This window comes from Urocitellus parryii, chromosome 4, assembly GCF_045843805.1.
Source record: "Urocitellus parryii isolate mUroPar1 chromosome 4, mUroPar1.hap1, whole genome shotgun sequence".
In the NCBI taxonomy this organism is placed as follows: Eukaryota; Metazoa; Chordata; class Mammalia; order Rodentia; family Sciuridae; genus Urocitellus; species Urocitellus parryii.
This window is the reverse complement of record NC_135534.1, coordinates 186,140,720-186,212,808: the sequence shown is the minus strand read 5'-3', so window position 1 is coordinate 186,212,808 and position 72,089 is coordinate 186,140,720. Positions and strand designations below refer to the sequence as shown.

General features: G+C 41.8%; 1 protein-coding gene and 1 pseudogene across 1 annotated transcript; one reads left to right on the top strand and one right to left on the bottom strand.

Moving 5' to 3' along the window:
* Positions 1–28,978: 28,978 nt before the first annotated feature.
* Positions 28,979–68,178, bottom strand: Rad23b (RAD23 nucleotide excision repair protein B). The gene is made up of 10 exons (XM_026391130.2): positions 67,697–68,178; positions 55,833–55,914; positions 54,098–54,177; positions 50,825–51,093; positions 47,006–47,061; positions 41,610–41,737; positions 36,206–36,341; positions 35,034–35,161; positions 34,437–34,607; positions 28,979–30,760 (listed from the first exon to the last, which is right to left on the bottom strand). The coding sequence occupies exons 1-10, from the start codon at positions 67,760–67,762 to the stop codon at positions 30,647–30,649; spliced, it is 1,230 nt and encodes a 409-aa protein (XP_026246915.1). The 5' UTR covers positions 67,763–68,178; the 3' UTR covers positions 28,979–30,646.
* On the top strand, positions 37,763–38,595 carry LOC144254693 (60 kDa heat shock protein, mitochondrial pseudogene; annotated as a pseudogene).
* Positions 68,179–72,089: the final 3,911 nt, after the last annotated feature.

Genomic DNA, 72,089 nt, shown 5'->3' with positions numbered 1-72,089 from the left:
CCATTCAGATGATGACTTTTGAGTTCTCGCAGAGTTCCCATTGAGTTCCGGTTGAGCCCTTGCAGGGATTCCTGAAGAGTTCTCATTGGCTGGTGAAGTTCTGGTGGCGAGAGTTCCAGTTGGTGTGTGGTGTTCCTGGAGGAGCCGCATGGGTGGCGTTCGGGAGAGTTCCCGGGGAGCGTGTGAGGAGTGTGCTGGTGGAGTTCAGAAATAAAGTTTGTTTCTGCTTGAGTGGCTCATGATTTATGCCCAGCCAGACTGCGGCAACTTTTTAACTTGAGATTGTTTTAAAATTCTTTTATTACCAACCTAGGTGCCCTCCAATAGATGCATGGATAAAGAAACTATGGTGTATATATTGTATTGTATATATATGGTGTATATATAATATTCCAATATATATATATAAATATTACTCAGTCATAAAAAGAAAAACTTTATGACATTTGCTAATAAATGGATGGAGATTAAAGTTCCAAGATTCTAATCATGGCTTGATTTTTCTCATAACCAAATTCCATCCAGAAGCCCACCAAGAGTCACCTCATTAGAACAGAAGATGCTCCCATCTGTCACTCAGGAAACTCTATAGAGATTTAGGAGCTGTGTCAGGAACTGGTGTCAAAGACCAAATATTGGAATACAAGGTGCTTCTAGGGCTGAGGATGTAGAGAACTTGCCTAGCATATGCAGCGCCCCTGTGTTCAATCCCCAGCACCAGAAATAAAACAAATAAACAAGATGCCTCTAGCACCTCAGAACTAAGGAAATTGCAAGAGCTTAAGGAACTCTGTGCCTGGGAACTAGGGACAGAGACTGAATATATACATATTTCTTATGTCATAGTCTGTAAGCCAATTGTGACACCATTTGCATCCAGAGACTACTGGAGTTTTACCTTCAAACTTGACTTTCAGAGCACATGAGCCTGAAGTCCCCTTGTCCAATCTTCCTCCTTAGCAACATGTTAGGCATGGTACAGAAAGGGAATCCGCGTGAATTTATTGTCTCTCCCATGCGTGTGCATTAGCGTTTTACCTAAGCCGTTCCTGTTGGATTTTCATGGCTTTTAGGGGGAAACAAAATGTAGTGTAAGGAACATGAACGCTGGCACCAGAAAGACTCAGGCTGTGCCTCTGCCACTTAACCAGGTGTTTCCCCTCAGAGACTCCACCCTCTCCCTCGTAATAGGGGAACGATGCTGCCTATGGGGATCAACCTGACAGCCTTAGTAAGCGTTCCCTTCCCTAAAATATCGGCACAACCATTGGACCAAAGATCAACTAGTCACTCAGTGAACAGAAATGTGGCTGCACAACAAACCCCTGAGCATATGGCAGCTGTCATGCCCCTCTGTTTCCCTTGCTATTTATGGGGCCACTGCAACAAAACAGTGAGGACTGTCGTCACAGATCTTCCTGGGGCCCAAATGAGATTGTTGTGATGATGAACCAGGCAGGGGCTTCTCTGGGGAGCTTGGTGGTGAGGTGTGGACAGACCAGAAATCCAGTTCTTCAATGGAGGCAATGGAGGGCAGACAACGGGTGGTACTGGGGCGGTCCCCGATAATCATATGGCTTTGCTCGCTGAGGTCAGAGTCACTGGAGAAACACACCTAAGAGTCAAGGAAGAATCAAAACACCAGGTTTCATTGAAAGATTGATGGAAGAATGAAATTAGGACCTACCTACTCCCCCCTAGCTGAAACCTCACCCCAACCATGACCAAAGTCATAGTGGAACCACAGCCCTAGCCCTAACCCACCCCTGCCTAGCAACCCCGTGGGGGGCACAGAGATTCTGGTGCAGTCTGAAGCCAACAGGGCTGAGTCACTGTTCTTGCCTCAGTGACCACCTCCCCTGGGAGGCGTGAAGAGGTGAGAGAGAAGAGGATATTCTCTCCAGGGAGGAGAGCATGGGGTCAGGAGAGGGACCCCGACTTCTTCACTGACTTTAATCCCAAACTCCTCTCCCCACATTATGTGGCTTTGACAGATCCACTGAAGCTCCTGCCTCTAGGTCTGAGGGTAGATTTGGGATTGACTGTTGAGCCACGAGGACACTCAGACTGCCACTGGGACGGGGTGTTGCTCCACTGTGGGCTTGCCTGGTGGAAAGTGGCCTTGTGTGTTTGCATGGATAAACTAAAGAGCCTGTCATTAAAGCACTCTGTCCTGCAGCTGGGTCCCCACTGCTCCTGGGCGGCCCTGAAGGGGGAAGGGCCTCCCATCCTGAGGAATAGCCCAAGGCATGGACCTTAGCTGTGGCAATTGGCTACGGTGGGTGCCAGGCTCGGCTTTTACCAAGAACTCAGAGGAGGCACAGGTATTGGGGGGGGGGGCAGCACTGAGATGGCTTGGCAACCACCATCCACAGCCACCCTTCCAAGGTCATCAAGGGCAGCACAGATGGATCTGCTCCACCACAGATGGCCACAAGATGCCCCGGGACTGCCTCTGGGGTCAAAACTGTAGATCAGATTTGGGGCGGGGTGCAGGGAGAACTAGAGAAGGGGGAAAATTCTGTTTGCAAGAGGTCTTAGAATCCTTACCATGGAACTTTAAGAGAACTCCAACCTCTTGTGGCACCCGCTATTGAAGTGGTGCGGATCGGTATGTAGTTTGTTTTGGTTATCTTTTGCATTAGAAGTTGTTTTTTTTTCTTTACTATATAAATAATGCATGCTGATTTTCCATAATTAGAACTATTCATATGAATACCTGGATTAAAAGTGTCAACAAGAATCTCACCGTCTTGAGAGAACCGCATGAGAGTTGCTGCTAGTTGTTTTGTGTGTGTGTGTGTGTGTGTGTGTGTGTGTGTGTGGCACCTTTTTATGCATGCACATATATGTAAATTTTCACCAAGAGAAGGGAGCATCAAGGATGGTGTTTTGTTGTTGTTGTCGTTGCCTTATCACTCAGTGTTGAACCCAAGGTCTCTTTACCACTGACACCCCCAATTCCTTTTCGTCTTTTATCCTCCTGCCTCAGACTCTCAAGTTGCTGGGTTCTCAGGTGTGCACCACTGTCCCTGATGAGCATTATTAAATGTTTTAGATCATTGACACTATTGGTTCCCATCATCCTGCCTCAGCTCCTGGACCCCACCCACGCTCCAGTCCTCCCAATCTAGGGGACACCCTTCCTTCTCTCTGTCCAAAACACACCTATGCAGTTCTGTCTCTAGCTTTACACCCCTGGTCTTTATTTTATAAAATGAGTTCACCCATTTCCTTTCATCCTGCTTTCTTTATCGGCAACACCTCCAGAATGCCAATGAGTCCCCTAGAAGGACCCCAGTTTTTCTTAAATGACTGCTTCTACCATACTCTATGGTAGCTGTGTGTGTAAAGAGTTCTCCACCCGGTTTCTCCCAAGGCCTCTGATCCTCGTGGGTACAAACAGACATGTGCTACTGTGCCCAGCTTCTCGGTTTCATTTTTTTTTTTCCATCCCATGGTTCAAAATACCAAACTGTAGACAAGGGCACAGAAGTGAGAATTCTTCCTTCCATTCCTATCTTCAGCCTCCTGCTCCCCATGCTCTGAGAAGACTGCCATGGTTGATCTTGGGGAGGGTACTTTGGGAGTTAGAACTCATTTTTATTTTCTTTACTCTGTTTATTACTCCTACTACAGTAAATTGAGTAGGAGAGCAGACAGCAGTCCTGTGTTACAAATGGGGAAACTGAGGCTCAGAGAGATGAAGACATGGAGCCCGGCCCGAGCTGGGCCCCGCAGTTGGCCAGATCTGAGGCCTGCTCTGCCGGGCTCCCTGACCATGTGGCTCCAGGAGAGAGACAGCCAGCCACACTCCTGCCCCACAGTGAGCCCTCCCTCCCCTGATGACTGCTTTATCAGTTCGGTGGGACTGATGGTTCTGCCCTGGGCTCGATATTTATTTATTTATTTTCCTGACTCCAGAGCACACCTTGGGGACCAAGCCGAGGCTTGTCCCTCCTGTGTTTGCCCTCCCCGCCTGTGTTCTGGCAGCATCTGGGAGCACTTCCAGAGAAGGCCAGTGCTTGTGCAGCTGGGCCTCCTTCTGTGCCTTCCCTGTCTGTTCTGCATCTGCCCCCGGGGCCTGCAGGACAGAGGCTCTCTGTACCTGCACCTGTTTTGCTACCTCTGCCAGGAAGCCTTTTCTGATACCCTTTGATAAGAGTGTCCTGATGCTCAGTTGGGAAGGATCACTGGCCCTTTATGGCCTTCATCCCATCTGACCCTCACGATAAACTCAGGGGACAGGCTTGAAGAATCTAAGAATCAGAGAGGCCAAGTGACCTGCCCCAGACTCCACAGCATGTAAGTAGCCCCAGTACGACTGAACCAAGGATTTCTAGTTCTATCGTATCATTCACCTCTATGGAGTGTCCAGCTCCCTTGTTCCTGCCTCTTATGAGCAGGTGGAACTACTGAAAAGCGAATGTCATGGTCGTGGGGATCTGCAGGCTTTGCACTTGCCACCATCGTGAGTCAGGGCACATTTCGATTCCCTCTAACACTAACCATCTGAAAAATAGAAATGATGATCTGACTCCTAAGGTCCTTGTGAGACCACCATGTGAAGGAGAAATTGGGACGATGCACCCAGCACACTCATGGGGGCTAGGGACCATGACCTCTAAGGATGTTTTGCCTTATCTTTTAAAAACTTACATATCAGCTTCAGTTCTCCTCCCTTGCTCCCAGCAGACGGAGGCGCAGCCTCTCCGATCCTCGGGTTTGGGATGCTGCTTTGCACAGAACAGTTATCACCTGAGCTGAGGCCTGAAGGGTGAGCACTCAAAGCAGCCGAGGCAACCAAGACTGGCAAGAGTGAAGGACTGCAGGTGCGAGCGCACCTGGGCTTTCCCCAGATGATGACTTTTCCCAGGAGCAGGTGTGGGGAGAGATAAGCCTAGAGAGATAACGAGGACCCAGAGCCTTAGAGAGGGTGAAACGGATAACAAGGTTGGCCTGCGGCTTGAAGTGGGGGGGGGCTCGCAGGCCATGATGGGAATCAAACCAGACCTCCAAGTCTGAGGCTTAGGCAGATGGAGAGACCCAGAATTTCCTGGGTGTCTCCAGCTACTGCACAACTGACTGATAGCAAGGACAGAGTGTTAGTTGTTGGATCAACTCATCTGTTTCTCTTGGAAATTTTCCTTATGGCTAATTCTCTTTTCCCTTGATTTACCAGTCTAGCCTCCCACGGCCAGGGTGACTTCAGATGAAGATAATCTCTTGTGCATTTGAAAGTGGGAAATACTTAGGAAGGTTGGATTGTAAAATCAGGACAATTGGGAAATAAAGCGATGAGACAAAAATAAAAAAAAAACAAACAAAAAAAAAAAAAACAACAAGGAAACAATGAAAAGTTGCCACTTAGACTCTCTGCAACATAGCAAGACAAATTTATTTTTCTTACTAGAACCGTGAGAAGAGTAATTCTCTAAAGCCTGTGTTGAACAAGGTGTGGTGGTATGTAGAAAATGACAATGTGGTGCCCGCAATTTCTAAATTCATGTATATAACGTCACCAGCCCTGGCTTCGTTTGATATGCCAACTTTCTTTCTTTTCTTTTTTTTTTTTTATTTTCATGAGACTAAAAATATTTCCAAGCATAACCTAGTTTCACCTAGTTTCTTGTAGCCTTGGGGTTACATTGAACAGTGTTTATTCATTTTTTTTTTTTTTAGTCTACACCTATGATAGGCAGAATAATGGATCCCCAAAGATGTCCACATCTCAATCCCTGTCACCTGTGAATCTGTTAGGCTACCAGGAGAAACAGACTTAAGGTGGCTGCCCAGTTGACATGAAAACAAGATTATCCTGGATTAGGCAGGCAGGCCCAAATGTAATCCATCACTAAGGTCCTTAAAAGAGGGAGACACGTCAGCATGGAAGGAGATGTGATGCTGAGTGGCAAAGCCACCAGTCAAGGGATGCAGGTGGCCTCTGGAGATTAGAAGTCACAAGGAAACAGGTCGGTCCTTCCTGGAGCCTGCAGGAAGGAACCCAGCCCCACTGACACCTTGATTTTAGCCCAGAGAACCCACGTGGGACTTCTGACCTCCAGAGCTGTCGGTATACTGGGGCTGGTTCAAGCCACTAAGTCTGTGGTCGTTTGCTGCAGCAGGAGGGGGAAGCGAATCCAGTGCCCTGACTTGCTGTGGGGGAAGGGTTTCTGCCCCCACCCCGCCCCCGTCTCACCATTTATTCTGGACAGACATCCCAGGGCTGCACCATGGAGACTCCTTCCACATTCTGGCTCCTTGGTGGTGCGGGAGGCCCACGTGGCCATGGGCCCTGCTTGGGCCCTACTGCTTGAGAGCACCGGTGCCCATCTAAAGGCCCATCCTGCAGGACACACAGAGCATCAAGTGCTGGGTTGCCATAGCCGCCCTTGGTCCTGCTGTCCTCATCATACCAAAGCCCACCCCCGATTACAAAGGAACTGAGAGAAGCCTCCTTTGCCCACCTTGGTTTTCGCTGGCATCTGGGTCTCAAGGGAACACTGCCACCTCCCTGTTTGGTTATCTTCAGGGCCCACCTCTAGCCCTGTCCCCATCAGGGGAGGATTGGGATCCTGGGTGTCTGGAAGCTGCCTCTGGGTGTCTGCTCAGCCACCCACCCCGCCACCTGCCCCAGCTCTTTCCCAAATACCCTCGTGTGGATGGACTTCTGCAGATGCGCCACTCCTTCACCACGTGCACCCAGATTCATTTCCCTCCCTGCTGTGGCCACGGGGACGCCCTGCTACAACTGCAAAAGAGCTTCAGAGCTTCACTTGCCCCTTCCCTGCTCCCTCGCCCCTGTTTCTGGAATCCTGAGTTTCTCTGCTGTGGACTCATTCACTACAGGGGTGTCCAGGACCCTGACTTGCCAACGGGGAAGATCCGTGGAAATGCCTCCCACCCAGGACATAAATCAATAAATAAGCAAATAAGTCAATCTCATCTTCCCCGGGCTCCTAGAGGGCCACCAGCTGGGCAGTAGGCAAAGAGAAGTCATCACCTGAGACAGGTTTGTACCCTGAAGACTTGTCAAGGCAACCTCTTTTAGAAAGAGGTGAGGATGGAGGAGAAACTGAATTCAATTGCCTCCCTTCCCACTACTCCTCCTTCCCCTCAAACTTTTCAATCTCTCACCGCCTCCCCCCCATGCATGTCAGTAGCAGGCAAGGGTGCCCCCCCACCCCCTTCTTGTTCTAGTCCCGGGGCTGACCCAGCCTCTCTGGCAGGTCCTTGGCAGACAGATCAACCAAAGCAGAGGGGAGGTCTCCTGCAAGCTGGGCCAGGGCCCACCAATCAGACCCTGTCTGTGCAGCTGAGACTCTTGTGTGAACTCATTTGCATAATTTGGTTCAATATTTACTGAGCCAACCTCATTTTCTGGGTTGTCTCCACGGCCGACAGCTGGCAAGACTGCAATTATGGCATTATGTGCACGCGGGGAAGCCACTGGGAGCAGACACCCAGAGGCAGCTTCCAAACAAACCAGCCTTAGGCGGCCCCGGCTGGGTGTCCCCCAGATCTCCGCAGCTGGAAGTCTGCCTGGGCTGCGACTCCAAGCCAGGCGACACCCAGATGCAGCCAACAACAGCAACGGCACTAGTAATGGTAACGGTTGCTTTTTATTAAGTTAATACGGTAATGGCAGAGGTTTGTGGGGCCGATGTGCACAGGGGCTAAGCGCTCTGTACGGGATTTCCAGCTCTCGCAGCAGCTCTGGGAGGAGTGAATCAGTTAGGACTGTTTCATCCAACTGCTTTAGACAAAATGAAACTCTGGGAGCCAGGAAAAGCCCGGGAAGAGCATTAGATTAGCTTCAGGCAGCGCTAGATACCGGCTGTGAATGACGTCACCGGGGTCCCCTCTTCGCTAGCTAAATGCGAACATCACGCTCCAGCTCCACACAGGCTCTCCTGGCCACCACAGCTCAGGCTCTGTGCTCACCTGATTCTCGTGGTGGCAAATCTGAGGCTAGTGCCAGAGACCTGAGGTTCACTGAGTGGACGGGATAGCTGCACAGGGTGGCCAGGGATGCGGGGATTGGGGATTGGTTATGCACCCTTCCCTCCCCCAGCCTCCACACACCAGGAAAAGGGGAAGGGCAGACCCCTAGGTAAAAAGCAGGAATTGATTTTGGATGAAGGGGAGGCAATTTAATGTGCCTTACGGGTAGGGACTTTGTTGACATTATTCTGATGAGAAAACAGACCTGGAGTGAGTGACTCTGTCCATGGAGACAGAAAGCACAGAGCCTCCTCTACAGGAGCCCCAGGTCTGTGTGACTAGGAAGCACTTGCTCTATACCCAGAGTGCCACCTTGATCCCCCAAAACAGGAAGGAAGGCGATCTGGGTCCCCCCAGCTGGTGGGGCAGGGACTGTTGAACTGGCCCTTACACTGGATTTCACGCTCCACTGTCTTGAACGTTGTGAGTTTTTGAGCAGAGGAACTGGTGTTTTCCTTGTGCAGTGAGATCTATAAATTATGCATCAGCTCCTGGGTGGGAGGTAGACAAAACTCTGCTGCTCCTGAATAGACCTTGTCCCCGGGGAGCTGGAGTTGGGGACTATTGCAGATTCCAGGTCATGGCACTTGCTCTCCCCACAGGCCATGTTGGGCTTGGCCTCTGCTTTGTATTCTTTGATGTACTTTTTAGCTCCTCCGACCAGATCCTGATTCAGAACTGTGAACTTTTAATAGGCCTGCAGGGTCCATTTCCTGCTCCTGAGGACTGGCTCTCCTCCCAGTGACCTGAGGCTTCTTAGTCGAGATTGAACCCTTCTGGCAATTTCCTACCTTCCTAGGACAACTCCTGGTTCTTGCTGCTGGCCACTGGCCTGTTCCTCAGGAACATCTGACTCAGAGCCCGTGGCCAGGCTTTACCTGCCCTCACCTCCGTCCACCTCTGGACTTCCAGCAGTCTCCAGAGGAGTTCCTCCCAATGCAACATACGACCTCAGCCACAATCACTGCATGGCACCTGCCACGTGCCACCTCTCCCCATGAGACCTGTGCTCTGCTAAGGCAGATGCAATACTGTCCCAGAAATCCTGACACCTTCACCTAGAGCACCACCTCACACAGTTTTCCAGGTGCCAGCCGTGAGCCCAGTTCCACCCAGAAACATAAGGAAGCACCTCTGTCCGGTGGTGTTAGGGTGCCCCCATGCAGCTGCGCTAGGGTCGAGTCCCTGAAAGTCTCTCTGAGACCACTCCGCTCATCTTCTGTGAGCAACTGCTGAGCACCCAGCCATGTCCAGGAACCTGCAATGGTTTGAGGCACTTCCTAAATCTTTGATTTAGAAGCTGATATTCCTGCTCAGCTCATTGCTTATTTATTCATCAACAGGGTAGTGTTTTTCTGTTCCAGGCGCTGTGCAAAGCATGTAGTCTCAGAAGGAGGTTGATCATGGCCTTAGCTCAGTCTGCAATAACAAAATACCAGGACTTCATTAAACCACTGAAGCTCATTTCTCACAGTTCTGGAGGCACCACGATCAATGTGTCAGGCCACTGGGCATCCACTGAGCCACATCCCCAGCCTTCTCCTCCCCTTCCTGTAAGCACACTAATCCCATCACATGATTGCCACCCTCATGACCCCAGGAGAGCCTGATTGCATCCTAAATGCCCTGCCTCCAATATCGTCACATTGGAAATTAGGGCTTCAACATACCAATGGTGGGGGACACCAGCATTCAGTCCATAACAAGAACTTGGGACAGTCTCAAGCCACACTGCCTGGATTCAAACGATGATCTGAAATTTAATAGCTCCATGATCTTGAGCGTTTCTGAGTTTCATCAGGAGTAAAATGGGGGGTGTACTTATCAGTGTTTCCAAGGGAAACAAAACCAATCGAGTTGAGGGGGAAGGAATTGGCTCACATGGTTGAGAGGGCGCAGCAGGCTGGAGGCCAGGGAAGATGGGGAGACTCAGGAGTCTGAGTCCAAACACTGCAGCTGGCGGCAGAATTCCTCCTTGCCTGCCTGGGGGAGGTCAGTGTTGGCTCCTGCCAGGCTTTCAACTGATCGGATGAGGCCCTCCCATACTATGGAAGGTAATCTACTTACCTAAAGTCCACCTTGTAAGTGTTAATTTCATCCAAAAAAACGCCTTCACAGAAACATCCAGAATAATGCTTGACTAAAATCTGTGGGCACAAAAGTCAACACAAAATCAACCATCATGAGGTAAGAAAAAATACATGTTAAAGGAGGTGGGGGCTAACGGAGTGAATAGAATAAAGATTTTAGGACATACCTGGTACATCATGAGTGCTAAGTAAGGACTGGCAATTATCGTTGCTACTCAAAGATCCAATTACATAACATGAACAGAATTTTTATGATTCTACAAAGCAATTTTGAAGTCCCTTGGAGCCACAGAAACTCAATACTCTTGGCAAAGATCTGCTACTGTCAAATCTACCCAGAAAAACCAATGCCAGCCTGTGCCCCTTTCTTTGGAGGAATAGTCACTCCACCTACTTCAACCAAGGGCTCTCCTGGGAGTCGCCCAGGTAGGATCCCTGTGCTCCAGGCCCAAGCTAAGCCAACCGGGGTCCTAACTGGAGTTTCAAACTGGAGCCACAGCAAGAGCACCCACTCTCAGCTGGAAGATGGGACAAGGTCAGTAGTCAGGGTCAGGCTTTATGGAACCAAGAGCAAGAGAGTGAGCTCCAGAGCTCTGCAGTCACCTGGTGGGCCTCTCTGCAGCAGGAGACGGCTTTCCCTTGTTTGACCTTAGGAACCAAAATAATTTCCCTTTTGTCCAAGTAGGTCCCTGCTGGGCTTCTGTCTCTGCAGCCAGAAAGGCAGACTCATCTGCTCTCCCTCTGCTGAATTTGGACTCTGTTTTGACTCTGCCCAAGTGGCCCATTCTGCTGGTATTTGTAGCAAGGAAAGAAACTGCCAATTCATTCACCGCGTTTGATGGGAACTGTCCTAGTTTGGCTCTGGATGGTCCCCCAAAGGCTCAGCGTTAAGGACTTGGTCTCCAGTGCAGCAGTGTTCAGAGATTGCTTTGGGGAAGTGATTAGAGTAGGAGGTCTCCAACCTCATCCATGGATCAATCCACTCATGGATTCATCTCTGGATGGGAGGTGGTGGAAACTGTGGAGGGTGAGACTTATTGGAAGGGTGTGGGTCCCAGGGGTTGTGCCCTTGAGAAATGGCACCAGTCTGACCAAAGTTTCATGCAATGAATGCAGAACCCTTGCTTAGCCCTTGCTTAGTTCTCATGAGCTACAGTAGGGAAAGCACACTTCCCCAAATAGGCGAGCTATTCTGCAGTCACCTGTAGGAAGCACTGAGTTTCCCTTACATGTTTATTTCCATCCAAGGTCTCGGCCACCCCACCAGTGAGGCTGACTTTTTCCAGAGCCAACCCAAGGAGAGAGGTCACTTTCTTTTATTCAAGCATCACTTTCCCCGTCTCTGAAAGGAGAGGTTGACTACATGACCTCTGAGGGTCTTGCAGCCCTACGAGTTGTGTTCCAAACTTGTGTGAGGCAAACGATCCACCTGCTGACCACACGCAGAGAGTGGAAGGTGGGGCAGAGGAGGAAATCTCGGGCTCTCCTGGGAAACTTGGGTGGGGATGGCATTGTGGGTAATCAGCGTCCACCCCCATCGGACTGCGTGCGGGGGGAGGGGGGCATCTGTATGGTGGACCTCCTGGGATCTACTCACCTGAGGAGGGATGAAAAAGGAAGAGAGAATGAGAAAACGCGCTTGGTCCAAAGACATGATTGGGAAGGCAGTTTTGTACACATGACTCTCCTCTCCATCCCTGGTTTCAGGGATGGAAAACAATTAAAGCCACCCACACTGTGGCTTTAATTGTTCCCCCCCCCAAAAAAAAGATGTTGATGTCCTGTCCCCCAGTACCTGTGAAAGCAATCTTATTTGGAAAGAGAGTCTTATTAGCAGATGATCAGAAGGACTTCACTAGGGCAAGCCTAGTCAGGTGTGTTACCCTATAAAAAGGGGAGGTTTGGACCCTGAGATGCACACAGGGGGACCCCTGTGAAGATGAAGGCAGAGATCAGGGTGATACTTCTACAAGCCAAGGAACTCCATAGATCACTGGCAAACCACCAGGAAATAGGGAAGAGGTCTGGGACACTCTTGTTCACAGCCTTTAGAAAAAAAATCAACCCGAAGTGGGCATGGTGGTACACACCTGTGGACACCTGTAATCCCAGCTACTCGAGAGGAGGACTGAAAGTTTGAGGTCAGCCTCAGCATTTTAATGAGTTCCTAAGCAACTTAGTGAGATCCTGTCTCAAAATGAAAAATAAAAAAGGGCTGGGGAGGCAAATGAGGCTCAGTGGTAAAATGCCCCTAGGTCCAATCCTCAGTACCAAAACAGAAGGGAAAGGAGAAAGAGGAAGAGGAGGAGGAGGAGAAGGAGAAGAAACCAACCCTGCCAATACCTTGACTTCAGACTTCTCACTTCCAGAACTGTGATGGTAAGTTTCTGTTGCCTTAGCCATTAACTCTCTTTGTGGCAACTCTAAGAAATACTACATCTAAACCCTAAGGAGAAGCATATTCAGTAAAAGTTCAAAACCTGTGGGAGGCCAACCTCAAAGGTGACTGAGTTACACTCCCCAGCTGGGTGCTGAGACGCTCAGTCACAGAAATGGGTGTGTCTTGCTACAGCCCCATGGGTGAAGCTATGCTCACCTGTTCCTTTGTAATATAACCCCTTGCCCTGTTTAGGATAGAATCTTCCATGGAAGTGCCTTGTGTGTGTCCCCTCCTCTTACTGTGCCCTTGGGTGTGGCCTACCCAGGTGTCAGTCAACCTGCTGACAGTGGACATCATGAAGATAGACTCAGCCCCCTGAAACCTGACCCCTTGCCTCATTTGAATAGCTTCTCCTCAATAAAAGGGGTCAATGCGTGCTCTCGCTCTCTCTCTTTCTGCAGACCCTTAAGGTCAGAGGAGCCGTCACAGCAACCCCAAAGTCTCTTGTGTGGTTATTTCGTGCAGCCCAGTTAGCCCAGTTTACCTGGAGTGACCCCTGAGCCTTTTAGTTGCGAGAAAAAACCTGTATTACAACTCCAGATTCATGAGCGTGCCCTCCACATGGATGCCCACCTTGGCATCGGCAGTGATGTCCTGGAGAGAGACTCCTATAGGCACCGGCATTTCTCCAGGAGCATCAGCAGCCAGCTCAGATTTGCTGTGCCATCACCAGAAGGATACAGTACACCAGCGAGCCAAGGGGTGTTGTCCTTCCTGGTTAGTGGAGGGAGAAACTGAGGCACTTATAGCACAAGTGAATTGCACACAGACCCAGGCTCCTGCACCCACCTGGCTCTTCCCAGGCAGGCCCTGCCTCCCAGGCCCATCTCCTCCTGCTGGCTCAGGCCTGCCCCTGGATGCTCACCCTCTGCTTCTCCTGGCTCTGTCCTCACCTCTGCCCTTCTGCTAACTGTGGAGCCTCTGCCCCAACTGTCATGCTCACTTACTGGATCCAATAAGCCCTGGCCGTTTCCCCCCACCCCCGTTACACAGAAGTAACAGCCCCTACCCATCCTTTCTTGGCAGGGTTACCCGGAACCTTCTCTGGCACTGGGTTCTCCTGGTATCCAATAACTCTGGCATTAGTGTTGCTTCATCACAAATCTTGACTCCCCACTTTTCTTCTGCCTCTGGAATGCAGTAGGGGCACCCCCAGCTCAGTGCCTCTCTGCTCTCCAGACGGTCACAGAGTGACTCCTCCTCCTCCAGAATCAAGTTCAAAGTTTGTTTTTCAGAGAAGAGCCCCCTTCCCTGATCATCCTAGCTAAAGAAGTCCCTTTCCCCATTTTGTGATCTTCAATGCACTGGTCATTGTCTGAGATCACCTGACTTATTTGTGGTATCGTCACATCAGTAGGGTCCAGAGGGGGGCAGGGGATAAAGCCCAGGAATAATTTAATATCAGGATTTAGTCATGGGGCATCAGAAGAGCAAACCCAGGAAGTGCACCCAACTGCCACCCCATCTGGAAGCTGGAGAAACATCAGAGGAGGCCAGGAGCCACCTCTGTCATAGAGTGGAGCAAGCGGAGGGGAGGGGACGATCCGAGGGCAAGCAGGCAACGAGGGCCCATTTGTTCACAGCCCACCCTCTCTCCCCTGGAACGCAGGTTCAGGGAGGGCAGAGCCTGTCCTGTTTCTGTTCCAGCACCTCCTCGTCTCTGAGCACAGGACACTTTCCATACATGAAGACTGTAGGGGATGGAAGCACGCTCGAGCCTCAGTTTCGACAGTCGTCACATGCAGATAAAAATAGCCACCCTGAGTTAGACTGTGATGAGTAGATGAGAACATTTGGAAAGTACACACGCCTAAAATTATAGGCAGCGTGTGACAAGGACTCCGAAAAGGACAGTAGACTACGTGAGCTGATCTGCTTTCCCGTTGCACTTGGCCATGGGCACCAGACCCAGACGAGGAGCGATTTCCTGTGGGCTACTTGCGTCTCCTGATACAATAAAGGGGTTTCAAAAAATAGCACGGACATTTTTTTTCATGTGACTTTTTTCTTACAACCTTTACAAAAATGATCTCCACGACTTCCCTCTAAACGTCTATGTGAATTCAGTAACGACAGCTATTAATGATTGAGAGCTCGTCCAGGCCTGGCCCTGTTCTAAGCACCTCACCTCTACCAGTTCCCCTCATCTTCACCAAGACCCTACCAAGTAGAAGTTACAGGTGAGGAAACGGAGGTACAGACAGGTGAAGTGACCTGTCGGAGGTCACACAGCTGGTAAACGGCAGAGCTGGGATTTAAGATGGTGGTTATGTGAGAAAGTGGACATGAAATGATGCAGAGGCCTCAGAAGAAGCCGTGGAGCCGGGGATGGAGCTTCCCCACCATCCTGGCCAAAGGCTGGGCCTCTCCTCGGTCTCTTGTGTACAGGGGTGTGCTACACAGCTTCCAGTGGGCAATTGCTCACAAGGCCCCTGACCCAGAACAGCCCCAGGGCCGTGTGTGAGGTGTGGGGTGCAACAGGGATCCCCTGTGGGCCTCCCCTTCTCTCCAAGCCAAAGCTGCGTGGTCGTGGGTGAGAGTGACCGCAGGTGGGAGGAGAAGGGGCTGCTAGCTGGCAGCTCCTGGGGAGCAGGCTCAACCTGTGGCCGTTCTGTGGGCCCTGATCCTGCCCCACCCCCATGCGCCCAGCCGAGGACCAGGGGTGCCCGATGGGTCACACAAACACAAGCACACTGCTGAGTCGCTGGCGGGAATTTTCCACACACCAGCACAGAGACGCTCAGGGGCTCAATAGTGACCTAGTCAGCAGGCCACATTCTGAGGCTGCCCACACACACCTGGGGCAGCCAGCGGCACCTGAAAGATCTGTGGCCACCAAGCCCTTGTGGGAACAGAGAGAGGCGAGGCAGACAGGTCAAAAGTTGACAACGAGGAGTGAAACGCTCTGGAGGGCCACATGCAAGGTGGCATCTTGATTTGATTTGGGACCAGGAGAAGACATTACTAGGAATCCAAACAAAGTCTCTGGTTTAATGACTTGTAAGCCCTAAACCCAAAACTCATAGTGGCCAAACTTAATGCTGTCCTCTCAGCTGTGCTCAGTGACCACGGTTCTGCCAAGTGCTGAAGCTTGGGAAACTTGTACAGGAACGTTACAGTGCAATTTTTTTCTGAAATGTTAAATCATTCCCAAAAATGTTTTTTTTTTTAATTTTATTTATTTATTTATTTTTTTTTTAGTTCTCAGAGATGGAATTCCAACTCCTTCACATACTAGTTCAGTCATTAAGCTGGAGAGAAGACCCCGCCCAGTGGCCCCTCCAGGGCAGAGCATGTTGCTGAGCTGCTGGGAGCAGCTTGGCCCATGGTCACGTCCGTCCTGGGGTAGCCACACCTGGTGCCCAAGTGTGTGGGGGAGGAGCATACAAAGGCCACTTTAGCCAGATGTGGGACCGCTGTGCCAGGTCGTACTTGGTCCTCGTCATACTGTGGGCTGGCCAAGGTCAGGTCTATCTTACCCCTAAACTCCATTTCAGTGTTGGCTTCCAGAGTTGGGGTGAGAGTGGCCCCAGGAATCAGGTACTTAGCTGGGACCTGGCAGCTGCTTCCCCTACCTCTGACTTGGCAGCGGTGGATTGGATGGTGCAGCTGTGGGTGGAGGGTGAGCTGCCAGTGAAGTCAGGAATTTGGACCTCTATAGTGGCTATAGAGGCAACGACTCTGGATGGTCCTTGTTGAGCAACACTTACGCTCCTACTGAAGATACTGGGCAGCTGAGGGCTGGTAGTAACAGCAAGTCAGAAAGGGAACTCAAACAGCCTCTTTAGTTGCATAAAAAGAAACTGAGCATGGTGGTTCATGCCTGAATTCCAGTGACTCGGGAGGCTGAGGCAGGAGGATCACAAATTTGAGACCAGCCTCAGAAACTTAGGGAGGTTCTAAGTAATTTAGTGAGACCCTATCTCAGAATAAAAAATAAAAAGGACTGGGGTTGTGGCTCAATAGAAAAGTGCCTCTGGGTTCAACCCCCAAAACCAAAGAGAAAGAAAAATAAAACTTCTTCTGTAGGGGACGGGGAGAAAGAACCGAGGACAAGCCCAAGATTTAACAGAGTGGCTGAACTTCAGAGACAGTGAACCCCGGGGCAAGGGCCCTGTTGTGGGAGCACTTCAGGATGGATGCCCTGGGTTATTTCAATATCCCAGAATCTGAAGCATGGCCCAGCCCCCTCCCTCCTTTTGGAGGTGGTATACAGAGGCCCCTCCCAGAATGCATGGTCCCCAGGGCCTACCTCTATCCCCCTTCTCCCTTGGAGAGTTCCTTTAAGAAATCCTTATGTACTGTGAGCATAAAATAATATTCCTATTTTATTTATGAGATTTTATAGTTCCATCTTTTACATTTAGGTCTTTAGTTAATGAAAGATAACTAAGAACACACATATAAAGATGTGATCTTATTTTCATGCACAGGAACTGGTTTCCCCAATACCACTTTCTAAACGTTCTATACCTTTTCCACTGAGTTTGGTTTTCTTTTTGCAGTACTGGGGATTGAACCCAGAGGCACTCTACCTCAGGAAAGACCTCCTGAATGGAGCAGTGGTGGTAGACACCTGGCAACCTGTGCCAGCCTCACTACATCCCCAGTCCTTTTTAATTAATTAATTTATTTTTTTGAGAAAGAGTCTCACTAAGTTGCTAAGGCTGGCCTTGAACTTGAGATCTTCCTGCCTCAGCCTCCCAAGTCACTGGAATTGTGGCCTGCACCACCATGACTGGCTACCCACTGAGACTTACTATCACTTCTATCCCATGTCAAGCGCTTGTGTATTTATGACTGTTTTAGGATGCACTATTTTGTTCCATGTGTTTGCTTTGCCCAGTGTGGCTCTTTGACTTCTTAACATGTCAATAACTGGATAGTTATCATCACTGCAGATAAGGACACTCAGACTTAGAAAATTGAGTGAGAGCTCTAAGATCATGCAGCTCTAAGTGGGCAAAGCAGGATTCGAACTGAGGTCCGAGTTCCTTCAGAGACCACACTGTCTTCTGTCTACTGTCTTTCTCGAGAAGGAAAAAGAAACAGGATGGTAATTTGATTGCAGTGGCTTCCTGCTTCAGTCTCAAAGAGGTCAATTGGTGCCTGGAACTGGACAAGGAGTCACATGGTTGGCGTTTCTCAGGAGCACCCAGCAGGGCAGAGAGAGCAGTGCTGGCTCAGGACCCAGAGAACAGCCTCCGCTTTAATGGGCTTCCTGCTTCCTGTACCGTGGCCAAGGGAAGGGCTGGGAAGCCTCATAATTACCTTTATATTTTGAAAATAGACCTAAACACATCTGCCCCCTGCCAAAATCAAAATAAACCACACTGCCTACCCCTAAGCGGGGTGACAATAATTCCCAATGAAGCAATAGGCTTATAGACTTTTGCTTGTTTGGGTTTTAGTTTCTTTTTAGCCAATAAGTCGCCGTCCCCCCCTAAAATTTATGTGCAGAAGTCCACATATCAAATATTAAATTGTAGCTTGGGAGGTCGGTGGCTTGGAGCCTTCCTGTTTAATGTCTGTACCAGGTGTAAAGTAGGTGCTTAGTAAAATAAGTAAGCCTTTGCCCTGTCCATGCATAAGGTGGCCAACCATCAGCTCCAGCTGTAACTAAGGGCCCTGTCCTAAGGTAATCTTCCACCCCGAGGACAATGCCCAACCCACTCCAGTGATCCGTCTTTCTCCAATTTGGTGCTTTCTTGCATCTGTCCCTTACAAGAGCTGTGACCTCAGCCTGAAGTGCCTTTCCTCCCACTTCTCTGTGTGAGCTCTTACCAAACCCTCCCCCCAGCTCACACATCTGTTCCACGAAGTTTCCTCAATTCTTGCCAGTTCCCCTGGGGGCCTGCAAACTGCACTTTGTGCTGATTCTGCACCCGGTGGTGTATTCTTGAGGACATGGTAAAGCTCCGTCTGTCACAGGACTCCTCAGGGTCGGGCCTGGGTCCCGTAAGCCACGGCCTGGGCCTAGCACTTCATGCTCAACACTGTCGCCTGAACAACTAAATAAACAAATCAACAGCTTAGCTCCAACACCTGAGCAGATACACAGCGGCAGAAGCGGTGGAGGTGTGTCATTGGAGGAGGTGGCTCAGGACAGACCTCCTGGATGGAGCAGTGGTGGTGGACACCTGGCAACCTGTGCCAGCCTGAAAGCAGGCGGCTTTATCTGCGGCCTGGGTTCGATCCTCAGCACCACATACCAACAAAGATGTTGTGTCTGACGAAAACTAAAAAATAAATATTAAAAAATTTAAAAAATAAATAAATAAAAAATAAAATAAAATTGCATCGTGTAGCTTGAGATTCTGAGCTCGGTTAACCCCTAAAGAAGGGGATTCCGGAAGGTGCTAAAGCAACCTGGGCCACAGAGAAAAAGGGCTCTCGGGAAACTTTCCTGGGTGCCGACCCCCAGATGCCTCCAGGGCCCAGGGGCTGCAGGGACCACTCACTGAAGAATCATATGAGCCAGTGAGGGCCGTCACTGCAGCTGCACTAGGTCAGCGATGGTTAACCGGGAGTGGGGAGCTTCAGGGGGGGGGGTTGCAGGCCAGACAGTGGGTCCTTCAGTGACCTCAGGCGTGAGGCCCAGCCCTCTGGCTGCAGGAGCTGCCTGTGTTCAAATGGGTTTTGAAGGTGAACAGAGCGACCTTCTAACAGGACAGGCTTCTCCATCCCTGCCCCACTCCACCTGCAGTGCCGCTCTTCCTGTGTCCTCCCTGCAGGGTGGCCTTAAGAGGGTCAAGGGCCAAGACCATCCCTGAGACCTGAAGGGAATCCTGTTGTCTTCTGGACCTCTGACATGAAGGGGGGGGGGGGGCGGTGGCTCAGCCTCTCTGAACCTCGGTCTCCTCATCTGCGCAGCATTTCTTCCTGAGGATCCAGTGCACTACCTGCAGCCCTGTAGGTGGTTTCCCTCTCTCCTTTCCCCGGTGGGGCCTGGACAGAGAGGCCACTATGGGCTGGACTTTCTAGCCCAGGCATCTTCCCTTCCTCCTGCTAGCCCGATTCTCCACGGGTGGCATCCGCTCTCCCAGTGTCCCAGAGAACCCAGCTCTTCCTCTCCTGCCTGGACCTTCTTTCTCATTTGTGCTCCTCCCCTGAAGCCACCTGGGCGCTCCCTCACCACGAGGGGGCGCGACAGGGCACGCAGGCGGCGGCTCCCCTTCGCCTTTCCAGCATGTTCTTGCTGGGTCCTGCATGTCCCTGTGACTCACTCGGGTTTTCCTTGTATTTTCCCTCTGTAATGTCAGACGTGCTTCTCTCCTCCCCAACCCTGCGACCTCCCACGGCGTCAATGCACAGTGCCTCGCCCTTGCCCGGTTAGCTGCAGCCACCTCTGGAGCCGGGGACCTAGGAACAAGTGCGCACAGACGGAGGCGGTCAGACAGGCACCTGGGGATCAGGGTGGAGCAAGGGCGGGGCCTCTGTGGCCTCCACCGAGCCTCAGCAAGTGGGGGGTCAGTGGAGGAGAGGAGCGTGGAGGCTGTCTAGGCAGAGTGTCCAGTCCCTGTGAGTGGGCAGAGGCGTGGACAGGCCGGGTAACAAAGCCCTGGACCAGGTAGAAGGTGTAGACGGGCGCAGGTCTGCGGGGCACCTTGAAGCCAAGCCAGGGAGCTCAGAGGGGCAGAGGGGCTGCAGCTCCGGGAAGGCCATCTTCCATCTGGGTCTCCAGCGCCGCAGCCACCTTTCCAAACAGCGGCTCCAGTGTCACTCAACGAATCCGGGTGGGAAACCCATGGCACCCCACTGGGGACTTGCAAGCCTTTTGGCTTAAGCACCTCTTTACCTCTCGGGAATCATTAGGAAGAGTCTTTGCTCCTGTGGATTTTACCTGTCAATATTTACATGATGGAAATGAAGGGTGTGAAATAAATAATTGTTCATCATCAATTCATTTAAAATAAACATGTTACATGGTGGGATTCATTTGGGTGGTGCTGAGGATTCAGACTGGGGGCCCTGTGCGTGCTAGGCAAGTGCTTTGCCATCTGAGCTGCATCCTAAGTTACCACATGGTGGAATTAAAAAAAAAAAAAAACTATGAAAAATAACTATTTGTCCACAGTTTAGCAATTGTGAATTGTGCTGCTATAAACATTGATGTGGCTGTGTCCCTGTAGTATGCTGTTTTTAAGTCCTTTGAGTATAGACCGAGGAGAGGGATAGCTGGGTCAAATGATGGTTCCATTCCCAGTTTTCCAAGGAATCTCCATACTGATTTCCAGTTTGGCTTCACCAGTTTGCAGTCCCACCAGCAATGTGTGAGTGTGCCGTTTTCCCCACATCCTTGGCAACATTTATTGTTGTTTGTCTTCATAATAGCTGCCATTCTGTCAGGAATGAGATGAAATCTTAGAGTAGTTTTGATTTGCACTTCTCTAATTGCTAGAGATGTTGAACATTTTTTCATGTATCTGTTGATTGAATATCATCTTCTGAGAAGTATCTGCTCCTTGGCCCATTTATTGATTGGGTTATTTGTTTTTTTGGTGTTTTAGTTTTTTGAGTTCTCTATATACCCTAGATTAGTGCTCTATCTGATGTGTGAGGGGTAAAGATTTGCTCTCAAGATATAGCCTCTTTGTTCACCTCACAGATTGTTTCTTTGCTGAGAAGAAGCTCTTTAGTTTGAATCCAACCCACAGCAACACAATTCACAATAGCTAAACTTATAACCAAACTGGATGCCCTTTAGTAGATGAATGAATAAAGAAAATGTGGTATATGTACATAATGGACTATCACTCAGCAATAAAGGAGAATAAAATGGCATTTGCAGGTAAATGGATGGCGTTGAAGAAGATAATGCTAACGGAGGTTAGCCAATCTCAAAAAACCAAATTCGGAATATTTTTTCTGATATAAGGAGGCTGATTCATAGTGGGGTTGGGAGGGGGAGCATGGGAGGAATAGACGAACTCTAGATAGGGCAGTCGGGTGGGAGGGGGAAAGGTGGGAAGGGGTGGGGGCGGGGAAAGACGGTGGAATGAGATGGGCATCATTACCCTAAGTACAGGTATGAAGACACAGATGGTGTGACTCTACTTTGTGTACAACCAGAGATATGAAAAATTGTGCTCTATATGTGTCATAAGAACTGTAATGCATTCTGCTGTCATAGGTAACAAATTAGAATAAAAAATAAATTTTAAAAATAACTCTTTTTTAAAAATTAGAAGCATGGCGTTGTGTCTGATCTTGGCTGATCTCTCCAGGACCTAGTTTCACAGAGGACTGGATTCTCACAGCCACTTCCCTCCACCTGCTGGATATCCCACCACAGGGACCTCTGGAAATGCCACTGTGTGATTCACGCCACAGGTGGGCGTGAACATGGCAAGCGGAGTCCTGGTGTCACTGTGAAAGTGGTGTGGACCTCGGAGACTCCCTGAAGTGTGCTGGTGCCACACCCAAGGAACTGCCGGTCTGCATCAACCGGACACTCGCCAGACTGCTAATGGCTGTCAAAGCATCAGGAAGCACAGAGACATCACTGGAGGGATGGAGACTGGGTTCAGGGAACGTGAAGGGGCAGGGCAAAGGAAGCCAGCGTCACCTATGGGACCTGTGTAGTAGCTTTGCCCAGTTGACCTCTGTTGAACCCATCTGTACAAGAGGCGATAACACCTGGTCTAAGGAAAGCACTTAGCACAGGGTGAGGCCCTGGACTTGTCAGCTCCCTTTCCTTGGACCAGAATAAGACTTTACAAAATCAGTAGCATTTTAGTAGCTGGGAGATGTGTTTCAGTACATGGTAGCTGTGTCTACTTCTGTAACAAGGACCAGACATGAACCCCAAATGCATGGACACCTGGAAAACTCTGGTATATTAGCACAACCACTTCATCTAAGTGCAATGTGGCTGTCCAACCAGTGAGCTCAAATTTGGGCTGCATTACTATAGGTATCATGCACAGAACAAGGGAGGTGAGAGCTTTCTGAGGTTCATAGTGCTGAGATCCTCCCTACAGTATTGTTTATCAAGATGGGGAATGGACTGAACACACTCATTCTATTCAGGATTTCGTTTTCTCAGCGTGGAGGAGACTTGGCCAAAGGATGGGAAGTAGTCAGGGAGACGCACAATCACTTTTCTAAAAGAGCTGAAGAATTGACCCAGTGCAGAGGAGCTTGAGTGGCACAGAGGGCCCCTGAAGAAGGAAACTAGGGCCTGAGGATGGATCAGACAGAGGCTGAGGGGAGACTAAGCAGGAACTGTCCAGTGGCCAGAGAGCCTGGAATCTCAGGCCTGAGCTTGCAGGTCTGAGTGCCAGCCTCGGGCACATTCACGTGGAGGCAGGAGGGCACGGTGCTCCAGCCCTGGGTGACCATGCACAGGCCCTTCCCTGAGTTCCCAAGCCTCTGGCCAAGAGGAAGCCACAGCACCAGGACACGATGGTCCCTGGAGGAGGTGGGTTTTAAATATTGAGCTCTCTGCAGCCCCCTGGGGATTTTGGATGGTGATAGTGCAGGGGTGGGACCAAGGCACCCTGAGGTCATAGAAGTCACTCCCACTATTGAAGACAGCAGAGAGGGAGAACCTCCTCAGGGGACAACAGCAGAGAAGATGCTTCCCCCTAGGCTGGCTTTGACTTCACCCTCAGCAGAACCCTTACTGCCCTAAAGCTCAGAGGATTGAAGAGACGGAGGAGGGCGGGAGGCCATGTCACTCAGCCCATGCCCCATGAAGGTGGTCTCGCCTTCAGAGTGCAGCCCGGTGGACCCACTTCAGCAGCCCTGCAGAGCAGCGGTGCGTCTGTTCTCCGCCTGGGTCTCAGAGGCAAGGTCATCTGGCTTCTCAGCTGTGTCCGGCTGTGTCCCCAGCCCTCCCTCTATCATGTGACTTTCAGGATCTGCCACAAAGGCCCCTGGGCTGAGGCAGAAAGCCAGAGCAGCCTTTGGGCCCCTGTGCGTTCTCTCAACTTCTTGGCTTTTAGATTGCAGGGGGGCAGAAAGCTGGAGAGCTGCAGGAAAAACGACAAGCTGTCACCACTTGCTCGTGGTCGTCCACCCTTCCACAGGGCCTCAGCGCCTCCCTGTCCAGCCCCTCCCCGGGATATGTGAACAGAGGAAGGCCACAGCCCTGAGCCTCCGAGTCTACAGAAGACATCCAAGACAACCAGAGGGATGGGGTCCTTGTCCTAAATTAGGAGGAGGGGGGTCCTGGCAGGGCTTCCAGGAAGAGGGGCCATGAACTTACAAGTTGCAGAATTAGCAAGATATAAGTGGAACGTCCCAATAAAGTGCGGCCCGTGAAGATGGCTCTTTATTGCTGGATGTATGAACCACGTAAGCAGCAGAAGCCAAGATGGAGGCCAGACAGCGGTCATCCCCTGCACCTCGAGCCTCTACACCACCTGTGGGCCTCACTCCACCTAGCCTCCAGGAGGCATGCCGCTGCAGCAAGACAGATAAGGCCTCCTGGTCCAGTGAGAAGGAGCCAGGACTGGACACTGAGCCACAGCACCATTTTCACCTCCACCTGTAAGGCCAGCGGAAAGTAGCATTTAGCACGTCAGTGCTCAGGAAAGGACAGTGGCCAAGCAGCTTGGCACCCAAGCTAGAAAGACACCAGCTGCCATGGGAACTGATGACGGGGGGAGCTGGAAATGACATCAGGGATGATGGGAACAATTTTCTGAGAGTTAGAAATATGGGAAGGAAGAAACCAGAAAGCCTTGTGTGCAGATCAGTTATGGGTATGGAGTGAGGGGAGTTTTCGGTGCTGGTGTAACGTGCGGTTACTTTCTTCGCCTGCTGAGGGGCTTGAAGCCGTGGACTCCAGCAGCAACGAGTTCACCCAGCACAAAGTGTAGGTTTCTTCCTTCCTGTACTGGGGGTGGAACCCAGGGGTGCTCTGAACTACAACCCAGGCCTTTTTACGTTTTGAGACAAGGTCCTGCTAAGTTGCGCCGGCTGGCCTTGACCTTGTGGTCCTCCTGTCTCAGCCTCCCAAGTAGTTGAGATTACAGGTGTGTGCCACCATGTTTTGGTTTCTAAACCCAGGGAAGAGAAATGGAGCTCCTTGGAGTAATGGCTGATTCCAGGGCAGAGTTGTAGAAAAGCATGGGGTATCTTACTGTCCCAGGAATTAAGAGAGGCAATGGCATGTTAAGAAAAAACACAATGGCAGAATCTGAGCCAATATGAGCTATAAAATAACAAGTGAAATATTATATGCCACTGAATAAAGCAGAAATCCAAGTCCACTCATTACAAATAAACTGAGGAAAAAGAATGCAAAGATACGGAATATCATTACCTGAAGTGGAATTTGAAAACCATCACGGGCAACAACCAATGCAGAAAATCAATAATGCTAAAATTAATGGGCAAAATTTTGACAAGAAAAAAGATATGAGCCGGGCTTGGTGGCTCATGCCTATAATCCCAGCAACTCAGGAGGCTGAAGCAGGAGGTTCACAAGTTCAAGGCCAACCTAAGCAAGTTAGTGAGGCCCTAAGCAACTTAACAAGACCTAGTCTCAAAAAAGGCTGGGGATGTGACTCAGTGATTGAGCACCCCTGGGTTCAATCACTGATACCAGGGGGGAAAAATGCACAAAGGCTCAAAATATCTCATCAAATTACTATCAATTAACTAGTAATTATTAAATACAAAAGGACACTAACATTCCAGGAAAGCCTGGCAGACACCACCTTCAAGTGGTCCAAGTGAACAGCAGTGACAGGACAGAGGGGCAGTCTGCCTGTGCCAGCTCCCAGGACGTGGTGAGGAGCACCGCAATGCTGCTGCGTTTTCCCACGGTGCCACCCTGAGTCCAAGGCTGAGGACCACTACTGAAGATGGCTGGAGGGGCACTCCACAGCAACTGCCTTGACATTAAAAAAAATGGTAAGGTCATGAAGATGGAGGAAAGTGGATCAAAGGGGACCAAGTGTTGACTGACTACATGTGGTGAGTTCATGGAGCAGATCCTTTTGCTGCAGAGGACATTAGCCAAGCAACTGAAAACTAAAGGGCTCTCCGAGGTGGTAGTGGGGTGAATGGAGCTCTCTGTGCAGTTCCTGTAAAGATGGCCCAGCAACTAGGGAGGCTGAGCTAGGAGGACCCCCAAATTCAAGGTGAGCCTGGGCAACCTGTAAGGCCCTAAGCCACTTGGAAAGACCGTCTCAAAACAAAAAAAAAGTGGTAGAAACTATAAATCAGTCAAAAATGCCAAACAGAAGTAAATCTAATTAAACAAAAAGAAGTCCATTCCATTTCTTCAAATGAAATATTGTAGACTACAATCTAAGTTTAAAAATCATTTGTCCTTATGAAACCAACCAATTAATACATCAACTCCTAAACTTTTCTAAGGCATTGTCCCAAATATCCTCAGCAATTTTTAAATTAATTTTAAGGCAATATATTATTCTTCTAATCTGCTATTAAGTGCAAATACACAGCTTTTGCAATTGTACAAGCAAACACCTCATCTTAAAAGCAGTTTGAGACATTTCTGGACCTTTGTTATGGAGTGGAAGCTGTCAACAGCCCAACCCAGTATCTTTATTGACCATTCCTTGAATCTTAGGATGGCAATTCAATCGGGCCAGTTTGCCTTCTTGAGCTAGATGTCTTTAGCCCTTGGATACTGGGACTCCTGATTCCCTGGCTTTCCAGTGTCCCTCAACCCAGCCTTTCCAGACCTCTGGCCTTGCACTGAATCGCACTAGTCTTGTGGTTCTCCAGCTCACATACAGCATGCTGTGGGACTTCTAGGCCTCCATAACTGTGAGCCAATTCCACAATAAATCTCAAACCTCTACCTAGAAATTATCCTTTTAAATTATTTTTTCTCAAGAAACCCATCTGATCCAAAATCCCAACCAGAGAGCTAATAAAAAAGTGTAGGCTAGAGCTTCTCAATCTTTCCACCATGGCAAGTAGTTGGCCCTCTGTATGTATGGTTCCACATCCATGGATCCAACCAACTGCAGCAAAACAAACTTTCTGTAAAGAAATTGCACCTTTGTTCAGATTGCCATTCCCTAAATAGTGTAATGACTGTTTATACAGCATTTACATTATAAGGTACCGTTAAATAACCTAGAGATGGTTTTAAGTATACAGGGGGAATACGCACAGGCTACACACAATGTCATCTGCAGATGTGGGTATCCCCCATGGATACCAAGGGGCGACTGTTCCTGTACAACACGTTGAGGGATGCAGGTAAAGCTGTAAGGTGGAGTTGGGAAGAACACTACTCCTGTACATCTCTACCCACAGCAAGTCCAAGCTGGGCAGCTGTGGAAGAGGAAGATGAAGAAAGCCTATAGCAAAATAATGAGAATGAAAACTCAAGTTTGAGATTGTGGCTGAGGTCTGGGATGAACTCTAATTTGTGCACCTGGAAGGCAGGGTTATACCTGTTAAAGAGGATCCATAACTATTAAAATGGCCTGTTAGTGTTAGTCCTCTGCACAGTGGAAAAGACCACTCTAGGGTCACTTTTTCATCCTCCCAGTCCCCTCTGTGGCAAAAACCCTATTAACAAGACCACTGTTTCCAAGTCTTACTTTACATTTTTTTCATTCTTTATTACTATCCTTGCATTAATGACATGCTTCTTCCCATCAAATCCAAGCTTTTGTTCCCTGACTTCTGGTCATTGCCCTTCCTATCCTCCAACTATACCCACAGTCCTCACAATGACCTGCCATCCAAACAGACCCAATGTTGTACTCCTCCCTCCAGGGCTCCACCCATTCTTCTCCCGCTGTGGTCGATTCTGGGGCCATGGATTCCCACAAGCATACATACAACTTCTTCAGTGTGCCAGGTGCTTCTGACAGTATGCTCAGTACTGAATGTCACTCTCTTACTGTAAGAACTAGAAGTAGATCGCAATGGTGAAGAGTAATCTCAAAGTAGTCACTCAGACAGACACCAGGAAGCTAGCACAACAGGCAGGGGCTCCTCCTGAATGGAGATGCTGGGGCTGATGCAGTGTCTCTGGGAAGTTGTGATGGTCACAAGGAAATAAAACTAAAGCAAAGACCTGAAGTCAGGAGTCTAAGAAAGCCAAGAAAGGAATAAAAAACATCATTCAATGTTCAGAACGGGGCTGGCAAGCTTTCTGTAATGGGACAGCTAGGAATTATATTTGGGTTTTGCAGGACAGAGTCTCTGTTTCAAGTATTCAATAGCAAACCTTTGTAGCATGAAAGTAGCTATAGACAAAAAGTAAACAAATGAGCATAATTGGTTCAATATAGACACTTGAGACTGAATCATAAATTTTCATGTAATAAAAATTATCTTTTCAACACCATTTAAAAAAAAACACACATTCCTAGCTCAGACTGTACGACAGGTGGTAAATCAGAGCTGGCTCATGTGGCTATAGTTGGCCAGTCTCTCTGGCTTAGAACAACAAAATGGAAAATGGACAGAAGACAAATGAAAGGACATATGCCCAAACCTTATAATCAGGGAAGCCAATAGAAGAGATTTGGTAAGAAATTACTCATTCTTGGAAATTTAGCTCATCGTTTTACAGCAGCCTTAGGTTTGCTACTCTCAGTATGGAAAAGAAGGGGATTCTATAAGTCTCTAGCAGCCTTCACGCATCTTGGCTTACATTCCCACCAAGCATTCCATCTCTTTGTTGATGCGTTGGTTGAGAAAATAATCAGGAGACCCAATAACATCATGCATGGCCACCTATATGTTATATTCACCAACTACTGAATAAAATATAAGTATCGGTGACAGAGGTATTGTCAACTTTCAATCTAAGATTCTATGAGAATCATTTAAAAAATGAGAAATGCAATGTTGTATGTATTGAAAATACTTTATAATTAATTCTCTAGAATCCTAGCCATCTGGTACAGGAAAAAAAATCATGATGAAAAACTTCATTATTTTTAAACAATGAAATATTTGATCAGAGGATGGCAAAATAATTTTACAAATATAAACTTAAGACTTCCTCACATTTTCCATAAAGCAGCTAAACAAAATAGACGTATTCAAGAAATAGTTGACAACATACCTCAAATGCAAAATTTCAAAATCAAATAGCCACTTACATTTAGAGATTTATCAAAACTATTTGTAAATTAAACAATAAGAGCAAAAGGCACAAAAAGCCTATTTCATTTATGGTGTTTCAGCTGATTCTTTAAGAAGCAGATAAACAAGTAATGTAAGGAATGGCCAAATCTTGGCCTGAGCTGTCTTCCGGTAATTAATCCTACTATCTGTGGTTGTCCAAGGATAAAAGCTCCGTGCCTTCAACTTCTGCTGTCACTTTCCAGAGGAAAGAAGCGGCTGCTGTTTTTCCCCGTTGCCAGTTTTTACTATGCTTTGAGCAACAAGGTAGCAGAGTGTCCTAAAAAAGCGACAGTATTCCATTCTCCAACCAGAAATGCCACCCCTCTTCCAACTTATTGTTCGTCTTTGAAAGATAAACATATTTATGAATCTTCTATTTTATTCTCCTGAGACATTATGCATGATCCATTATAAAACATACAGATAATACAAAGTCCAAAAGCCTATCATGTTTATGGAATAAACACAGGATAGTTAAACATGGTACATTGTGAAGGAAAATCATGGTTTCGTTTATTTTCATAAAGACAGGTTGAGTGCATGACGTAAGAGCTTAAGAGAGTCATCACCAAACTGTGCTAAGGAATTGCATGGGATTACGCAGGGAGAAGTCTGTGCAAATTCATCTTCTTACTTTCAGATGGTAGGAAAAATATTATTTCTTTAAATAGTCTTGTTTATAGTCAGGAAAATAGATTTGATAAACTGAACAAGTAGACATCTGCCCCTCTTTCTGATCAAATATCAATGTCAATGAAAGAGATTCCAAAGAAAAAATTGAGATGAAAAAAATTCCAAATAAAAGCCAACACTGCTATCAAGGTTTTTCTTTTAATATGCCATGAGTTATCTTGATTGTATATTTTCCAAAGTACTTTTCCAGACACGTTTCCCAACCCTTCCAAGAGACTTTCTCAGTAAAAGATGCTGGGTTATAGTTCTGTCCATCTCCTCTTTTTGAAAACAATATAATACTAATGACCTTAATGGTAATATATTCTTATCTAATAAGGAAAAACATTTACAAATATCAGAAACCCAGTTTTGAAACATTTGCATTATTTTTGAACTGATTCAGCATTTTGTGGGTTTTAAAAAGACAGCAGGTTTGACTTACGACTTGCTGATAAGCACATTTTTGCTGAGGAAAGGGGGAAGAGTGAATGCTGCATTTCTCCATTGGCCCCAAAAGTGCTAATTTCACAAAGGGATACATCAAAAGCAAACATGCAATGGTGGTTTTAAATTTTTTACTGCAATATAACAATGAAGTAAACAGTAATTAGACACCTACTAATTTCTCCCCAAAACAAACAAAAAAAATGTAAACAGGAAAATAACTCTGCCTATACTTGTACAGCTTCTCAAATCATGTTTGAAGGGTCTCACATTCAATGATCAAGAAATTTTAAAATAGCAGTAATTATTTTCAATTTAAGAAAAAGTTCCCCTCTTCCCTCCCCCACCCCAAGTATTTAAGATGAAAGAATGGGCTTCCTTACACATTAATTTTATACTTTATGTGAAGCAGCAACAATAACCATCAATAATTTGGCATTTCTGTTTACAGTTGCTCCAAAATTATTTTAAATTTTAAAAAGCATTATCCAGTGTTGCCATGAAACAGAGACTGTAAATTCTAGGTAGCAAAGATCCTTTCAGAAACCAATATTAGGTCAAAGAAATATAAAGCAGGGCATTACACTAAATTTCTGGATCTAGTACACTAAAAAGAGTGAAACCTAGGAAAAGGTACCTATGTTTTATAGAAGAAATAATGACCTGCAAAAGCTGATTTTTGGTTGTATAATATTTTACACACTGTGTGGATTTGCGGCATCTGCTAACAGAAGCAGACATGCACTGTATTTATCCCTGCCCAATAATCTAGATCCCGCCCTCCCCACCCCAACAATCTACTACCATATACCAAGTACTGTGGATATGAGCCCAAGTCATCCCAGACAATCCAGTGAACAAAGTTAGTGTAATGCACTGGTGTGAAGTATGAGATACAAAAAAGTCCCTTTCAATCTTCATCAAAGTTCTGCTGTAGAAGAAAATTGGCAGCCAAATTCTCATTCTTCTCACAAGCAAAATATGCTTGTATCACAAGTCCTTCAGGAAATCCTAATGCCTTTAACTGGAAGAAAAGAAGGAAAACATAAATGTAACCCATTAATTATGGCCCTTTTAATTTTCTTCATATACTCTGAATTCCAGCACAGCACTACTAACAGATCATTACCTGAAAACAATACCCACACAAATGCTCTGAGAATTTTACATGAATTCAGTCCCACCTGAATTTGGATTCACTGTCCAACCCAAGAGCTAGAAGGTACTATGCAAATCCTCTTTGCCATTAACACCAAAACCCAGAAAGTAACTATAAGGGCTTAAAAATAATCCCACAGCAATTTGTAGATCCAATAGCTTATAGTACTTTAAAGGTGAAGATAAGGATGGAAGCACCTGGAGAGGCTTTAACTGTCTCAATGAATTACTTGTAAATGTTTTATTTATTAAAGTAACTTATGTCTTTCATTTGGATTAAATATTATTCTCAATCTCCTTCCCTTATTCAATACTTCACACTAGAAAACCAGATGATTATTTTGAAATCAACACATATGGTGACCTATTTGGGGACGGTGGGGTTGGGAGGTGGCACTCAACCACTGAGCCACATCCCCAGCCCTTTTTTGTATTTTTATTTTGAGACAGAGTCTCACCAAGTTGCTGAGGCTGGCTTTGAACTCATGATCCTCCTGCCTCAGCTTCCCAAGCTGATGGGATCACTACAATGCCACCGTGCCCAGCATGGTAGACTATTTTCACTGCTTAACATGTATAGCATTTTTTTTTTTTTAAAGAGAGAGAGAGAGAGAATTTTTAGTATTTATTTTTTTAGTTTTTGGCCGACACAATATCTTTGTCTGGGGCTGGGGATGTGGCTCAAGTGGTAGCGCGCTTGCCTGGCATGCGTGCGGCCCGGGTTCGATCCTCAGCCAGCACCATATACAAAACAAATATGTTGTGTCCGCCAATAACTAAAAAATAAATATTAAATATAAAAAAAAAAGAAAAAAAAAAAAAACCAAAAAAAAAAAAAAACCAAAAAACAATATCTTTGTCTGTATGTGGTGCTGAGGATCGAACCCGGGCCACACGCACGCCAGGCGAGCACGCTACCGCTTGAGCCACATCCCCAGTCCCCATGTATAGCATTTTTAATGGTATTACCAGGTACTTTAATTTCCTTTTCCTAGTTAATTAAAAATAAAAATACCTGTGACTCAACATGCACTGCTTCTAAAAGACTTTTAAACACTCAAGGCAATTACCTAACTCATTAAGTATTATTATTTGTCAGCCAAATGCTATTTATGAACACTCTCCTCAACTCCTCAACTGTTTCAATCACCCTATATTAGACTATTTTTAAAAGTGACTTGTAAGAACTGGGCAAAATCCCAATTCAGTGTAAGTATCTATTTATCCACAAATAGAGGAGAACAAACTAAAAGAATGAGATGTTATCTAAATCTTGTTCAGCTCATAGCTGGGACAGTGGAAATAAAAGGTAGGTCAGTCAACAGAGTACATTCCGACCACATGTTTCTTTCTGTAAGAGACACACACTTTAGATTCAAAACCCAAAAATGTTGAAAATAAAGGAATGAAAAAAGATGAATATTGGTTTTGTTTTTAAACTTCTACTCAGTAATATATTGGAGGTTCTAGGTGGGGCAATTAGACAAGAAAAAAAAAGGGAAGGTATTCATTTTGGAAAAGAAAAAGTATCTCTATTCACAGACTTGTATATAGAAAATTCCAAGGAACATGTACACAAATTATTAGAACTAATAAAAATGAATTCAGGAACATTTTAGAATACAAGATCAATGTATAGAATTAAAATTACTTATGCTGGGCATAGCGACATGCTCCTATAATCCCAGCAACTCAGGAGGTCAAGGCAGGAGGATTGCAAGTTTGAAGCCAGCTTGGACAACTTACCAAGATTATATATATATATATATATATATATATATATATATATAGTAAGTGCTGAGGGTGTAGCAAAGCATCTCCATTACTCCAAAAATAAATAAATAAACTTGACAAAAGTAGTACAAAACACCCTGAAAAACTATGGAACACTAATGAAAAATTATAGAAAACCTACCAAATGGAAAGATCCCACATGCATGAGTTGGTCAGACTTAAAACAAGGCAATACTTCCCAAACTCATCTCCAGGATAAACATAAACACAAGTCCTATTCAATTTAGCCAGCCTCGGGAGGGGAGGGAGGGATAGTAGAGGATAGGAAAGGTAGCAGAATACAACAGTCACTAATATGGCATTATATAAAAACGTGGATGTGTAACCGATGTGATTCTGCAATCTGTATTTGGGGTAAAAATGGGAGTTCACAACCCACTTGAATCAAATGTATGAAATATGATATGTCAAGAGCTTTGTAATGTTTTGAACAACCAATAATAAAAAAAAAAATTTAGCCAGCCTCATCTTTGTTTATTGGTGGCAGAAATTGAACAAGTTGATTCTTAAAATTGAAACAGAAAGGGCAGGGATCCAGAATAACCAAGATAATACTTGGAAACAACAACAACAACAACAGCAAAAACTGGGGCACTCAACACTTGCCAATTTAAAAACTATTTAAAAAGCAGATCAAAACTGATCATAGACTGACATGTAAAAGCTATAAATTCTTAACAGAAAAGACAGGATAAACAACTTTCTCTCAAAAGCACAAGCAAAATTAGAAAAATAAAACATAACCCCCCCCCATACACACACCATAATCAGAAATCATTAACCCTGACCTCAAAATAAAAACAGTTGCTATACAATAATTTGGGCAAGTCTTTTTTACTCAAATTATATTACGGCGGGGGGGGGGGGGAGCTCAAGACATAAATTAAAATCTTAGGGTGCAAAGGTGTACACCTATAATTGGCAGACTGAGGCAGGAGGGCCTCAAGTTCTCAATCATCAAGACCCTGTCTCAAAATAAACAAAATTAAAAGGGTTGGTAGTGCAGCTTGGTTATGGAATGCTATAATAACTGGGGGGCAGGGTTGGGATGGGGACATGTAGAAAACACCTAATTGTAAACTCTGAACACTCTTGTGTATAATACATAAGGACAAATTATTATTGTTCAGATGACCTTTTTAAGTATATTAAGTTATCTGATGTACATCTCAAAACAGTTGGAAAATAGGACAAGTATGATGATTACCTGTTTACAAATATCGAAAATGAGAGAAATCAAAAAAATAATTACTGCAGTGCCATGACCTGTACTGGTAACCAGTGCAAAAAAAAAAAAAAAAGGGAAAAGGATGCAAAGAAAATCAGGATAGCTGGAATATCATGTATACTACACATCATTCTTAATAAATTCATATGCATATTTATTTTATATGACAAAAGTGAAGCAAAATTTGAAATAGAAATAATTTAGAATTGGGCATATACACTTTAAGATTTTTTTCCTTGAATTATAAAATGTCAATGAAAATTTTAGTTTATTAATATATGTACACGTTTCATGCAAGAGAAGCACTTTATTTGTCCTGTGGCTTTACAAAGGATAAGGTGGGGGAGTAGGTCTCCAGGGCTAGACTCTAGGCTCTATGTAAAATAATTCTCTACAGTGAATGGAAATGCTCTAGATCTGTTCTCTCCGGTAGTAACTACTAGTTCCATGTGACTAATGAGCATCTGAAGTGTGGTTATTGTAACTAAGAAATTTCACTCTTACTTTTAGGGGAACTTACCCTTTCTATAGCTTCTTTTTCCTGAGGTGTTACTTGAATGTAATTCATATGCCCACTTCCAGCTTCTGCAATTCCTCCACTGCCACTTCCACCTCCTCCTCCTTGACCCCCAGATTCTTGAACTGGTTCATTTAACATCTGAATAAAATGCTCCTGATGTTGGCTAATTTGCTGTGATTTGAAGGACAGAGAAAAACAATACACTGATATTAAAATTTAATAAAGGGGTCCAGTGCAGCTCAGTGGGAGAATGCTTTTCTAGCATGTGTAAAGTCCATTCAATTCCTAGTGACAAAAAAATAAAAATGTAAGCAGTTTTTGTTTAATTAAATAACTCTGATTCTCTAATGTTAATATACACTGGGAATCTGCAAAGGTAAATGTTTTCCAAACTTATTTGACAAACTGAAATTGATACAACTTCTATATCTCAACTTCTTTTCAATACACCTATATACAGCATAATGTTCTACTAAGTGTAATGTGGATTTAATCATTGTCAAGAACTAGTGAGGAGGGGACAGTACGTTCATGGACTTTTTCAAAATAAATATATTCTAAACTCACTTTTCAAACTAACACCGATTAAATAATCACCTGCAGTAACTGAGGATTCTCTCGACCTATCTGTTGTAGCAATGCAGGAAGCAGGGAAGGGTTCTGTTGAATAATTTGTCTCATCTGTTGAAACTGAGGCTGATTTCGTAAAAATTCAAGGGGATGCCCTGAAATAAACACAAACATTTAAAAATGAAAGTAGTAAATACACACACACACACACGTTAAATCATTTATACTGCAAATATTATCAAGTAAAAAATGAATTCTCAGATATAAGAAAATGAATGATGCAATCTTCAAATTTTATCAATGTATGAATCTTATATCACAGAAATTACTATTGGCCAAAGCAGAAGAGTGCAGATCACCAAGAACCAAACTTCCTACAAGTTCCCTGCATACCACTACCCCCCCACCAGCAAAAAAACCAAAAAACTCCTAGGAATTCCTGCCCTACCTATATTCTCTCAAAATAAAAAGTATTAAATTTGTTCCAATTGTTCAAAAGTTGCTATGAAAAATATATACTAAAACTAACAAAAACAAAAACCCAGTTCCTTTATCATATAGACCTCACTTAAGGACAGGTAAATATTCTAAGAAATGTGTGGTTAGGCAATTCTGTCACTGTATGAACATCACAAACTGTACTGAAGCAAAGTAAAGCAGCTATGGTGTCACTAGGCAATACAATCTTATGGAACCCACTGGTGTTAAATGAAATGACTATATAGTCAAAAATCCATAAAAATCACTATCGTGAATTCCTGGGAAATATTAAGCCAGAGAGAGAAAGGTATTTAGTATTTAAAAGTTAGGAATGTCAGGTTTGCACATTAGGAATTTTAATACAAGACTGTGTACAAAGCAATTAAGGGATTTTTTTGTTGTCAACCAGAGCTTAGCTCCACAAGGAGAACTAGGAAAAATACAAGGAAGAATGAAGGAGAACAACAAGTAAATCGTGGGCCTACCACAGGCTCCAGGCTTTGCTCTGAAGTTAGATCCACGGCAATGGAAGGGTGGATACTGACCAGTAAGGAGGCCCGAATTCAGGCTTTATTCTCTTTACACACTTGGAAGAATTTCTTTTGGACCCCTCTTTAATGAATATAGAACTTATTTTCAATTATTCAAATGCTTTGGGAATAAATCCCACCTTAGCCATCTACAACCTTTTCTCCCTTATCCAAGAGATTCCACTTTACCTCCAGAACTTGCTGTTGTAGTGGTTGCTGTTGTAGTTGCTGCAGCTGCAGCCACTGCTGAAGACTGAGGAGTCCCAGTACCAGCTGCTTGAGCAGGTTCAACCACAGCTTGACTTTCTCTATCTCCAGGAATTCCCTATAACACAATTTACAAGCTTTAAGACAATCCACCATACCAAATTAGCTAAATATTATTATACCAATAAAAGGCTGATAGTCGGTTTAAGATCCCTGCCTAATTTCCTAAAAGCATAAAACAGATGTCTACTTCAATTAAAAGTAAAGGATTATTAAACTGCATGGATTTGAATTATATTAGACATGGCCTGGGTGTATAAGGCAGCACTGACCAACAGAATTTCCCACAATGATGGAAATTTCTCTATTTGCACCGACAACTAAGATACCCACCAGTCACACATAATTATTTTAAGTTTTAAAATATTGATATGTATCTTATTAAAACTAAACCAAGGTTTTGAGCTACACATTCATTGCTCTAGTTGATTCTGAAATTCTCAGAAAATTTCAGCACCCATTGCTCAATGATACAAAGGACAATTTGTAACGACAGCCTTAAGACTATCCAAAGATGACGGTTCTGAAATAACTCCTGGGGGAAAAAAAAATTGACTCTCCCTCACTTGCTGCCAAAATGGCCTATTTCACAGTGTACACTCCCTGCTAATATCCCACAGAAATGCCCTGATTACTCATAGTTCTTCAGGTGAGATCAGTGTCCAGGACACTGGCTCCTCATGTCACTGGGGCTTATTTATGCCAAAGATGTAAAAATTTGGTGCAGATGCCTGAGACTTTCAAGGTGAAGACCTTATAGCAAAGTAGCAGTTACAATGGGGTGAAAAGGAATAAAAATAATTATTCCATAGAGTTGGGAAAGTCTGAAAGTAATGAAAGATGGTGTAACTATTGCTAAGTCAATAGATTTAAAAGATAAATACAAAAATATTAGAGGTAAATGAATGGAACTGGAGACTATCATGCTAAGTGAAATAAGCCAATCCCCAAAACTTCTTTCTGATATGCAATGCTAACACAATTGGGGGGGGGGGAGATAGAAGTTCACTGGATTAGACAAAGGGGAATGAAAGAAAGGGAAGGAGGATGGAAATAGGAAAGACAATAGAATAAATTAGACAATCTTCCTATTTTCATATATTAATACATGCCCAGTGAAACTCCACATCATGTACACCTACAAGAATGGGATCCTAATTAGAATAAGATATAAACCATGCATGTATAATACGTCCAAATACACTCTACTATCATGTATATCTAAAAAGAACAAAAAAAATCTACTGTTAAAAAATATATTGGAGGTAAACTTGTTCAGGATATTGCCAATAACACAAACGAGTAGGTCAAGGATGGCACTGCCACTGCTATGTAGTGGTATGCTCTATATCCAAGGAAAGCTTTGAGGAGACTAGCAAAGGAGCTAATCCAGTGGAACTCAGGAGAGGTGTGATGTTAGCTGTTGATGCTACAACTCCTGAGCATAAGCGGTCTATCCTTGCATGATAAACTTTGGTCTTAACTGCTAAAAATATTGATGGAGACACTCCAAGTACACCTGTTTTAGTTGGCCTTTAGGTTGTGGCAGTAAAAGCTGCAAGTTTTAGTGACAACAGAAAGAACCTATTTGAAGATATAGCTATTGCTACTTGTGGCACACTGTTTGGATAAGAAGGTTTGATCCTAAATATTGAAGATGTTCGGTCTCATGAGTTAAGAAAAGTTGAAGAGGTCACCATCAACAAAGGTGATGCAATGCTTTTGAAAGAAAAAGGTGACTAAGCTCAAATTGTAAAGCATATTCAGGAAGTCACTGAGTAATTATTATGCTACAACTAGTGAACAACTAAATGAATGACTGGCAAAACTTTCATATGGAACAGCTATGCGTAAGGTTGACAGGCCAAGTGATAATGAAGTGAACGACAAGACAGTTACAGATGCCCTCAGTGCTACAAAAGTTGCTCTTAAGGCATTCTTTTGGGCGGGGGTTGTGCTCTTCTTTAGTACATTATTGTCTTGGTCTCATTAACTCCAGCTAATGAAGATGAAAAGTTGGTATAGAATTAAAACAAAACACCAAACACAAACACTCAAGATTTCTACAATGACCATGTTAAGAATGCAGGTATTGAATGATCTTTCATAGTGTAAAAATCTTTCAAGATCAAAGATTTTCTGAGTATGGAGGGAAAAGCAATCTGATCAAACACAAGTTGTTAAGAACTGCTTCAATGAATGTTGCTGGAGTGGGATTCTTATGTTAACTTAAAGCAAAAGTTGTAGTCATAGAAATTCCTAAGGAGACAGACTCCAGAATGAGTGTGAAGGAAAAGTGGTATGAGAGGTAGTGTGTTCTGATTTTCAAAATAGTGCTTTAGCATTATGAACAGTGACAGGAAACTCAAAGCAGGGTTTCTCACCAATAACTTCAGAGAAGTCAGTTGAAGAAAACAACTGAAGAAAAGGTCAGTTGATGTTGAAGAAAATCACTATTAACTATCAGTTATTGGTTTCAGTTGACAATATACAACAGTTTACTGGGTTCACTGTCTAAGCCTTCAGATAATTTATTTTGTGTTTTTGAATAAAAAGACAATTGTATATTTCTGATACTGGGTGCAAGAGCAGAGTACCAATGCACTGCTTTCAATTTAAATCACTGGGACATTTCTACTACTATTCTGCTAAAAATCAGGATTTTAGTGCTTGCCATCACCAGACAAAAAAGTTCAGAAGCAATCTTTCTGTGGAGAATAACTGGGTACAAAGTAGAGATATTCAGTTATATGACAACCTTTGTGTAATAAAAACTGCTCAAAGTTAGATATTCTTTACTGATCCAATTCTGAGAATGTGTCAGAAAGTACCACATATAAAATTGTTTTCAAAACTCACAAAATAGATATTAAAGAAATTTAAATAATTTGACTTTTAGTTGATGCTTTTTATATGTCTGAGGCATTTACCTTCTTGAGTTGTTAGTTTAAAACTGCAAGAACACTTTTTGAACAACCTATTATGAATACATATACTTATAGATTTCATAGCTACTACTACTAAAAGGACTTTATCAAATTCTTGGATTTTGAGTTGGGTCTGGTAGTGCACGTGTAACCTCAGTTACTTGGGTGGCTAAGGAATGAGGATCAAAAGTTTGAGATCACCCTAGGGACTTAACAAGACCCTGTCTCAAAAAAAAAAAAAAAAAGAGAGAGAGAGTATTACAACTGAATAAGAATGGTACATGCTTCTGTTTCCTGATAAACCAGAAGCCAAACCCATAAAATCACAAAGAATAAAGGGTAATGAATGGGGCAGGATGATGGCTCACTGCATTAGAAACATAGTGGGCACTAGAAATGAGTATTTGGGGAATTGGTTGCCAATTCAAGTCCTCAGATGAAGTTATTGTTAGCAAACTATATACAGATTTAGGATCTTGAGTATCTACCCAATTCTCAACAGTTTTGTTAAACTAAAAAGTAAATCAACACTGCTATCGATCTACCTGTAATTTTCACACACGATACAGCTTCTTATTAGGTAAGTGACCAATAATTCATTTCTTCTTTCCACTCATTCATTTTCACTTATATGTTAACTAGTAACAATTAAAGGTAGACTTTTTTCAGTCTATGAAATCAACCATAAATATATTCAAACACTTTAAACTGCTTCATGAACTCATTTCATCTGTTCATATATATTTTGAGAGTGAGAGAGAGAGAGAATTTTAATATTTATTTTTTAGTTTTTTTCGGCGGACACAACATCTTTGTTTGTATGTGGTGCTGAGGATCGAACCTGGGCAGCATGCATGCCAGGTGAGCGCGCTACGGCTTGAGCCACATCCCCAGCCCCTCATCTTTTCATATATTTGTATTTAATTCTACATAGCCAGGAGGCTGAGACAGGAGGATAGAAAACTCAAAGCCAGCCATGACAACTTAGTGAGACCCTGTCTCAAAATAAAAATATAAAAAAAGGGTCAGGAATGTAGCTCAGTGGTAAAGTGCCCCTAGGATCAACCTCCGGTGCCAAAAAAAAAATAAAATGAGATGCAAGCCAGGGACAGTGGTGAAGAACTATAATCCCAGCTACTATGGAGGTTGAGGCAGGAGGATCTAAAGTTTGAGGTCAGCACAGGCAACTTAGTAAAAACCTGTCTTAGAATAAAATATTAAAAAGGTGGTAATGTAGCTCAGTGGTAGAATTCTCCTGGGTTCAATCCCCCATACTGGTAGAAATAATTGAGGCTTTCCTGAGGCTAGCTGGCAACTAGAAAGGAATTTGCAACAGAAGTGCAATGTAGTAACAAAGGAATGGGTCACACTGTGATATGTATTCCTCAGAGTTATGATAGTGGATGAGGTTTGTGGCAATTCACAATCAGATCAAAACCTCAGAACACCAAAGAAAATGATAGAACAAAAATGTAAGATTAAAAAAAGATAACCTAGCATCATTCCAAAATTCTGCATTATTTTAGAATGTAAAATACATTTATATCAGGGCGCAGTTACACACAAGTCTGAGACTGGAAGACTGTGAGTTCAAAGCCAGCCTCAGCAATGGCAAGGTGCTAAGCAACTCAGTGAGACTCTGTCTCTAAATAAAGTACAAAAACAGGGCTGGGGTTGTGGCTCAGTGTCAAGTTCCTCTGAGTTCAATCCCTGATACCAAAAAAAAAAAAAAAAAAAAAAAAAAAAAAAAAAAAAAAAAAAACAAAAACCCACATCTATAAAACTGGCAGATATTCATCCCAATAAAATGCCAAGGGCTTCAAATATCCACAATAACCTATTTATCAAAAACTTTTATTACCACTTAAAAAATAAAGGGAGGACCTATAAAAAGTTCCTTAACTGTTAATGACTATAAACAAGCTAACAAATCCAAATCCAGGCTAGGAATATTACACATGGAGGCACACACCTATAATCCCAACTCTGGAGGCTGAGGCAGAAGGATCCCAAGTTGGAGGGCAGCCTCAGCAATTTAGTGAGACCTTGTCTCAAAATGAAAAACAAAAATAAACACCCCCCTTAAACCAAAGTCGGTCCAGAAAAAACAGAAATTTAAGTTTTTATATTATCCCCAACACATACTAAAATATGAAGCATGACTCCAAATGGATAGCCAATTTTATAACTCATTTAACCATGTTTCATCCTAACTAAAACTGTACCAGAATGTTTTAGAAAAGGCTGGATTTTATCAATACAAAATGTTAACTAATTCTAGGATAAATAAAAGCATTAATTATCTAGTAAGCATTATTTTTCTCTAGTGAATTCTTTTAAAATCTTTGAGATCTTGATCTTAAAACAAACAATGGAAACAAAACAAAAGTGTTTCTCACCATTAAAAGATACTCCACTGCTCTGTCAGGGTTGTTGAAACTGGCTCTCAGGGCTGCAATTACTTGCTCTCGTTCATAGCCCATTGACATGATCTCAGTTACCATATTCTCGTATGACTGACCTGTCACTAAAAATGGGGCGGGGTATAGAACAAAACATTTAATGTACATTCTCTATATATTTCTTAAGTGTATACATGTATACAGTGTATCAGATACTACTGCTAGGATTACAAAAACAAATAACAACATATATGCAATAGACAGAATAATGATCCAGAATAAAAATCCCCCAGAAATGTCCATGTCCTAATACCTGGACTAGAGATTTAAAAACCATGTTAGATTACTTGGTAAAGGGCAGTGAACCTGTAGGTAAAACTGAGGTTGCTATCATCTGACTTTAAGATAAGGTACCCCCACTGGACTTCCTGGGTAAGTAGAAGAGGGAGGTAGAGAGGTTAAGGGAGCAAAAGCAGGAGAGAAAAGCTATACTTTTGCCTATGAGAATGGAGGAAGGACTATAAATTTCAATAAAGTAGGAAGCCTTCAAAAGATGAAAAGGACAAAGAAAGGGTTTTTGCCCAATCTTCAGCAAGAACACAACCCTGTATCAAACTTCTAACCTATAATTCTGTAAGATAATAAATAAGTCTGTGCTGTCCTATACCACTAAGTTTATGTAAACCTATTACAAGCCAATAGAAAAATAGTACATTTCCTAAGTTCAAAAGAATTATCAGGTACAAATTAACAGAGAATTAACAGGAGACTGGGCTGCAAATGTAGCTCTGTGTAGATGCATGCTAGAATTAGTAGGAGATTAGGGAAGGCAACCTATAATAAGAAATACATGAGCTCAATTTTTATAACAGGTAAAGGAGCAATTCAAGCAACTGATTATAACACAGCAAGTTGGCAGTTTTCTTTTGATATCTTTTATTACCAAAAAAGTGGGAGAAAGGTGGTTAGTAAACAAGAAAGTTAGAATCTCCTATACAACACAAGCCTGTTATTATTCCAGTAAGTCACAGCCAGAAGTCTTTCTCCAATCTTTCCTTGGGGATGTGGCTCAGTGGTCAAGTTCCTATCTTGCTTTTCATGAAGAGGGCTGACAACACTTACCAAAATTATCAAGTGAAAGCTGTTTCCCCCCACTAATCTCACCTCACTTAAAATTATCTTCTCCTTTCACCCATGGTCTGGAAACTACTGCCTTTATTGCCACCTCAAAGATTAGATCTGGTTACCCTCTCTTTTCTCCACCTTCCACCCTTCACTCCCGGAGTAATCATTCCAATCAGCAACTACGATCAATTATGTATTTCGTATGTGTCTTCTTTAAACAACAACTTCGCATGACCCCATCCTCATCTCTTTCAGCAACTGGTACATGTGTCTGCTCTCTTCCTTCTATAGCTATAGTATCCACACATGCTGGGTCCAATTCCTCAACTAATTCCAATAAAGATTTCCCCTTAAATGTGTTCCTCTCCACAGGCTGCCTATCCACCTAAGTGCTTGAACCAGAAAGCTTGATCATTTCAACTTCTTTACCTGCCTTTCCACATCTAATCGACCAGTATATCTGGTAGCTCCCATCTTTTTTTTTTTTTAAATATTTATGTTTTAGTCGCAGTTGGACACAATATTTATTTATTTTTATGTGGTGCCAAAGATCGAATGGAGGGCCTCACACTTGCTAGTCGAGCGCTCTACCACTGAGCTACAATCCTGGCCCTTCCATCTTAAAATCATAACCCAAACCCATCTAGCTCCTTTCTCCACTGCCATCACTCAAGATCAGCCACAGCAACCACTGGTCTGGTTTATACTCTGCCCCCAGACCTACAGCCCACTCTTTAGCCAGCAGCAAAAATGAGCCTTTGAAAAAAAAAAAAAAAAAAAAAAAAAAAAAAACCTCAGCTCAGGCTCCCCACCATCAGTAATCCTCCTCTACCCACAACCATCCTGAGTTACTCAACAGGTCATCTTTCCCTGCCGAGAACCTTCATGTGTGTAGCCTTCTATGGAGCCAGATCCTTCACACATTCCAGTTCTAAAATTAAAAGTGACAGTGTCAGAGAGATATTGCCTAGCTATCTTAAGTAGAACTATTTTCCTTTGTAGAAACTCTCTGTATTAAAATCATTTAACATGAATTATAATTTATTTTTTTCTATCCCCATCCAAACACAGGTTCAGCCGAGCAGGGAACAGTGTCATTTTGCATATTTTTTCTATAGACTTTTCAAAATCTAAAGGTACTTTAATAGCAAAATAAATAAATAAATAAACAAAACCAAAAAACCCCTAAATATGAAGTTTGTTCCTCCGAGGATGCAAGTGTTAATAGTGCTCAGTGTGGCAAAATGAGATGGAGACCCTCACTTATTTATCTAAAAGTGAATTATTATAAAAGAGCCCCTCCTCGCTCTCTGTTTTCTTGTCTCACCATAGGAGCCTTCCCTCTTATACTTCTACCACTGTGATGCCATCCTCCATGGAACCTTTACCAGAACACAGATGGGCAGATGTCAGTACCACATACTCATACTTGAACCTCCAAAACTGTAAGCTGAACAAACCCCTTTTCTTTATAAAGCAGAGAGCCTCAGGTATTTCACTCCAGTTAAACACACACACACACACACACACACACACACACACACACACACACACACACACCCTTTCTTTTCCCATCCCATAAACACTAATTTGTTTTTGTGTGTGCACCAAGGATTGAACCCAAAGGTGCTTAACCACTGAGCCACATCCCCAGCCCCTTTTAGTTTTTATTTTGAGAGGGTCTTGCTAAATTGCTTAGGACCTCACTAAATTGCTGAAGCTGGCCTTGAAATCACAATCCTCTTGCCTCAGCCTTGAGCCATGAGATTATGGGCATGTGCCATTGCTCCTGGCTACTTTTTAATATTCTTTTATTTTCCTAATCATCTATTGATGTAATTCTAGCACAAATCCACTCAAGTTGGCAAAATACTCTCCATCACCTAGTTTCCACATAGAAAAATAGATATCAATATTAACGAAATTAAGACATATGGAAGATTATATTTTTTAATATCATATATTTCATTTAGTTCTCAAAACAACCCAATGAGAAAGGTTTATTCTCATCGCCTTTTAAATACAAAGAAATTAAGGCTTAGAGATTATTGCTAAGGTGATCAGGTATCAATGGCTGGTAAATAATGGCACAAAGATACACGCAGACTGTGAGTCCAGAATACTCTACACCCAGTCATTGTACTACACTTCCTAAAATCTTATTTCTTAATTAATCAAGTTATTAAAAAATCAAAAAGACATGTCAGTCAGCAGTCTGATACTTTTTAGATCTTAAAAGTATAAGCACATACAGTTGTACAAGGGACCATGTCATTCTTCAAGACTATAAGCAGTCTGATACTTATAGTCCCATCAAAGTTGCCTTCTAGAAAGTCTACTCTCACAGGGAGAAAGATCAAAACAAAGAATGTTAAGAGTCAGGGTAAGAAACTAAACTAAGGCAACTAAGTAAGTGGCAGTGGAAACAAATATTCTGGAGACTTGAAAAGAATCAATCAGACTCACTGGGCCAAGGCAGACAGAGGATAATGCCAACTGTGAGGGAAAGGGTAGATAATGGTGTAAACAAGTTAGAAAACAAAGGCAAAGAATTGACGAGTGGAATAAAAAGTTGAGTCAATTTGAAATATAAGATATTTATGAAGGATGAAAGTTTTCTAACTGGTAATTTAAACAAATGAGTTTGGGAGTTCAGAGGGGTCTATATAACGGAATTAAAACTTGGGGAATCCTTATGACAAGTGCATGGTACTGTCTATTTCCAAAGTGTAAACTCTGAACTATGGCCTTAAAACAGAACCATAAAAAACATATATTTTAGGGGCAGGTAAAATAAAAAGAATTAACTAAAAAGTCTGAGAAGAATGGTATGAGATATACATCAGGAAATGAGCAGTGTCAATGCCAAAGAAAGACAGTTTGAAGAAGTAGGAAAGCAATCCGGAGACCAGGTAGATGAAAGATTACAGGACAAAGGGGCAGTGGTGCGCACCTGTCATTCTGGCTACTCAGGAGGTTGAAGCAGGAGAATCAAGAGTTTAAGTCCAGGTCAGGCAACTCAGCAAGACCGTGACGCAACATAAAAGATATGTTGGGGATGAGCTCAGTGGTTGAGTGTTCTGGGTTCAATCCTGACATAAGAGGAAAGAAAAAGAGCAAAGAATTCTGGGACTAGAAAGCTGAGAAGGGGAGATCCAGGAGACATAAAGATATAAAAGAAAGACATTGCCACTTCCACCAGAGGTTAGGTGTAGCAAGAGCAGACAGAGCCTTGAGTAATATCAGGGGCATATGCCAGGTGGTCCCACCTTTGAAGCTATAGAACAGTTTACCATTGTCTGGGTAACCTCCTTCTACAGCTGTTCTAATACCTTTGTAATAGTTCCCTAAGATTCGGCCTTTCTGTGTTTGAAGTAAAGCAATTTCTGTCATTCTGATTAGATGCCAACTGCTATAGTACTTGGTGGCAAAGTAGTCCCAGTTAGCAGTCCCTCAAAGATGGAAATCTGGTTTTGATATATTCATGAACTGTTAGGTATTAGGGTATCAAGGAAGTTCAAGCCCAGGGAGGTCAGAGGACCAACCCCAGATCCCCATAGGCACTGTTGTTAGAATCCTACTGCTGCAGGAGCCCATACTGATCCCACCTGTTCCCAGACAATAAAACAGTACTATACCAGAGACAGTACAAAGGAGAGGAGCTGGTTTTTGAAAAAAACACGAGTGAAGGCTGAGGAAAAGACTGTATTCAATAGATACAATTAAAAGTTAGGATAGGAGGGCTGGAGATATAGCTCAGTTGGTAGAGTGCTTGCCTGGCAGGCACAAGACCCTGGGTTCCATCCCTAGCACCGCCAAAAAAAAAAAAAAAAAAGGAAAAGTTAGGATAAAAAGGCATTTACGCATTTACTTGCTGTAAGTCAATACAAGGGACAAGATATAAATGAGAACCTCTAGGGTCAATGGGTAGGCATGAAAACTAAATGTGAATAGTGTGAAGTATGGGGGCAGATGGACAAATTTATTCCCTTTCAAAGACACTTTGTAACAAACTCATATTAGGAAATACAAATTACTTGCTATAAGGAACGAAATATGCTTAACATTAACTGTAAGAGTGAATTCTGAAAGACAACATTAAAAAATATTGTAGTCTTTGGTGATAACCCTGCTGAATAATTATTTAGATCAATTATTTTACAGCTAGACTATTAAAAAAACATGAAAATTAATGCATTATTGTAATCTTAAAAACTAACTTAAAATTCTTCCCTACCTCTAAAGTTATATACAAGGTAAATACTTACCAAGTGCACTTGTTGCATCTTCAAAAAGGTTTGACCGAGAAGCATCTCCTGATGTACTGTAAAGTTTTTAGAAAAAGCACATTTCACTAAGTATGTAATATTTAATTTATATTAGTTTAGTAACTATCCCATTTGTAAAGAGAGTCTTTGTCTTTAATGTGAAGTTTGGCTATAGTGCTTAAACAGTCTTGTCCAGGTTAACCCCAAAAACTTCACTGTTAACATTTTAAATTTGGGGAAATTTTCAATCTCAATCCTCCTTCTATTTTGAGAACTCATCATTTAAAATGCCCAAAGTTACAAAAGTTAAAGACAGCTTATTCTATTTAAGAAATATGAAAAGATAATAATAGATAAACAAAATAATGCTTGAATCAAGTTGCAACAGAGTAATACCAAAAGCAGTACACTGTAGAATGTCCCTTCAGAAAACATAAGGAAACTCCATACTGAGGTTTTATGGACAACTCCAAAAGACAAAACTAAAACAACATACTTCAAAGAATATAGCATATGAAAAAAAAAAATGCAGATGTGGGATAGCTTCAAGTTCTAACCTAAAGGAAACCAATGAGTCTAGTATAAAAAATAAACAAGTTATAAAATACCATGAAAAAAAATGGATGAAGAAAAATAAACTGAAGGGCTGGGATATAGCTCAGTTGGTAGAGTGCTTGCCTTGCATGGATAAGGCCCTGGGCTCTAATCCCCAGCACCACAAAAAACAAGAAACAAAAAACACAAAAATAAAAAATGAGTTGAAGTTTACAAATGTGGCAAAGGTACTAATTAGAAGTTTAAATGAATACACACACACATACTCTTACATCTCCATTTCAATTTTAAAAACAAAAATACATCATGCCTCAAAGTTCTGAGAAGGCCTTTGTAGTATAGCAAAAATTAGGGAATCCAAGTTTGATTCATAAATTATTTAAACTTTCTAAGGCCTCAGTTTCCCCATCAACACCATGAGGTCAACTATAATAGTATCAAATACTCCCAAGTATTGTAGGTATGATTACTACCTATTATTGTAGGTATTATTACTCAGGAAAGTACCACCCAATATGATTATGATCACAACAATCTTTTGGTACAACTGAAATTTCTTCATTAACTAAACAGTAAAATTAAACTTATTGAGTCAAGTGGAGCACAACTTCAAAGCCGGACTCAGCAATTCAGCAAGGCCCTAAGCAACTTAGCAAGACCCTGTCTCAAAATAAAAAATAAAAGGGGCTGGGATGTGGCTCAGTAGTTAAGCACCCCTGGGTTTTCCAATCTTTATTCTTACAATTTTTCTCTTCTTCTTCACAAGTCCTCAGCTCCATTTTTTGAATTAAACCTTAATTGATCTAAAATTTATTTCTGAGTATACAATGAGGGATTGATCCATCTGTTTTACCCTGATGGTGAGGCATTTAATCCAACAGCATTTTCACCAAAATGGTCTCTAATTACATCTGTATCTTAAATTCCTGATTGGTTCTACTTCCAGCCTATTCCACAAGTTTCCAATGTGAGTCATTCCAGTTTTAATCATTACTACACAACAGATTTTAGTATTTGCTAGAACTAATTTCCTATAGAATAATTTGCACTAATTTCACAAATTGTTTTAAAAATTCTCTTTGAAGGATTAAAGACTGAGGTATACTTTAAAAAACCACTACTCTTCAATCTTGACTCAGCCTTACCACTTTTTCCCTCCCAGACCACAGGGGAAACCACTCATCAGTTAAGTATGCCAGAACTTTGCTACTTTTTCCTAAATAGTAACAGGCCAATGCACAAAAATATACAATGTAGTTTTACAGCTGTTGTTTGGTTTATGGCTGTTGCCTATACTGTTTTACAACTATTTTATTCAATAAAAAGCCTCAAAATCACATTCATTTAATATGCTTACATACTGTACTTTAGCTATCAAGGTTTCTCAAGTTTTAGTAAGAATTAAGAATTCACCAGGAAGAATTTGTGCAAATACAGAATTCTGGGATCCACCCCTAGATAATTCTAATTCAGAATCTGGGGATTAAGAATTAATTTCAAACAAATTCCCAGTGATGCTGACTGCTGCCTATTGATTACTAACTACACTTTGAGTAGCACTGTTCTCTAGTATGAATAATACACAGGTCAAGTTCTTCCCTTATTGATTGATATTTAAGTTAATTTGAATTTGTCCTCTACTACACACAATACAATTTTTGTACACAAGTGCCATTACTCTAAAGCAGATATCATCTAGTAAAATGTACACTACAACAGACGGCTTTCAAAGAGCAAAAGTGACCTAAAGAAACATGTTCCTAAAAACTAAACATCAAGTTAGCAGTGAAGGACAAACTTCCTAACAACACACATACTCATTCCACATTTATCTCCTGATAATTATTCACAAAATTCCGTACTTTACAGAATTCTAGAGGTCTTACAGCACAGATGAAGGAACTAAGGCACATTAAAGCAGCTTGTTTTCGGAGTGTCCTTCATTCTTCTCATCCTGTATTATCCTCCTCTGAGATGGGTAATTTTGAGACATAAGAATAAGTAGCTAGCATATAAAAATCCAATTAATGTCTGCTTTCCCGGACCACTGACCATCAACTCATTTATGCAACTCTGTAGATCTGATAAGGTAATCACAACTCTTCAGACTAGGTATACTATAACCCCAGGAAAAAAGGAAAAATAGAAATAGAAAGAAATAAAATGATGACATCAGCACATTAAAATATACTAGCCAGTTATGAATTTCTCACTGTGAGATTTTAAAGGAGCTTAAAGCAATTAGAAAATAAGACATATTATAATGATTCCACATATTAAAGTTCACAATGTTTAAGTGGTTTGGGGAATCAGTGTGTTAAGTTTGTACCTTACTTTCATATAGACTGATCAACACCCCTTTCATGTAACAGCTTAACTTGACTTTGGGTATCTCCCATCATAAGAGAGTTGAATACTTTTCTAGTTCTGCAAGGGAAAGATGGCACAAATTGGTGCAAGCCTGTAATTCCAGTAGCTCGGGAGGCTGAGACAGGAGGATTGTGAGTTCAAAGCTAGCCTCAGCAAAAGCAAGGAACTAAGCAACTCAGCTTAGAGACCCTGTCTCTAAATAAAATACAAAATAGGGCTGGGGATGTGGCTTAATGGACCAGTTCAATCCCTGGTTCCCACCCCCACCCGACAAAAAGATGGCTCAAATTAGGCAATGGTGCCACACAATGTTAATAGACAAAAATTCTAGGCAAACACAGGGAAAATATTATATTTCCTAAGCCCACAATATATTTACAGCATGGGTCCAGGTGACCCAGACTCCTTCAAACATGGCTGACTGGGTTAGATGCAGAAAACACACTTAAAGACAGAACACCAAAATGAAGTAGTTCCTAGTTACCCACAATGAACCATAACCTGAAAAAATTAAGTGAAATTTCCAGAGACAAATTATTTGTAAATTTTAAATTGTGTACCGTTGTGAGTGGCATGGTGAAATCTGTGCAAAAGTTCTGTCTAGAACATGAAGCAGCTATACTCTATATAAGACCTACCTGTTAAGTCTATATTATACTTTATATACGAAAGACTCATGTAACTTTTATGACAGTGTATTGCTATAATTGCTTAAAATGCATGAGTTGTCATTAATACACTGGTAATGTCTGCCCATATTCCTATAGTAAACTATGAATACAGATCCAAACACATGGTTTAGTCAAATTTCAAAGTTTGGGGAGGGGGACAGTAGATAAGAAATCATTTTTTATCAAAATTAATACATGCAAAAGTTCTTAATCCAGTTCTTACCTGTCACTTGATGTTGGGCTGGTAGCCGCTGGTGTCTCCACTGGCTTTTCTGCAGCTTTCTCTTGCTGAGTTGCACTAGTAGGTGCAGGTTCAGAAGATGCTGTTGTTGTTGCTGGAGTGATAGATGCAGGTGTGGAAGTGGGGGCCAAAGCAGGGGTGGGTGTTGGAGCCTGAGTCACAGCTGTTGCTGTGGAGGAACTAACTGTGGTAGTAGTGGCAGAACTTGATTGCTGAGTTGGTGCTGGTGCTGGTGTTGTCACTGCTTTGGGCTAAATATATTAAAAAGGAAAATAATTATGAAAAAATACATCATTACATGAAAATATATCATATGAACTATATTCTCATGATGCTACCAACACCAATACAAAATTACAACTTGAACATGATTTTGTAAAAGAATATAATTATCAATACCAACATTTTGTTACTCTTGCATATTCAATATAATTTCCTTGAAATGCAACTATAAAAAGAAGTATGATTATTAATGAACATGCTAAATATTCTGTGGCATTTTAGGAGGGGGAAAACTAATACAGAATGTAAACCAACAGGTACAAGTACAAAAAGATTAACAATATTTTGAGATATATAAACAAAAAAATTAAGACCAAATGAATTTATAAGCACATGCTCAGTGCTTTCTGAATTAGAAGCAGAGCCATAAGCTTCCCACAGAGCAAAAATGCAATTAAGTATGTATGAAAATCATACTGTATGGGCTCTATTCTCCTGGGGTCCATCAATATCCACTATCTGTTTAGCTCATAACTTTCCTAAGAGCAAAAAAAGAGTTAACTGTTTTGGTGGAAGATGTGATTGAAATGCAACATGATTTGCTGTAAAAATCAACAAACTGTAAAAGCTATGAGCTGCCTTGTATTTAATTCGAGGTAACAGACAGGATGTTAGAAAAAAAGTCCCTAGTGCAAGGTCAGGGGAGAAGGTTTTAAAAAATACCAGTACCCTTATACTCCCTTTATTCTTCCAGGACTCCTAGAGCTAGCTCTATGATGTTCTTTCTTTCTTTTTTTTTTAGTTGTAGATGGACACAATATCTTTATTTATTCTTATGTGGTGCTGAGGATCCAACCCAGTGCCTCACACGTGTGAGGCGGGTGCTCTACCACTGAGCTACAGCCCCAGCCCGCTATGATGTTCTTAATGGCCAATACAATACTCAAGATTATCAATATATATATATATTTTTTTAGGGGTGGTGGGTGGTGGGGAAGGACCGGGGATTGAACTCAGGGGCACTCCACCACTGAACTACATCCCCAGCCCAATTTTTGAATGTTTTTATTAGAGACATGGTCTCACTGACCATTGCTGAGGCTGGCTTCAAACTTGTGTAGCCTCCCGAACTGCTGGGATTACAGGCATGCGCCACTGCGCTTGGCCTTATCAATATTCTTTAAATACCAATGTTAGCAGAAATCCTTAGGCAATGAGTTATTCTGGATAAACTGGAGCTTCACAAGGGTAAGGATTTCTATTTTTAGCACTAAAACATATTAACTGATCTAGATTAAATGCTTTATTTAAATTATCTGTGATTGGATGATTACTGTAGTAGACCAATGTCCCTATTTCCACAAAGCAATACTTGACCCTTATTCCTGACAGTACCAAGCCCCTTGGCTTTTTGAAGTTTTTCTTGCTTTTGATCTTAATTGGTTTCTCCTCTCTCCCTGTAACAAGGCCTTGCTTCCATAATGCCTAACTAATAGTTGGTTTCTGTTATAAACTTCAAAATAAAAACAACGATGATTATTATCAGGATTCTGTGTAATAAATAGAGTACCAAGTAGCTATTCCTGGGAAACATGCACTTATTCTGAGATCTTTTCTGCTTAATTCTTACAGTCTGAATAGTCAAGGTTAATGCAATACCAAAGGACTATGTTAACAATAACAAAATATCCAAATGTATGCCTATCATATTCCCCCTTATGTAATATGTATAAAACTAGATGAAAAAAATAACTTTACAAAGGAAGGAAATTATGGCATATGCTACACAAAACAGATGAACCTTGAAAACATTATGCTCCAAGTCACAAAAGGACAAATATTGTAGGATTCCTCTTAATGAGGACAAATTCAGAGACAGAAAAGTAGAATGTTAGCTGCTAGGGGCTGAAGATAAGAAGAATAAGAGTATTTAATGAGTACAGAGTTTCAGTTTGGGAAAATAAAATTTTTGAAGATGAATGGTAGTGATATTTGTACAGCAATGTGCTATATCCCTTATGCGCTACTAAACTGTACACTTGGAAATAGTTAAATTGATAGATTTTGCATTATGTATATTTGATGATACAGGTTTTCTCACTTGATTCCTTCTCTGTATTTAAAGCTGAACTTTTAATAAGTACTTTAAGTATAGCTAAATGGCTCTTCTTGGATTAAAAAATTTTCAAGTCTATCTAAACCATTTAGCTGCTTTTTGTTTCTCAGTACATATAATTAATTATTAATAGTTATTTCATTTTCTACTATCAATTATGTAGCGACTTTGAAAATAACCTTTATATTTATTCCATTTTTGATCTTTGATGAACTTGTTTTAATTAATTCAAACTCACATTCAATGCTATAACACTACTTGCTACTGTTTGGGTTGCCTCACTTCCTCCCAATTCAAGTAGTTTAATCCCAAAGTTTTATTTTAAGGTATTAAGAACATGAATAATCAATCTTACTATGGTGTTTAGAGGAAGGGTCTTTGGAAATTGATGAGATCATTAAAATGGAATCCTTATGTCTAAATTCTGATCTAATGAACCTCTTTTTCTTATAAAAATTATCTACCTTAGGTACTTCATTATAGTAATGTGAAGCTCTTCTTTCTCAGATTAAGACAATCAACTAATGAGTTTATATTACACACCTTTTCTGCCTTGAGGAGTTTGTAACATTTAGCATATAACTTACCAAGCCCCTTTAAAGTACCCTTAATTAAAATTCCCAGAATAACATTTACTAGGTTTCTAAGCATATTTTAAATCACATGGTTATTTAACTACTCCAGCAAAAACAATACATTTCATATTTCAACTGTTTTAATTTATATAAAAATTATGTTAAAACTACAAATGTATAAAACCATTAACTTTAAGGTTGACTCAAGTAAATTTAAAAAATGACAGTTACATATGTAATCCTATGGAATGTATATAAATTCTGTCCACTGTGTGGACCTAAGTCATTATTTTTTAAAAGACTAACATGCATAAAGACACACAGAATGAGGATGAAACTTACTTTTGTCACCATAACCACCACAAAGTTTTTCTCATCAATTTTGTATTCTTTGAGAGCAGTATCATCATTGAGGATTTTGCCTATACATTCATAGGAAAAACAATGTTTTTTAAGGCACAGTAATCTTTGACACATAAATGAAGTCAAAACAACTTTCTATTAATCACCAATGTTAATTCTATCAATTCTTGTCCCAAAGAAAATCATTACCCAATCAGTCAAGATAAAAATGAATGGAAATACAATTAAAAAGGCATAAGCATTTGACTAAGTGATGTCAAACATATCTAATACACACAGAATGCCCAACAATTTTAAAACTGTTATTAATTATATAAAAGACTTGCTGGGCAAGGAAATATAAAACAGATCCTGAGAAATGGGAGATTATAAAGACAAAGACAATTAAATATCGTGATTACTTTCATATTCCTTAGAAAATAACCCACATTCTCTCTCCTGATGGAAGGAAAGAACAACAAAACTTCCTTCTCCTAAAAACCAGTTACTTAACAAATCAGAAATATTCCAATGTTAGAAATGTAAGATACTTGGGCTAGTGATGTGGCTCAAGCGGTAACGTGCTCGCCTGGCGTGCGTGGGGCGCTGGGTTAGATCCTCAGCACCACATAAAAATAAAGATGTTGTGTCCACCGAAAAACTGAAAAGTAAATATTAAAAAAAATTATCTTTAAAAAAAAAAAAAAGAAATGTAAGATACTAAAAGACACTTCAGAAAATGACATGGTATACAAGAAAAGAGAAAAAAAAAAAAAAGAAAAGAGAAGATGGTACAGAACTTGGTAATGCACAAAGTAAACAAATGCAGTTATACTAAGAGTCAGGACTCCTTGAGGTTTCCGTTTCCTTAATTTAGTTTCTCATTTTTAAAAATTACTGCATTAAAAGCTGCAATTATCAAACCAGAAAGGAATAGTGTCTCTATTTTTTATAGGAATTAGACAACAGGCTGACAGGCACCAAAAATTGCAGTTCTATGCCTAAGACATCTTATTAGGTTTCTGAATTCTGACCTATAAAAATACTGGGGATCACAAGGCTGGCATTTTTTCTAAACCATCTTAAAGAAATACTACGAAATTTTATCCAGCAAAGACAAAAGAATCTGCAGGCAATCAAAGACCACTGTACTGATAACTATAACAACAGCGTTCAGTACTTCCTTTGAAGAACAAAGAGAATTTTTCTCAACTAAATTTGGGTTTTGAGTCTACTTTTAACATACCTTGTCCTGGTTACCAATGAGGCTAATTAAATTTGCAATTTCCTATTCACATCTTTAGTTTTTCATTTTTAAAACTGGATCATCCTTTCCTTATTGATTTATAAGAAGTCTTAATATAAATTTAATTTTACAGGAATGATTTCGAGCACATAAACAAACACAATCAGTATAACCATTTAATGCAGATTAAAAAAAACCAAAATGCTGTTTGATTAAAAACACAAAAGCCAATTACATGATGCTTTAAAAAGATGAAAATACATAAAAATTATACCATTCAATGGAAAATATGTAGGGAAAATGTGAATAAAGAGAAGATTGAATATTAATGCCATATTCAAATGACTGCTTTCATCACTTTTATCTATACAATTATGTTTCTGACAGAATCAATTTGAATATAGTATAATTTGTAAGATAACATTTCTAAAACTAAAAGAATGTCACTATAAACAAGACAGTATATTAATTTCAATATTTAATTCATACCTGCATAAATTAATTTTTGGCCTGCCACTGGAAAGGCATCTTTCCCCTTTTCAGATTCAATCTTCTCTTTCAGTGCTTTCACCTATAGGAACAATAAAGATTTTTTTTAAAAAGCCTAAACAAAAAGTGACAATCCACACTCTGAATAAATAATGCAAAATTAAAATTTTAATATTTTAATTACAAATACTTCCAAAAACTACAATCATGTCTTTCTAATATCACACCCCCAAACTTACCATTAACTTGTACTTATAGATACAAAAGACATAATCTTCCCATTACACACAGATTTTAAGAACTTCACTAGTTGACTCGACAAATTAAAACAAAGATCTGAAAATCAAAGATTTGGTTTTGCATAAAAAGTTTATGGGCTTATTTCCCACAGAGAAGGAAAGTAAAGAAAAGTATTCTAAACTGGTCTCATCCATAATAATACTTCAGTATTAAAGGTTAAATATGAATGTTAAAAGGTAAATGACTCATTTTTAAGAGTGTTGTAATATTTCATTATAATCACTCCTGGGTTTTACAAAGACCAATTAAAACAACTGAGGAGTTCACAGTACAGTATTTAAAAAAAAAAAAAAATACAGGTGGTTCAAAGTTCAACTAAGGCTGAGAACTACTGTGATAGTAACTGACAAGAAAGGATGGTACAAGAGTAAAAACATCAAGGGAACTTGGCTCTTCCATGTGCCTCAATGGAACGTTATTTTTTGATAATGGGTATTGAATCAAGGAGCACTTTGGTCACTCAGCTCTGTCCCCAATCCTTTGTAAAATTTTTTTATTTTGAGACAGGGTCTCACTAAGTCGCTGAGATTGGCCTCAAACTTGGTGATCCTCCTGCCTTAGCTTACTGAGTGGCTGGGATTATAGGGGTGTGACACTGCACCAGGCTGGAACTACATTATTTTAAAAGCACAAGGATCATCAAGGGGGAGATTCCATTTCCTCCAATTTCCAGACTAGTTTTGAAAATTGTCTAAGTAAACTGTTCTGAGCCTATGTTAAGGGGATAAAGATAGCTGCTTTGTTCAATTAAAAAAATAGATTGGACTTTTTATTTAGCTTCAAATACATTAACATGCAAAATCTACATAATCCTTAAAATTCTGGAACCAATGAAAATACCATCCACTCCATTTCACAGATGAAGAGATAGAACCAAAATCATCTATCTCTGTGACTTAAAACTTTTAAAGCATTTTGTAAATGCCACAGTGATCACCCTTGCTACACCAATCTTCCAGAAATGGGTCAGTAGTATCACTGCTATTGACATTCCTCAATATCCAGAGATCTCAACAAATTATTTTCCACTGTTCCAAAATGTCAAAGATAAACCTAAAACAAGAATTTTTTAAAAAAGAACCCAGAAAATCAAGTCAGCAAACTTGAGAATAACAAATTACATACCATTATCTAATATATACTGTTTTTTTCTATTAGATGATAAAACTGTGAGTAAATTCAGCTCTCAGTACAGGACATAGTGGTTGAGCATATAGTGTGTGCTTATTTATTAAGTGCTGAATAAATAAGTGACCATAAAAGTAATATGAAGGAAATAACATCATCATTATTAAACAAATTAGATCAAAAAGTACCTGAACTAGAATTTGGAATGGGTTCAATGAGCTGTCCAAAATTTTGGTGTCATTTCTTCATCTCAATAACAATGATATTTACTTCCAATCCATTTAAGTCATCTCACAGGACACAGGCTGAATTCTGTCATCCATAAAATTATTGTATCTTTGAAATTACAAGATAACAATCATCTATTTCTGCTGGCTCTCAACAACTCTTCATTACACTTGCTCCAAAGCCTCGCAGATACTTTGGTCCCTAGTCTCTGCCTTCACTTCAATCTTCACTACCACTCTCTTGGACAACACTGCCATTCCTCCTATCACCTTCTTCCTAATATCAGACTCCAGTGCTTCTGTTAGGCAAAATTCTCTACATGAACCAACATAATGTAATCTCTAGCAGTATCCCAATCACTCTACAATGTCAAACTCTTCCACCTCATTTAGCTAATCTGAACCTTTTATATATCTGACTCTATACACATTTACATCCAGTCCTGAAAATACTCCTGGAGAAAAGGAAAGATACTCATTATCTATTATCCTGACCAGCCCTCTCCTCCAAATCTGATGCCCAACACCCCCTCCCCTGCTCTGCAAACTCTACTTTCTACTTTATTCAAAACAGAAAATATCAGAGAAGAACTCATCCTCAACTTCCTGCCACAGGACTGGCGCATCTTATCACATCCACATCTATCTAATCTCCTCTCTTCCCATTAACAAAAGTGCTATCCCTTCATTCCACTTGTTCTGACTCCCCCTCCAGTGAATAGTCTGCTAAACCGTTTCCCATTCTTCTCATCCCAGCTTTAGAATCAACTTCTCCCTGAAAGCCAGTTCATTTCCATTCACATTCTTTTCTCTTATGACATTGTGCCTCTGAAAATAAAACACAGCCAATATAATGTTAAACACAGTTGGTACGGATTTTACTTTCTCTCCAAAGAGAGGTAATCATAATAGCTATTTGAAAGTGCAAACACAAGCTAAACCTACCATTTAGTTTCCTAATCTGAACACTATGAATGCATCTCGTTGGCACTACACTAGTTCAGGCTAACAACCACTGAAAGTACAGTCATTTGTGGCACAACATTTTTGCCAACAGTGAACCACATAAAATGGAGCTAAAACTAATTCCCATCACAGTCATCATAACACTGTAGTGCAACACATTACCCATGCACTTGTGGTAATGTTGGCATAAACAAACCAACTATGCTGCTTATGTATTACCTGTACTACACAGGTAGTGCCTATGTATTACCTGTAGTACACATGCAGGTGATACTATTCTTATTTTCTAATGACGACACTAACACACATGAAGAGAAAAGGTTTAAGGACACAAGCTCTGGAGGCAGACTATTAAATGTGAATCCTCACTAGTTAGTCAGCACATCAAATACTGTTGTACTTGGAGCACTAATTCAGGCATTTTTAAAGCAGTCTGTCTGCCTTTGACTAAGTTTGTCAAGACAAAGTTATATGCCATTATAACACAAAAAACTGAAAACATTTGTTAAATGTCAATTGAGATGAAATGGTATCATTGCACAAACATTCACGAATACTATGCAATATTAATGAATGGAATATCTACAGTTATCTTTAAAAGGAAGTCAATGGATAAACAAAAAAAATTTTTTTAAAGTGTAGTGCTTATGTATTACCTGTAGAAATATTTTTTAAAGGACTGGAAGAAAACAAAGTACACAATGGTTGTTACTTAACAGGTCAAGGTCTTATACTTTTTGCTTCATTTACTACAACAAGCCTAGATAATTTAACCATTTTTAGAGAAAACTGGAGTTACATACATTATGCTGCAATTTTGAGAGATTATACAGGGAGGGGTAGTTCTACTACCACATAATCTAATTAATCAAAAATAACACCAATCAAATTTTGGTGGTTACCTATCAGCAAAAGAGAAAAAGATTCCCAAAGCCAAATATGCTTACAAAAGGATTTCAAAAACTTTCCTTTTTGGTTTCCATTTGAAAAACTGGCACAGGCACCAAGAAGAAGCTCCTAAATTTCTTCTCAAAAGTAGGTTTGGGATAATTTTAAAACACAGAATTGATTATATAAACATGACTGCTGACTTCAATAGAAATGGGAAAATTTCCCTTCTAGATCCAAGGAATAATAATAATAAAAAAATGTAAAACATGAAAGGACATTTCAACTGATATTATAGTATTATATGAGAAGAGAGTAACAAAGATAATCCTCAAACTGGAGTTATCATCCAGAATATATTTTCCCAACAGAAACCATGTAAAATGGCATTCAGGACCTATACATGTCAACTCAATCACATTTAAAATATGTTACTGACTGCACAATTTCAACAAGATCAAAACAGACACAACAATTGAAAACTGAGAAAGCAGAACTCCAAGAGACCCACAGATTTTAAAGTTTCTAGAGAAATAAGCTGGTCTTGGTGATGCACACCTGAAATCTTAGCCACTAGGGAGACTGAAGCACAAAGATCACAAGTTCAAGGTCAGCCTCAAATACTCAGTGAGACACTTTCAAAATAATAAAAAACTGGGGAGTGGGAGGTGAATTTGCAGTCCACTGCCATGGCTTCCATCCCCAGTTCTAATAATAATGGTAATGATAATAAAATTTCTATGCAAGCAAAGAATGAATCTAGTGCAAAAAAAAAAAAAAAAAGGAAGAAAGGAAGGAGGGGAAAAAAAAAAGCTGCCTACCTAATTCAACCAGAAGTGTGAGGGGGAAAGAGGCTGAGGATTGTATCTACGACTTGTGCATCAGTCATTTGTACCTGATCTGCTTCCTCTGCTGGAATAGGTTTACGTAATTTCTAAAGAGATTATAAAGTTCATTTGGCTGTAAAACTCACTTTTTTTTTTTAAAGTCCAGAATCTATTTTCCCAACAGAAACCATGTAAACTGGCATTTAGGTTGCTAAATAACCATGCCAACTTATCATATCACACAAAGAAATTTATCTGATCTTATAGGGAATAGATGGTATAGCAAATTTGGCAGGATCCACTCTGCTACAGTAGACTTAAATTTAGTACATTTCTTTCAAAATGGAAATGGAAATTTTACATATCACTTATCCAAAAAAATTTCTCTATTTTCAAGTCAAAACAGCAGGACTTTGTTCACTGTTCTAAACTGCTGATGTGTCAAGCTGAGAAAATGAAAATATCTCATTCACACAAACCTTTAAAAAAATGACAGTGAAAAGACTGATCAAAATAAAGAAAAACTGATAAAAGCAGAATTTGCATAAAAATATCAGAATTTATTTCTAATTTCACAATTCACTATATAACTTTTTAGACTCCTTATTTCACCTGATTTTCACATCAACTTTAAGGAAGACAGGTCAATCATTATTATCCCATTTTACAAATGAGAAAGATTTTTAAAGTATCGTGCTCAAGAACAAAATATAAATACTAAGTGGTGGCAACCCCTCTAGGAGCATTATGGTGCATTTGAAAGAGAGAAAGATGTGGAAAAAATGTAAACAGTTTTGTGAGAGGCAAGGAAATAGAGCAGTAGCTAAAGAGATGTGGCGACAAGGGCTTTATTAAGATGGGAAAAGATGCTTATGCACTCTAGAAGTGGAAAAACAAAAGATGCAAAAGAGAAAAGAAGATATGATACAGATATTAAAGAAAAGTAGAGGGATTGGCCTTAGGTAAGTATAATCCACAATTAAAAGGCCAGCAGGTATATAGACTATGATAGGACCTTGTAGAGGTTCTATCCCAATTGTTTGGAATTCTTGATAAAATAAAAACTAGGGACTATTAATAGTTGAAAATAAGAAGAGAAAATAAAAAATGTCCATATGGCAGTGAAGAACGAAAGGATGAGTGAAATGTGGACTGTTGGGAGTACACTACAGGTCAAATTAATTTTTATGTTCATGAATTCAAGTGAGACAAGTCCATGTAGCTATACATTTTTCTTTGGCTGCACTGATGTAAACACAAAATCCAGTTGAATTACATTGGGGTTTCCCAAATCAGAACAATGGTATAAGAGTGGACCATGTTGCCAAGCACTGTAACTGTACTTAAGCATTATATTACATATTATCCCAAACTCAGAGAACCTTCAAAAACGTATTTATTTTCAGAGCTACTGTCCTCATTTTACAGATGAGGAAATGGGCACTGATTGGGTAACTTGACCAAGGTCACACATCAATTGGTTCAGGGAAGACTTAAACACAGGCAGCATGGTTACAGGCATGCTTCGCCAACTCCTCCAAAGGAATGAGTATATTCACTGCCTCTATCTTAGCTGGACAAAAATGGAAGTGTTAACATGAGGTGTAAGGGCCAATGAAAAGGTAATGGGATAAAATGGATTATAAATCTCATTAGATTTGGAATCAGAGGGAATGTAGTGTGAAACACTAAGTTTACTGGTAATGGAGGAAGAGATAATATTTACTAGGAATAGTGAGGGATAGTTACATGTCCTGAGACTGAATAGTTGAAGCAGAATAAAAGGAAGATCACTAGATAATGAGATTAAAGAACAGAAGGACAGGCTGGGGATGTGGCTCAAGCGGTAGCGCGCTCGCCTGGCATGCGTGCGGCCCGGGTTCGATCCTCAGCACCACATACCAACAAAGATGTTGTGTCTGCCAAGAACTAGAAAATAAATATTAAAAATTCTCTCTCTCCCCTCTCTCACTCTCTCTTTAAAAAAAAAAAAAAAAGAACAGAAGGACAGAGATCTAGGCAAGACTATCTTTTGTAGAAAATGAAACAACCAAAACCACTTACTGTTGATTTTAATTTCCTTTAAAAAAAAATACACTACTATATACATACTCTTCACAATGTTGTATGGGTTTTTTTTTTCTTTTAAAACAATATCTACTATATGTTATCAAGCTTAGAATTACTGTGTTCAATCTTATATTTACTTTAAGTCACAAATAAAAGCAGGGACATCAAGAAAAAGAACTGGGCCCTGTGGAGCAGGCCTGTAATCCCGCTGCTCGGGAGTTCAAAGCCAGCCTCAGCAACAAGGTGCTAAGCAACTCAGTGAGACCCTGTCTCTAAATAAAATAGGGCTGGCAATGTGGCTCAATGGTCAAGTGCTCCCAAGTTTAATCCCCAGTATGAGGGGGGGAGGGTGGAGGGCAGCGAGGCAGGGGATATAATGTCAAAGATAAGTAACACTCTAAGTCCGAGGCTACTATTTCCACTTCCTCACATACTGCTCCTTGTTCAATTCACTTCCATCTAGCTTCTGGCAATATCTCTACTAAAAGAAAGCAGGTCACAAATGACCTCCAAGTTGCCAAAATCAGAGCTCTCATTTCTGTTCTCATCTTACTATTAACTGCTCAAGCATTAGATACATTTGACCCTTTTTCCTCCTACAAACTTTTTTTTAAATACTTACTATCTCAAATGTTACTCCTTAACTGATCTCTGTTTATCTCCAAGTATCAGAGCAGCTCAGGATTCAACCCTAACTAAATCCATCCTCCTAGCAACATTCTCACCAAAGTCCAACAATTATAAAAAGCACAAAAGTTAATTACATACAAAACTTAGGTATTAGAGATCAATTTTCTCAAGGAATAGGCACTGAAAACAACTGCTGGAGATCTCATCCAGTCCCAGGGCTTCAAGTTTACCACATACGCTGGCTATTTTCATGTCTCTATCTCCAGCCCAAACTTTTCTCTAATCCACCCTCATAACAAATATCTCCACACAAATATTTAATATTTAACAAGCACGTTAAATTTGAGTTCCTACCCTAACTTCTAATCCTGCTACTCTCTCAGCCTTCCACATTTCAGGAAAGAACACAAGTACTCACACAATCTGTATAACCAAAATTTAGGTGTAATCTTTGATTTCTCAATTTGTATCATTCCAACCCATCAAAAAATTCAACTCTCCCTTCCCAAACATACCCCAATTCCATCCTCCACTCCCACCCTAATCCAAACTGTGATTGCTTAAAAGTATTGTGCAAGCCTCCTAACAGGTCTCACCGTTTTCCTTCTTGCCCACCCTACATCCACTTTCCCTACAGCATCAAGGTAACTTTCTAAAATTATAAATGAAATTCCCCACTGCTGATGAAGGCTTCCCATTTTACCTCAAAAAACCCTAGCCCACAACACATCCTCTGGCCCTTTGCCTAACTCTAATCTCCCCTTTACCTCAGCAATACAGGTCTTTTTTGATTTCCAAAATACACTCTTAAATTCTTTTTAAAGGTCTGTGCCCTAGCAGTCCCCTACAGAAAACACTCCCCTCATCTCTGAATGCTCATTATTCAGATCTCAGACTAAATGTTACCTTACCCAGAAAGACCTTCTGTGACTAGTCTATTTAAAAGTCAAGCACTACACCATCACCTCACACTATTCAGTTTTCTACACAGCACTTATCATTGCCTACTTCTTTATATTTGTTTTTCTGTATCTTATCCCTCTAGAATATACATACACATCATGAGAGTCCAGCCTGGCATCTAATAGTAAGTACTTAATAAATATTTGTTAAATAAATGAATCAACATGCAAACACACTACACTGAGGGAGCACTGACTTGACATTTCACCAAAAGAATGTATTTAATTCATTAAAAAGATTTCATTATGTGCCTACAATGTGCCAGGCTCTGAAAACACAGCTCTGGTAGAAACCACACAAGACTCCAGTTTCTTCACATATCTGTTCTACCAATATGCCAAGAACCGTTCATTTCACCTCTACAATATGGTACTTTATGTACTACTACTCAATGTTTAAGGCACTGTATATAGCATGACTATATTGAAAATACAATAAATCACAACAGAAACAATCTGTTGGTAAATAATGGCTAACAAATACTACACACAGAACTAATACTAAAGAAATACTTTATAACAATCACCATCATCACAAAAATAAACCACAAATGAGGTAACTGTAGATTCCTGTACAACACACTAAATATGCTGTTTATAGAAGTCAAAACTTCATAATTCTCTTATCAAAATCATCTAATGTACAGTTTTAATGTCACTTATATAGTAATGTAACTTCATTTCAGGTCCTGCATTTAAAGTTTACTGGCTTCCCACTCCCATTATTTAAAGCACATAACCAGTGTCGGGGTTAGCACATATAGGATAATTCTATATACCACATACTCCTGTTGCAATGATTTCAAAATTTTTATTCTAGAATCTGCCTGTTCTTAATTAATGGCTGTAAGCAGCACCAACAAAAAACTAAGTGACTTTGGATCTGAGCTTAAAAACTATATGCATTCCATTTTCTCCTAAATGTCCATCACATCAAACTGTTGAATTTTTATCTTTTAAGAATAGCGGTATATCAGCCATCTCACAATGCTTTAGTATGTAGGTTATTTAATTATCTTCTATATTTTATAGTAAGTCAATCTATTAAAAATAGAATATCACATAATGAAAGAAAAGTCTCCCCATCTCACTTGTAACACATTTCACTGTTTCTTATTGCTTATATGTTCTTAAAGAGGAGATGCACTACTACAGTAAAAATAAAAAGAGCTTTGCAAAGGTTAACAATAAAGGCAGTGCATGATAATGGTCATGCACTGGTAAAAAATAATAAGGGAAAGACTTCCAACTTTCAAAAAATAGAGCAAATAAAAACACCTTTAAAACAAATTATCTTGCCTTTTTCATTTTCTACTACCCTTTTTAGCCAGAGCAGTTAGGTCAATAAAGCTCCCATTAGACCCAAATCATGACCTTCCTATAAGTCCCTGTAACTCCTCCAGTCCAGCCAGCATAGCTCACTAAACATTTACTTATTCAACAAATGAATCTTTAATACCCACCATCTCTCAATCTTCTCTTCCTCCTCATGCTCATCTAGAACCCAGGAAGTTTCTATACTAGCAACCTTAAGTTATTTAATTTCCCTGGTTCGTTCCAGGTAAAAATTGAACCAAATTTTAAGCTACCAAAATACAGATCTGAGAAGCCCAAATCTATTAATTGTAGGTATACCTACAGATCTCACTAAGAATTCTATCCTTTCTTAAATTTTAGATCTATTTCTAAAACCTCTCGTTACATAGTTTCACAAACTAGAAACATCACACTGAAAATTATTTTCAATGTTTCCTTTTTATAGGAATTCTAAAGCACTGTATCAAAAATAAACACTAATTATGAAGTTAAAATAAGAGCAGGGGGTATGGCACACTGGCAGATGTCTGAGGCCCTGAATTGATTCCCACTACAAACAAAAAAAAGATGGAATTAGAACAGTTGTTTTGAAAAACTTTTTTTGAACTATTAGCTTTTACATTTAAATTAATAGCAACAATTTATATAAATAATAACAAAAAGTTGAGGAAGCCATTGTAACAATGAGCTTACTGAAAATATAGTTGGGTAATATACTAATACATTCCCTGTAAATTACTGGAAGATAAATGTAGTTGAGAATTTATACAAATGTTACAGACTCTGATTTCAGTGGAGTATGGAGTCACTGCAGAACTTCAATACACCACACATTAAAAAAATAAAATAAAATCTTAGGTTTTGGTAATTCTGACATTAATTCTGAATATGATGCTGATAGTTATAGTGGCAAAAGGGCACCAACATTTATCACCACAAACAATCAAAGGCAAAGAGGTATTTTATTTTATGTAGTTTTGTTTAAAAATTATTCAAAACAGTCAACTGAATTTTAACTTTCATCCTCCAATTTACTAATACACAAGTAGTAAGGGAATGTTCAAGAAAAATTCTATTCTATTCGTAATATCAGTCCATTGGATGTTGACAATTACTTCTGAGGACACTGAAGTCTCTCATATATAAATCTTCCGAAACTTTAAGAATTTATTATACACGCTACATATGTTTTACAACAATGAAATATCCTGATATTAAGTCATTGTGTTCCACAACTGTAAAAAGGTTAGGAACTCTCCTTTAAGAAAGTAAAGACATAGAAAACTTTATAAGAAATCTAACACTGCATCATCACTCAAAGGTGTCCAATGATTAAATAATCGATTTCATTTACTGACGGAGAACAAAATACCACTTAATCCATACATTTCTACAGGTATTCCTGTTTAGATAACACTAAGTAATTTTCTCTAGCAAATGAGTTACAGGGCCACAAAAGGAACGGAGTTCTATTTAACACCAAGGCCTCATCTTAAAAAAAAAAAAAAAATTATATGGAGGGGGGTAAGCTGTAAGTTGCTAGTTTAAACCTCGTACTGTAACCATCTTGATGGTGTACAGCAGCCCAATCCCAGAACATACAAGCGAATTTACATTCATGACATTAAGATTCTTGGTAAAAAGTTTAATTAACTTTAACCGTGTCACTTTTTGCAGTTAGAAATACAGAAGAGAGCATCAGAATTTATCAAGTGAACTTTTGAAGTATTTAAAACCCCAACAGCTGAAGCCATTTGCAGTTTTTATGTATTTCTCCTCTTGAAAGCTACTATTCGGGGATCGGTCATAGAGGTTGCAGGGTTCCTTCCAGAACTTCTGAGACAGAACCCGTTAAATCTGAAGCTGAGACTTGAGCCTGGATTCGAAGGGCTCTCAGGCAAAAAAAAAAAAAAAATCTTCACTAACAGGCCTCAGAGGACAATTTATGTGGGTGTGGGTTTGGGTGGCCGCACGGCGGTGGTAAAATAACCTGTGATAACACAAATCAAAGGTCTAACAATTCTAAGGAGAAGGGGCAAAGAATTCCTCTTCCCCACCTCTCACCACTCACCTCTAGCAGGCTGCAGACAGAACCTGATACTTTTTCAAGGCTCATCATCTCAGGTTACCAACTCCTAGACCTTAGTGCCTAACCAGGTCCCTGCAGGGGTGGTGACGACGCCTACATCGCCCTCCCCCACCTGTGCACCACACCAGCAGGCCAAGCTCCACGGCCCAGGCGGCCCCGTCCTCCCCTCCCCTCCCCCTCCCGCCTCACACCACGCGCTCGAGCCGAGGCCTCCCGTGCCCGCGGGCGTGTGCTCCACGCCATCTGCCTCCAGGAGACCGGCCTCCGTCTCCCCTTTCTCGGGCCACAAAGCCCACGGAGCATCGGGAGGGTCGGCCCGCCGCACCCCGCCGGGGCCCAGCTGCGCTCTCCCGAGGTCCCGGCTGCGGGCCCGTGCGCCGCCCCCCGCCCAGGCCTGGCGGGCGCCTGGAGCTCCCGCACGCGGCCGCCCCCACTGGGCCCGCGGCCCCGCCGCACGTACCGTCTCCTCTGGGTCGATGTCGATCTTGAAGGTCTGCTGCTGGAGGGTCTTCAGGGTGACCTGCATGGTGCCGCCGCAGCTCCGCTGCCGGGCCTGCGCCGGGTGGGGGCCTCTGGGCGGGGTCTGTGGCCTGGCCGCCCCGGGGTCGCCCGCGCTCCTCGCGCTCTCAGGAGGAAGGCGGTGGGGGTGGGGGCTTGTCACATTCGCCTTGCGGAGCGGCCTCTCCCCCAGCCCGTGCCTGGGGCCGCGCCGCTGCTCCCGCGACTGCGGCCTTCCCTGCGAGCTCGAGCCGCGTGCTTCTTCACGCGCCGTCCACTGAGTCCACAGGAGGAGCGAGGGGACCCACGAGAGCAGCTGAGAACCCGCTACCTCACCACAGGATGGTGGCCGCCATCATCGTGACTCGCCGAGACGTGCCCCCTCCCCCACCAGAAAAACCTGGGGGATGGGGCCGGGCTGTCCAAGCGCGCAGGCGTAGGGTGCGGCGAGCTTGTGCGCAGGCGCAACCAGAAACTCCGCCCCGGAACTGGGGGTGGGGCCGCTGGCGGCCCTGGAATGTTGGAGGCCGGGATCGGGTGTGCGCAAGCGTACACCGCGGGCGTCGGTGGCCCTCGGGGTTTCCTTGTCGCGTCTGCTGCCGGGCGCGCAGGCTACCCGCCTCCGGTCGCCGCCCCGCCTACGTTCAGACTCCGCCCCGCTGCACGAATTGCGCAATCCGTCGCCGGGGAAGCGCTACGTGGAGGCACAGCTGAGAGTGGATGCTGAGCCTGAAGCCAAGGAGCCAGAGGGCGGTAGTCGGGGCGGAGTATAAATGAAACGGTCGCGGTAACCACGGTGGTGGGTCAGCACTGTGAGGCGCTGGCAGCTGTGCGAGCTTTTGTGGTGTCGACTCATTTTTAAATCCCAGAGTAGACTTCCAACTCCAGACTGCCTGGCTGCAGATTTTGTATTCACTCTCTAACCTTAGTACCTTGAACTTAAACAGAAGGATGGATTTAAAACGGAGGTCAAGTTATTCATTTGGACAGAACAGGTCTCTTGTGCCCCATCTCATCCAGAGGAAAAGTCAAAAGTTCTTAAAATTGAGTGCATCACCGCATCCCTTGCTCTACCCCTACATGGAATTGTTGGTGGACAGTAGGCAAATATGCCCCCAAGTGCCTTATTTGCACTTGCCATTCTGTCTCCTCACCTGCTAAAGCTTTGCTCAAATTTCTTTGCCTCAGTTAAGTCTACTGAGGTTAAGTTACTAAAAATCACAACTTCTCTAGCTCCATTATCCTATCCATTTGTTCTATAGCATTTATCATCTTCCGATTACCATATAATATACATATTTTTTAAATTTATCATTCCCTCCCCTTTGAAACCCAGGCTGAAACTGCACAAAAGCAGGGTTTTGCTTAGTTTGCTGATAGTCCCATCCAGAAACATTGCAGACGCACAGTAAATATTTAGTGGAATGGAGGAATGTGCTCCCATTTCATTAGCAGTAATTTGGAGATAAGGTCAATCAGCTCATTGATTGTTGGGGTTGGGGTGTGTGGAATAATGCATGTAAAATCTTAGTACAAGGAACATGACAGTCCTTAAGTGCTTAACTGTTAGTGGTATGCCCATTTACTGAAGAGATGACTAAAATACTGAGATGTTGAGTAATATGTTTAGAGTTACCAAACTGGTGAGTGGCAGATCCAGATGGTGAACTCAGGCAGATGACTTTAGAACTGGTGTTCCTGGGTACCTGCCTGACTGCCTCTTTAATAGTCCCTCCCTCCATGACATTTTTTTTTTAATATTTATTTTTTTAGTTCTCGGCGGACACAACATCTTTGTTGGTATGTGGTGCTTGAGGATCGAACCCGGGTCGCACGCATGCCAGACAAGCGCGCTACCGCTTGAGCCACATCCCCAGCCCCCTCCATGACATTTGACTTAAATTGCTCAAGTATTAAACACAGTTACAGTCAGACCACCATTAGTTGTTTGACCAATAGCAAATCACCACTCTGAGCCAGCAGCTTCATAGATATAATGTCACTGTAGTTTTTCATGAACTCTTAAAGTTTGGATATAAGTCTTTCATGAAACTTTCCTGAGCAATCTTCCTTTCCTCCTACGTGATATTTCTCCTCTCACAGCACCTATGTACCTATACGGTGATTCAATATCTAATTATCTGTCCTCTGTCTTCCTCTGTGTCTTAGTCACCAGGTGATCTCATCTTGGTACTTGTTTTGAAGTACCTCCAGCCTGGACTAAATCTGGACTCTTAGCTATAGAGTCAGTCTACCACTTAAGCAATATTTTCACTTGTAATATAACAAGCCTCAGAAAAATAGCATGGCTGAACAGAACAATTGACTTCCTTATGGACCTTTCTTGCCCCTGCAAACTGTTCACAGCACCCCTGCCCCCACCATTCTCAGTTTTCCCTATATTGGTTCAGGGTATCACCATTTACCTGGGTATTCAGACCAAACCTAGTCCTCATTCCTAAGTCCCTTTCTTCCCTATCTTTCCCTCCCCTACTTCCATCCAATCCATTAGGGAGTCCTGTCAATTTTATTCTCCAATCCAACTCAGCCTTTTTTCACCATTTCTACTTCTATAATTATAGGTGATTTCATCATCCTTCACCTGCCCCCAACTGGTCTCTCCACTTTTGCTCTTCTTCTTCCAGCTGCCTCCCTAACAGCCAACATGGTCTTTTTAAATGATAGATCATGTTACATCTATGTATATATATGTTATATCTGTTAGTCAGATTTCTGTCACTGTGACAAAATACCCAAGATAATCAACTTACAAGGAGAAAAGATTTATCTTACCTCACTATTTCAGTTCATGGTCCCTTGGACACATTGCTTTGGACCTGTGGAGCACAATACATCATAATAAGAGAGTGTAGAGGTGCAATTGCTCACCCACTGACAGCCAGGAAGCAAAAGGGACAGAAATGTGTGGAGTCCCAATATCCCCTTCAAGGGTAAGCCCCCAATGACCTAACTTTTTTCATTTAGACTTCACCTCCTAAAGGTAGTGCTAATGGCTGATAACTAAGCCTTTAGCATATTGGCCTTTAAGCATATGGACATTTACTATCCAAATGTCCTTTAAAATTACCATGACAACACCTTGGACTACTGTCAAATTCTCCAGATTCACCTCTTCTCTCTCCCTCTCATGCAGTCATCCTTCTGTACTTTCTTTCATTTACCTTTTTTTTTCTTTTATTCCTCAGACAGGCTAAATTGCATTCTTTTTTTGTACTGCTGAGGTTTTACAATGGGGGAGCATGCTAAAACACTTTACCACTGAGCTATATCCCTAGGGCTTGGCTGAGGTGGTTCTGTCCTCAGGGGCTTTGCATTTGAGGTTCCTTCAGCTTAAACTCTTTCTTTCTAAATAGTTGAATGACTCTTTTTCATTGTCAGATGGTTCTTTATGATTTGAATGTCTCCTTTCAAACTCAGGTTGAATTTTTTTTTTCCCCCACAGCACAGGGGATTGAACTCAGGAGTGTTCTACTACTGAGCTACATCCCCAGCCCTTGTTTTTTTTTTTTTTTTTTTTCCTTTTTTTTTTTTTTTTTTTTTTGGTTTTTTGGTACCAGGGATTGAACTCAGGGGCACTCAGCCACTGAGCCACATCCACAGCCCTATTTTCTATTTTATGAGACAGAGAACTTGCAATCCTCCTGCCTCAGCCTCCTGAACTTCTGTGATTACAGGTGGGTGCCACTGTGCCTGGCTTCCCAGCCCTTTTTTAAATTTAATTTTGAGGTATGGTCTTGCTAAGTTGCTGAGGTTGGCATCAAGCTTGCCATCCTCTTGCTTCAACCTCCTGCACCCAGAGTCATGTGAAATTTTACTGTCATGTTCACAGTATTAAGAGATGAAAACTTTAAGAGGTGATTAGGTTCTTCCCTGATGAATGGAGTAAGTTATTAGCACAGGAGTGATGAGTTATCTCAGGAATGGCTCTCTGATAAAAGTGAGCTTGGTTCCCTTTGTCTGGTGTGTGTTCACTTGTCTTTCCACCATGTTATGATGCAGCATAAAGTGCCTCCATCACCAGATGCTAGTGCCTGTGCTTGGACTTCCCAGACTGCAGAACCATGAGCCAAATAAACTTCTATCATTTATAAATTACCCAATATGTAATATTCTTTTAAAGCAGCAGAAAATGGACTGCTACAGGCTCCAAGTCAAATTTTACTTTCTCAGAGAGTACCTCTCCAACAGATACAAGTAAAAAACACATACAAGTAAGTGTCCCTCATCTAATAAGTTTAGGATGAGAAATGTTTCAAATTTCAACTGTTTCAGATTTTAGAATATTTGTATATATTTTATTGGTTGAGGATCCCTTATCCAAAAATCTGAAATTC

What these genes read in the sequence shown, in the direction of transcription:
- Rad23b (XM_026391130.2), bottom strand. Translation starts at nt 67,762, where the DNA reads ATGCAGGTCACCCTGAAGACCCTCCAGCAGCAGACCTTCAAGATCGAC. An exon ending in TGGTGGTTATGGTGACAAAA is followed by an intron (nt 51,094 to 54,097) that starts GTAAGTTTCATC and finishes TAATATATTTAG; the next exon opens with CCCAAAGCAGTGACAACACC. An exon ending in AGATGCAACAAGTGCACTTG is followed by an intron (nt 41,738 to 47,005) that starts GTAAGTATTTAC and finishes CCCCATTTTTAG; the next exon opens with TGACAGGTCAGTCATACGAG.